At 37.1% G+C, this 72,089-nt stretch overlaps 1 protein-coding gene and 1 pseudogene across 6 annotated transcripts; both read left to right on the top strand.

Annotated features, from left to right (window-relative positions):
- The first annotated feature begins 8,861 nt into the window (after positions 1-8,861).
- LOC122351545 lies at positions 8,862-28,076 on the top strand (annotated as a pseudogene).
- Positions 28,077-39,788: 11,712 nt separating this feature from the next.
- On the top strand, positions 39,789-69,418 carry LOC122351543 (glutaminase kidney isoform, mitochondrial-like). 6 transcript variants are annotated; one of them, XM_043248676.1, is made up of 18 exons: positions 39,790-40,208; positions 49,346-49,436; positions 49,793-49,914; positions 50,957-51,086; positions 51,180-51,259; positions 52,488-52,651; positions 52,747-52,805; positions 57,242-57,274; positions 57,375-57,433; positions 57,574-57,640; positions 58,156-58,206; positions 58,813-58,989; positions 59,754-59,885; positions 62,218-62,310; positions 67,997-68,058; positions 68,141-68,217; positions 68,587-68,650; positions 69,224-69,417. In XM_043248676.1, the coding sequence occupies exons 1-18, from the start codon at positions 39,922-39,924 to the stop codon at positions 69,378-69,380; spliced, it is 1,905 nt and encodes a 634-aa protein (XP_043104611.1). In that variant the 5' UTR covers positions 39,790-39,921; the 3' UTR covers positions 69,381-69,417. The 6 variants fall into 6 exon arrangements, with proteins under 6 accessions (XP_043104612.1, XP_043104611.1, XP_043104610.1 ...); XM_043248675.1 differs by having other exon boundaries at positions 49,340-49,436; XM_043248677.1 differs by lacking the exons at positions 67,997-68,058; positions 68,141-68,217; positions 68,587-68,650; positions 69,224-69,417 and adding an exon at positions 63,294-63,996 and having other exon boundaries at positions 39,789-40,208; positions 49,340-49,436.
- Positions 69,419-72,089: the final 2,671 nt, after the last annotated feature.

Genomic DNA, 72,089 nt, shown 5'->3' with positions numbered 1-72,089 from the left:
ATAATTTGTTGCTTACAGGCTACGGCTGCATTGTTTTTGTATTTTGAAACTCCTCAGTGAGATGACTTTGATGCATGACTAATCTCTGGCAAATTTCTTCTATGTTGTCGAAACATAACTCTGTCGCAATCTCGTGAATAAATTTGAATGAGCAATAAGCCATGACTGTGAAGTGTTGGAAACGGCGATAACTGGCGGTAACAAACTGCAAAGTAAATAATCGATTGCAATTAGCTAATGATGATAATTGGGTGGCGTAAGTCAACAGCCTTCAAAACGAAATTGCGTAACCGGTCTATTTGTTGAATTCTTTTGAAGCAGGCTTACTATTTAGCGATACTGAATATTTGTAAAAAAAGAGATGACTATAATGAGTTTATCTACACAGCATGACAACCTGTCGTCCCCCATTTAGCAACTGTTAACCATCGCTAATATGAAAAATATCTTCAGCTGTGTTAACTGCAAGCCATATTTTAATCATTTATCCCAACGCACATAAAACTGAAGGCAACTGGAGTACTGCTTATTACTAAAATAACTATTTTGTCAGCTTTAACACATCTCTAATGTTAATCAGAACAATACCTACTCCAATCAAACTCAGTAAAACTAAACTCACTCGAATATTTAGCGAATTACGAATGTTGCTGGATATAACTACTGAACTGGATGACATCCAAACGAGAATCTCGCATTCCGCACGAATATTAACCAACCGGAAGGAAGCTAATGAGGTTTCAACTGCAGCTTAACGTTGTTCGCAAACGTATGTATATTCCGTATCTTATGAAGCTTGTCGACCCATATGATAACTTGTTTGAAACTAGAAACTTACGTGTGGAGATCTCACTGTCTGATTGGCATGCTCTTGTTCGATTAATGAATAAATTGTTCTTCACGTAGTATCGGTTGAGCTCGGTTAATCAGTCGATATTTAGCTATTTGTATTTATATTCCTAAATGCCAGCCGACCTCAATAATCGCCAAAGGTGAATTTGATCTGTCTTCAATCCCAGCTATGGCGACCAATAAAGTAATCTTTCTGCGACAATGCTCTAATGATTTGCTTGACTGAGTAGCGACGTGATAAATGTATTAATCTCCGTATTATTAATGTTTCCGCTATATGTGTAGTAGTCGTGTACTACGCTTACGTACTGTGTAAGCTGTGCCAACTGCCACTGGCTTGACCTGTTTGATAGCCAGAAGACTGTTACTTGTACTTCATTTGAGTGCTTTAACTTAAATGTAAAAGAGACATACGTTAGATTTTCTGAATTTGTTTTAATTGGCAACAGAAAAAATAGTGCGTGCAAACACCTATGAAGATGGATGTTCAGCGCATACAAATAAAGAAAGTGAAGAGCTGTTTGTGGCTGCGGCGCAGCCACTCATTCTTTGAGAAAGATATGTGCGGTTTAATGGCTGAATCTACGTGGTGCTATGCCTTCTCGTTGGCCTCACGAAGAGATCTTTTTATCGATCGCTGGCTGAAGAACAATGAACGGCTGTCGGATCTGTGTGCTTGATTCATGTTGTCGGCCTGGCAGAACAGGAACGGAAGGCAGCCGCTCATCTCAGCGCCACGACCTGTGGCTCATTCCCACTGGACTGGCTTTGAGCCTCTTTCGCAATCGTTCCTTTATGGCAGCTCTGCTTTCGAGCAACGAGCGCTGCATTGTGGCACGCTTACATTCTTCTCTTGCTTTACTTGTTGGCGTCATGAGAGGATGACCAATGGCGCTCTGTGCGAATAACTGATCGAATTTTCCCATTGCAAAACGGTCGTTTCTTTGCAATTCTGATTGAATGTTGTGCAAATACGAATTTTATATGTTAGGTGGCAGGCTCATAAATTGCTTTGAATGACCAGCGACACATTCCGATGAGCTGGTGGCAACCTCCACGAACTAAATGACGCTAAAGCAACAATGCGCTAAAGCCTCATTGCTCTATTGTTGATGATTTATGTTGAAATATCGAATTCTTATCAGGCTTTATAACAGGTGATGACTCTTTTAGACTGTTGATGGGGATGATATGCAAAATCCCGGCTTTAATAATCAACGATAGATAAAAAGAGTATCTTTATTTGACTTTTTCGGCTCTTTATTCTTGGGAAAAATCAAGACATTATAAAAGTCCGGTGCTATATTTTATTTCGTAAAGGCTTGAAAAACAGAGACGAAGACAACGAAGAAATACAATAAAATCTTTGTGAAGCCGTGCGAAAAATGGTGCGAGATGAAGTCTCACTATACATGAAACACTGGTCTGAGCTATTGGAAGCAAGGAGAAGCTACACTGAGCAAATGGTGTCATATCAAACTTTCATTGTAACACACAATGGAAGGAACCTGCGGCTCCTTGTTTTTGGGGCAGGCAATGGAATCCAAATCAGTGTTCTGTTCCCTTTCTATGTAATTGAAGTAATATAAAACCCTTTTGTCTGAAGGTAAATTATATTAGTGAACTGCAGCTGAGGAGACACTTGACGTACCCTGCTCTGAGTGTGAACTTGTTGAGCCTTTCCTGACATGTGGCCAAGTCTTCGGCTACTGTAAGCACTGCATGTGTGCACAATTCATTTCTTGAACTCCAGAGAATTGACCTGTTGAAGTCATTGTCACAACAGAGAAGACTCCAAACTCCCTAAGTACACAGGCCTTCTTCACTGGTGAAACTTTTCTTCTGAACATCATATTCAATTCACTACGCGGTGCTTTCCCGCCAGCTAATTTAATGGCTGTTGCATCATAGAAAGGGCTGTGAATTCGTACTGACTATCATGCAAGGTGCGCTTTGCTGAGGAAGTGTTTCCAAGCTTTGAAGGCGTGTATATCGGCAGCGCTATCGCGTCTCTGAATGCGCATTTTATGTTTTAATAAGTGTGCCATGCTCACAGCTGCTGCTGCTGAACCGTTAATTGTCATTGTCTCGGCAATAATATTAATTCCAGTCATTAACCGGTGTGATCGCAACGTTTTCAGTAAGACTGTCGATCACCGTCATGTTTATGTGTTCGATACTAACTATCTCACGCCGCTGCCTCCATAACTCATATCGTTGCACGGTAATGAATTATCTTTATTGTTTTTCGTTATGTTGTTTGCTGCCTGCCTATCACGCCCGTGACGAAAGAATCGGACACGTCTGAAAGTACGAAATGTGGTAATGGTATCAACGGCGTTTTCTTTATTTTGAATGTTTCACCTGTCAGGTGGCATCATCCTACTGCTGAGGCAGGTAACTGCTCTCGGTAACTACCGAACTGTTCCTCACCTGCGTAACAGCTCCTGAAGACGGCTTCCTCAGTGCCGCTGCTGTCTTTCCGGCTCCTCCTCCACCCCTGATCACTCGCCACGATGGGCTCCCAGCAGCCTAGCATCACCACCTCGCTCTGTCTGAGCTGCTGCCCAGTCTGCCGGTCTCAGCTGCGCCGTCAGAGACCAGTCCTGGCCTGGCAGTCTGCCTCGGGCAGGCTCCTCCTGCGGCTTCGTGAACCCGTCAAACTCCTGAACCCTAGCTCCTCACCTCACGTCAGTCGTCGTCCCTGCCGGGCCATGCGATCTCGACTCGCGTTGATAATGGTGGAGCCGTCGATCGCTGGATGCACTGCCGACGCCTGTTCCTCGGCCGCGGCTGCGTGACTGCCGGCTGCCTCGTCCTCGGCGGCTGCAGCTCGCGGTCCGTCCCCGTCTTTCGTGTCGATGCGAGCCGGCGTCGCCTTCGGCGCTGCCGTCGCCCTGGCTCGCCGGCTGCCGTGCGCGTCCACCTCACCTGCTCATGCCGTCGGTCGACCCCCGTAGGTGGGTAACTGCTCTCCTCCATGACTCTCCCTCGTCGACTTGCAAGTGAACACCATAGCTGGGCTCTTGGACCTCTCCTGCTCCGGACTCTCCCTCATTACCTCCTCACGAGGCAGAATCTCCACTGTTTTCTTCCCAGGCTACGATCCCCCAATTCCTAGTACTAGGTACATTCTTTCTTTTAAATGTGAGCACCTTTCGAGAGAGAATATGCGTCTCTGAACTCTTTTGTTTGTTTTTGTAGGTATGCTGCTACAATAATGCCCTGCTGCTGGACTAAATGTGTGTCATTTGTAATTATTATTTAACGGTGCTCAGCCCAGTCACTGTATTTCAGTTCATTGTCGATATCATGAGCAACAATGTGTTTTGTTACTGCGCTATATGTATGGGTGCTGTATCCCCAATGTGATTAAATACTTTATTGTTTTCATTTATATTCGTTGTTTGCTTGCTGCCTATCACACCCGTGACAAGCACATGTGTTTTCAACATTGATAATAATAAGAACACCAAATCAGCATATTAGAATGTTTTTTTAAAGAATCATAAATGATAACTGTAGTAAGATGCTGAATTAATTTAATTAAACAGTCATTTTAAATTGTAATAACTTTTCATAATAGTACTGTTATAACAGTATTTTTTAATTAAACACACACATATAAAACACACACACACGTATATATATATAAGCTAAGCACTAGAGACTTTTTCCCCCTATATTTTACCAGGATAGTCCCATTGAGATATAAAATATTTTCTTCTTTAATGGTAGTATATATTTTATTAACATATATTATTTAACGTGAAAAAAACGATAAAAAAAAACTGTCAGCTGTCATTGTCTATATAATTAATTGACAGAACAGTACTACTTTTTTCATTTACTACCCTACCTCAACTTGAACCTGACCTTAAAATATGTTTAAAACATATTATACAGTATTTTCCAATAAAATTACATGCATTTTCTATTAAATCAGAATTTGTACAGAATCTGTAAAACTTACCAATATGTTTCTCTTGTAAACAGAACTGTACTTTTATTTTATTTTATTTTATTTTGTACTGTCTCACTCGCTTACCTCCTTTTGGTGCGATTTCCAGCTAAACTCATTGTCAGCTGCACAGTTGTCATTTTTAAGATCAATGTGGTAGCCATCTGTCAATCAGCTGTCAAAACAGAAATGTCTCATATTTTCCCTGGCATCTTTCGCTTTAGTTTTGGCACGGTATTTTAACGTTTATCAGTTCCCAAAATCATCTCAGTTCATCTCTATCTGTCAGAGGAAAAAGAAGGAAAAAAAATATAATCAAGCATGCATGGCACCTTCCTTGCCAGGCTGCTAGCTGTTGCTGGCCTACTTCCTAAAAAATAGCATCTAATACTGAGGCAGATTCGAAGACTTTTACTGTACTGCTCTCTCTCTCTCTCTCTCTCTCTTTCATTTTTCTCTTTCTCTCTCACCCTTTCTGGCACCCCCTACCCAACCCAACCTCCACTTTCTCTCTTTGTCTCCCCTTCTGTCTGATATCTCTCTCTCCTCACACCCTTTTTTATAAGTGGGCACATTGAAAGTGTTGTTTAGCTATTTATATCAACTGTGACATATACATTTATTAAATAAATTCGGTGGAGTATTCACATATGTATTATGGTGTGAATTTAAATATGTTAACGCTTTATTAAACAATAAACTGCAGCGTATAACACATTTCAAGGAATCCTCTATTATAGCACATTGTTTACAGTTTGACTCACGCACTGTATGTTGCTTTCACACAAATAATTACTCCTTTCACTTACAGTATTATATGCTCATTAATGCTCATTAAATCTCTCTTACTCTCACACCTCAGAACTGAAGAAATTAATATGAAAGTAGTGTCACGGACATGTTATACACTTAATACTAGAAGGTAAAACTCCCCTTCTACCTAGTCTCTGCCTTAGACAGCACATCTGTCCGTACGCTGACAGTCTGATTCACATTGAACACAAAACTTCGGAACGCACTTTCTTGATTGACCAAGCTCTTATGTGATTGGCTGACTTGGCTGTAGCTTTCAAAAACAGAGCAACAGTTGGGTTCCGGAAGTAAACCTCCCACTCATTTTCTCCACAGGGGAATTAACCCACATTATTGCGACTCATTTTAAAAATAGTCATGCTTAACAATAGAATTCTTCATTAAACTACATAACCCATGATTCTGAAAAGAAAATCCACTAATCAGAGAATCGGAACGAACAAATTGCAGGAAAAGAAACTTGCACAGCTTCCATTAATGTATGTGGTTATTTTTGTTTTATTTCTCTTTAATTTGATTGTCACTTGCATTGTACACAGTCTTGTGCTTTCCTCTTTTTTGTCTGCTTTTCACATATATCTTTGCTTCAAATCAAAGTTTAATATGTTTGTGATTCAACATGTAGGTGATTGGTTTGCTTTTACGGCTCTTTAATTAAGACTTGTGGAGAAAAACTTTTTCTTTTTTTTTAAATCATTCTGCTTGGAAACAGTATTGCGCTTCTGAGGTACCAAGCGGTTGCAACGACCACTTAAGAAGAACTAATCAAACCGCCATCGATTTTTCTTTGAGGAACGTAAGCTAGCAAAGATTTGACTCATTTCAACCTAAATTGGCTGATTTCAGAATAGCCTGCTCTTACTATTGCTATCATTATATTTCAAAAATTAGAGTGGTACGCTATTCTGAGTCATATTTTTTCTCGTTGGGGTCCTGATTAATTACGTTTTCAAGAGATGTGAGTCATTCCAAACGACTCTGTGGTGACAAAAATATACTTTATATATTTCGCCGTTTCACCTATGGGCATAGGTTTATAGACCTTTCTTTGTTTGTTGAGATGAACACAGAACAATTGACCGACCTTGTGTTTTGAGGACAGAAGAATTGCGCGTCATGTCAGCTGCCCACATACGACCAGATACGAAATACTCAAAATTCTCAAATTGTTTTGTCAGCCAGCTTGCTCCTCGGTTTATCTAAAGCACATGCTTTTTTACATGAAGAAGGAGAATCTCTGCCGTAGTCTTTTGGCCATGGGTGTCTTATGCAGCCTAATCCAGCAGCAGTGTGTATGTGTGTGTGTGTATGTGTGTGTGTGTGAGGAGAGGATTAGAGCCAGCTGAATCACTGTGTGTGGAGTGTAAATATCCTGAAAGAGGAGTGAGTAGTGGCTGCATACAGGACCACAGCCCCTCCCAGCGTCTCCCTTTTCACTCCTCTTCCTGCTGCAGACCCCCAAAACATGTCTGTGAGCACATCTCTCAATGAATCTCCGCATCTGACGCTGAGGAGCATTAAGAGAGATGCGCTGAGGGGGAGAGGTTTGTTTTGGTTGAGTCACTGTAATAATGAAAGTCTCTCAGTCACAAACCCCTTTAGAAGGGTATAGTTCCCGCGGGATTCACTACTCGAGGACCACACTCAAAGAAAGCGCTAACATCTGTGCATGTTCAAAAGTAAGAATGACTGTATTGATAATGCTTAAGCATTCTGCTTTGTGTTTGTTCTCATCCCCCACCCTAAGTATCAAAAAGCAAGCAATTAATTTGGAATAAACTGCTAGATAATTTTAGCCTTAGGTGTTTTATCCAAACATTTTATTACTGTTTTCAGTTCAGTCTTTATGACTAATAGAATGTGCTGCTGCGTCATTGTAATATTTGCATACTGAACTGATTGATCTTCTTATTCTTTCTATTTGCATATTGAATTGTAATTGATTTCTCCTTCCTTCATCTATTTCCTTCCTCTTTTTTTACAACTAAATATGCTTGAGAACTGCTTCATTGATTCAGTCCGATTGATTACAAAAAAGTTTAAAACCATACAAATTAGACTCAAAAGAATGATTCGCTCATGAATCAGACATCGCTGCCATATTAAACCACATTGATTTAACCTCACTGACTGTGTTTACATTTGATCTGATGATGATAAATACCTGATGTGTCATATAAACGCCTTTTGGTTAAGCAAAATCTGCATACATCAGAGTGTGAAAATTTGTATTGTTATAATGCATTTGTCTATGCATTATAATCTCTAATCTCTCTATCTCTTTATCTATTCTCTCTCTCTCTCTCTCTCTATATATATATATATATATATATATATATATATATATATATATACATATAAATATGTGTGTGTGTGTGTTTTGTGTGCATACTCTCTCTCTCTTCTCTCTCTAATAGCCTAGTAATAAAATAAATATTTATAGGCTATAGATAAAATCAACTGTTAGTGACATTAAACCTAAACTTTACCAAAGATTTGAACACTACTGTTCTTCTTTGTGGTATTTCCTTCAGAAAATGCAAATCTAGGTTTACTCTGTTTTGTACTTTGTGCTAAGTTTTTCTCTCTTTTCGCATGCTCTTTAATTACAAACCCAGGATCCAGCATCGCTGAAGCTTTTACTAGCTAATTAACTCATCTCCAGAAAGTGCGTTTTAAAAGTAAAACGTAATTATGTTGTTTATGAGATTGCCCGCAGATCCAGTTATTGGCCATCAGCGCAGAACTCTATAAATGGAACAGGTAGAACTAATAAGATGTGAAACGGGGCCCACTGGAATGCACAAGGACTCAGTATGTGACAGGCTGTAGGCAGCAGGTGAATTTGCACTGGAGGAGGAGGGGGCAAGAATAGCACCGGTGTGGGCGTACAGGCGGCCACCGAACCGTTATGCTGTATGCTGGCGTATTTTCAGTAAGGTCAACAAACATGATAAATGTCCATGTATATATATATATATATATATATATATATATATATATATGAGGTGGTGCATGCGGCTGATATGAGGTTTGCATTCCATGCAGCAGCCTCCCACGCGCCGCTACCGCCCACGCCAGGATCTGCGTGTCACGCAGGCGCGTGGGAGTGAGAGAGCAATGTAGCAAGCGCGGAATATCCCAATTCTGGCAGTAGGGGAGAGCGGGAAACCAACTAGTTAGGAGTGTCCTCTCCGTAGTTCAAACTACAGAGTGCGTGAGAGTTAATTCAATAAGAGAGCTGAAGGAGCGTCGCTTACCCGCCGAACGCGCGGCACCTCGCTGGACGTCAGGTGAAGCGTCGCGTAAATCAACGGAGCGTCACATTTCAGAACTTTAACAATCAAACAAGCAGACGGCGCTTTTGGAAGAGTTTTGGTGGGAAAAGACAAAGAAAGAAAACCAAAAGGTACGTTTTTGTCAGTACTTCTGTGCAGTGCCGCTTGCAAATGCGGCGGAGCGCTGAATCCGTGTATTGTGTGCAACTTTCCTGCGTGTTTTTGTGATCCATGTGCGCGCCGTGCAGACCGGACAGCTCTCGGTACCGTGTGTGAACGCGCCCCCGTGGGCGTCTGGTCGTCGGCAGCTGTGTGTAGCATCCTTAGCGTTTCTTCACTTCCAGACAGAGTTTTCCCAATGCTTCCCATTGTGCAATGGCTTTTATTTGTGTGATTTTTTTTTTTTTTTTTCATATAGCAACGGGATATTAAATATTATTATTTGACATATTCAATAATCTGTATAGCTATTGGTTTGTTTATATATAAACAGGAAAAGTAACGTATGATAATAATGATGAAAATTAACATAGTTGCATGCTGATGTTACAGGGCAACGATCCAAAAGCTCAAATGTTATAGACTGTTGTAATTATTATTATATATTACAGTATTGTTAAACTGATATTGAATATAGCGTGCCCTGTAAAGGAAAAAATGTCTTGTAGCTAATACTAATAATTAGAATCAATAATTGACACTGTCCAAAAGGTGTTGGGACGTGACAACTGGTTTGGTCAAAAAATGGTCTAAAAATGATGGTGAGAATTTGATGAATGGTGTAGAAAAGTACAATTTACATGAAATTTTAAATGGTGCACAATGTTACTGACCCTGTCAAACAAAGATTAAGGCGAAAACTTTTTAAGAATATTTTTTTACGATTAAGAGGATAGTACTCTGTTTTTACTAGAGATTTTACTCCTTTATACTGAATACCAAATTTTATTTTTAATTTTAATAAAACAATAATTCAAATGTAACAAATTTCCTTCTAGCAGTCCTGCCATGGTCTGCAATGACAATATATACAGTGATAACAATATGTTAAGTGTCTATAATGCTGTTTTGTCAGAGATGGTTTATTAGTGTTCCCATAAACATTAGTAATAGTTAGTGATGCCTCATATTTGGTGTATCATTTGAATAATAAATTGGAATGAGGTAATGGGAATTTTTGTTTTGAGGTGTTGTTGGTGCCCTGTGAATTTATGACTCATTGTTTACCACTTCATTGTACACACTTGGGCCCCCTATATACCGACTCAGATGTTACTAATATCAGACGCTAATAGGTGAACTTTATCATGCCTGTTCTTCTTCTCTACTTTCCTCACCAATATATTCCCCTGTTGGTTTCGAAAGACCCTCTGACGAATTATACAATATTTGTTTAAAGGCGCAGCCACTTAAATTAGCGCGTTTTTCAAAACCCAGCTTTTGAAGTGCTTTGAGAAAGATTATCAAAGTTGAACTTGAGTTGATGGTCCTCAGTTGAAAAGTGATGCATTGTGGCAAGTTATTTTACATCTTTAAATATTTGTAGTTACAGTTTTTATTAAAAGAATGGAAATGTTCATCCTCATTATATTCCCTCTTCTAGGGAGCATAAAAAATAAGAAGTGTAGGAGTATGATGATGCTTTTTTCTGCAAAGTGTGCAGTATAATATTCAGAATCATCTTAACACATAGCAGAACAGACCAAAATTGAAGTTGACATATTTTTTACCCTTCAGTTTCACGTGATGGATGAAAGCTACGAGAGCTTTCTTCTAAATATCTCTTTTGGTGTTTCCAATAGAAAGTAAGTCGTGACGCTTGAAACAAAATTAGGTGAGTAAATGATGACAGAATTTATTTCTTTAAGAGATACCTCACTTCTTATATTCACACAAAATGATTCTTTTTCTTGTGTTGTCATCCACTTAAAAGTGAATTGATTGTGTTCCTCTTGTAGTGCCTTATGTTCCTTTCTACAAAAACAGCCCTTGTAGATTTTATATAGAGAGCAGCTGTTCTGCAAACATTTAGTCTGATGCACAGGACTGATAGGTTGCCTTTCAAGAGAAGCCTTTTCGATAGCTTCATAGCACTATTTAGGACAGGTCTCGATGTGAATCCATTATTCATTTAGATTGATAAGAGGCCGCTGTTGGGCAACACGAGCACGCGCTGTGAGTGCTCTCAGCGTGTTGGCGTGAAGCCCTGGCCTCAGATCTCCAGCATTAGGAAGCCAGCATGCTGCGGGAGAGAGAGCTTTGGATAAATTGCTGCCTAAGTGCCATCCATGCTGATACTGAATTGGTTTCAACAAGGCACCCTTCACTTGGGTCTAGGCCTCAGTCATCCATTAGAGTGGCGGATCACTCTGCTGTGCAGTGGGGTGTCCTCATTAGACTCATACACTCACTCATCAGTACTCACTATCAGCCTCGCTGTGTTACTGTTCTTACTCACCTCTAGTACACTAACAGTCATGATGATTTAGCAGCATCTGTCATCTTTTACTGCCACTTAAAGAACAATAATTGAGGTCTGGCATTCACATAGTTCTTTTATTTTAAAATATGGTTGTTTTATTTAAAAAAAATATATATATAAAGTATATGAGTGTATTATAGAAACGCCATAAAAGTTCTGCAATTTATAGGTTTATTGTTGTAGTGCAGTTTCTGTCTTTATACTTCATAGCAGGCAGAGAAAGGTCTAAATGTAGATGTGTATGTCAGTGTGTGTTTGTTTTAAAATTTTGGGTAAGAGATAACAATTTTTTTGGCAGATTATTTCTAAAAAATAAAAATAAAAAGGGTAGTTGGTATATTTTAATGTAAATGCTGTTTTCTGGTGATGTTGAAATAATATAAGTTTCTTGACATATCCCTAAGGGTCAGAATAGTCTCAGATAGAATATATTAACAAAATATGATTCACAAATGAGTAACCTAATTCTTATTCACAAAATATGATTCACCACTTTAAAAATTAAAAGACTTGTTTGGAGATCTTCAGACTGCCACGCTGGAGAAACCTCTGGAGAACCTCTAGGCATCATTTTGAACGTGCCTCAATTATCATGTTGTGTACTCAGTGAAGTTCAGTGTACAATTTAAGTGTCTCTCAATGCTTTCCCTGTGATGGGGAAGGAAGTATTGACAGTCTTTGGAGTTCTTGTAGGAACTTGGTTCTTGGAGTTCCTTTTGTAAGTTTCACAGGTTCCGTGATGTTCTCCGGTGTTTTGCCAGTCAGAGGAACCTTTAATTCTTTTCATTTTTACTGCGACAAATGAATAGCCAGAATTACAAACTATGACGAATCTAAGTGACATTCACAAAATATCATTCAAAGATGCCAAACATCATTCATAATGACTGAATAGTTTTCGTGTGCATTGTCTATGCATTTGTAAATCATCACTATAAATATGCACAGATCCACAAATGAATAGCGTTTTGCAAATGCAGATTCAAAACACCGAAACTCAGATATATCGTATTTTTCATATAATTTCTAAAATGCATCTAAAATAAGCAAATGAGCTCGGTTACCACATTGGTATGCATTACAGTCTCTGACAAAGTTTGCAGAGAGAGCATTATGTCTCTATTCGTGCACGTTTGTCATGCATTCATAATCCCGTATCCTTCTAAGGAAGAAGTGGGTGAATTAAAGTAAAATGCAGAGCGTTATCTTCTTAGCACGCACACCTACCGTCCCACTCCCACACGGCTTCATTACCCCACCTCCCTCCCCTGCAGCCAATCTCGCTTTATCTGTGCTGCTGTGATCCAGATCCTGACAGTGGCAGCTGTAGAAGCCAGATCCCAGTAGAAACAAATGAGGCCTGTGCTGAGAGGGAGCCCACCTACGCGTGTTGCAGAGGTGGAGTGTGGTATGTGACTCTCCCAGCAGCCCAGGAGCCTGACAGGCGCTCTCTTATAGTCGCCACTCTTGGATCCAGCCACACATTTCTCTTCCTCCCCTGCTGTGGCAACCAGTGTCCTCTCCTTCTAGCGCTTTTGCTTTGTTTCCTGTAATTGCTTACTTTGTTCCTTTCTTTGTTCAGGTATGGCAGCGACTTTACCCAGAACCCTTGGGGAGTTGCAGCTCTACCGCATCCTTCAGAGGGCCAACCTGCTGTGCTACTACGACGCCTTTATCCAGCAGGGCGGCGATGACGTTCAGCAGCTCTGCGAGGCTGGCGAGGACGAGTTTCTCGAGATCATGGCTCTGTAGGCATGGCAAGCAAGCCGTTGCACGTCAGACGCCTACAGAAAGCTCTGCGAGATTGGGTCACAAACCCTGCCCTGTTCAATCAGCCCCTCACGTCTCTTCCTGTCTGCAGCATTCCCGCTGCTAAGCTGCCCGGCGGGTCACCACATTGTTACCTGGGAATGGCGCCCGGGGAGAGACCCAAGTCAAAGTGCCCAAGTGTTTGGCAGCTGCTTGCGTTGATCCCGGAAAAGGAGAATCGGGTAACGGGAACTCTTCTGCCACTGTTTCGCCTCCAGAGTGGGAAGCGAGCCACGTTTCTGGGCAGGTCATGGCACGGAGAGCGAGCACAGCCTGTCCCCGGCTGAACTGGGCTCTCCGTCTTCCCGGGACGGCCTGGAGGCGCTAGGATGCGGCTGCTGTTCAGTCCGTGGCGGATTGCGTGGAAAGAATCGCTCCAGACTTTGCCCAAGAGTGACCCTTCGGAGAGGTTAAAGAACTGTTGAAGGAAATAAGAAGCTTGCCAAGATGATCAGCCACATCTTCGACATGAGCGACGAGGATCCGCACAGGAGGAGGAAATACGCAAGTATAGCGCCATATATGGGAGATTCGACTCAAAAAGGAAGGATGGAAAGCATCTGACTCTGCATGAGGTGCGTTTTAAAGGGCTCTGGGTGCTTTTGGGGTTTAAATATAACATGCATGTCTAAGCATACCCTGTTGGGGAAGAAAAACTGCATATGCTGGTTAGAAATGTTTTGAAGCATGGCAGCTGATTTAAGCTAGTCCATAGGTAATTCACTCCAAAATGAAGCTGGTCGAGTTGCTTAGGACTATCTTAGGACCAGCATATGATTAAACCATCTTAAAAGCAGCTTAGGACCAGGTTAGACCAGCTCAAACCCTAAAGCATCCCTAAGCAGCATATGCTGTTTTGTTTTCAATAGGGTAGTTTCATCGGGTTAATCGGCTGCACCAGAAATATCATGCAAGGGGTGTTGCTTGCTCGTGGACTGGTTTAATTCTTAGCACATAACAATATGTATTATTTATTCAAACGAATGATAAAAATCTGTTTGTTTCTGCATAGCTGACAGTGAATGAGGCTGCGGCACAGCTCTGTATGAAGGAGGTGGCCTTGCTGACTCGCAGAGATGAGCTTTTTCGGACTGGCCCGTCAGGTTTCCCTGAGAGGTCACGTACAAATACACCTACAGAACCAGCAAGTAAGAACTTTGAGGTCATTTCCCAAACATGAAACACTGTGGTTGACTATTTTTGGACCTTTGGTTAAAACTGAAACGTGCAATTGTTAAAATATTAATGAAAATACATTCTCATATCCTAGTTCTTTATACACAGACAAATTCCCCTTAAAAGTGTTAACAATATGTCTCTGTAACAGTGTAAAAATATTGCAATTTGAGTACTTTGGGTAAACAACAGCATCAGGGCAGGATTGTCCATTTGTCCATTTCTTACAGATGCAGGCCCTCAATATGAGTGTCATAATGTATATTTAAGAAAATTTACTATTGTGTAAATCATAAATTAAAAAAGATTTAACCCCTAAATCAGTGCATAAACTACTGCTAAACCCAAAATATTTAGCAGATTCCTCCTTGTTGTTATAAAGAACACACAATGTAGAGCAGTTGTTTGTTTGCTTTAATGGATTTGAAGTCTCTGCATGCATCACTTTTTACACCTCGTAAGTGACTAGAGTAATCATTCATGATGTTTAGCCTTTAAGCCAAGAAAGAGATAGCTCATGCTAATGCATTGTGAGCAGCTCAGTATCTGCTCTCTGGTAGTCCGCTTAGAGCCAAGCCGTGATATCAAAGTCGGCTTAGTGCATGGTGTGAAGTACTGCACTGAGGTCTATGAAGAGATGAGAACACTCCCACTCTTTTGCATCTAAAGGCATACAGGCTTTATCAGACACTCAAAACCTGCCATCCAAAGAGACCATGCAGGTGTTTCCTGGATTGCCAGGTTTGCGTGTCAGTGGATGGAAAATTCCTTTTGGCGTTACATAATTGCAATCACTCATTCAAAACTTGAAAGATTGCATCACAGTCATGGACTGGGTATTGCGAAAGCTATCTAGGTCAAGTTTTCGTACAATGCTTCTTACGTCACAATGAAATTTGCCAAGGGCACTCCTAAGTTTTTTTGCAGGTGAAAAGCTAGTATTACCAAAGCAAATATTAGTATTTTAAGGACAGGTTTTCAAGCAGGGTCTGTGAAACTATTAAAGGGGGTCCATGCAGAACATATCTAATCAGCATATTAGGTGTTCTTTTATAACTTAAAATTAAAAATATCAACATTTTGGGGAAAGTATTTGTAATAATATATCCATAATGGTAGACTTGTCTCCTGCCCAAATTTGTTTGAATAAAAATATAGCAAAATAGTATTAGTGTGAAGTATTACTTGCATTTAAAATAATTATTTATAATAATTTATAATTAATTTTTATAACTATAAAATAACTGGAAAAGTATTAATTTCTTTAAAAAAACTTCAAAGCTTTACAAATTAATGAATAAATATATTTTTAATACACAACACATTTTTCTGTAATTGCTAGTGGTTTTATCAAGCTTGCTCAGGGCTAAACATTTAATTTTCTTTCCTACAGATCTCGATGCGGTGACAGAGATGAGCCGTCGCCCAAGAGAATTAAAACCGAGGTGAGTAAAACCGCTTGATGATTTCGCCAAATAATCTGTCTGTAGCTTTCAACATGATTTCTCAAGTCATTTTGTTATAAGTGTGCGTTGTTGCGGCGCTAACACCGATATGCGAGGAAACTGTTGTAGGAGGCAGGATTGACACTGGGTGGGTCCAGTGGCTTTTTGTTTGCATAGCTGCCTGTCAGCATACTGAACTGTGTGGGAGGGCTTTGCAGGAGCATGCGGGGTAGCTCCATCAGGATTGCATGTCATGGTGTAGGGGAAAGGCCAAAGTTCAGCCTGGAGAAGTTACAAAGGACTAATGTTCGCGAGCCCACCCTCGTTCACACCTTTTAAATCCATATTTAACCGGCCCACGGTCGTTATTTTTCCATAACCTACATATCCGCGATCAGTCTGACCTATGCCTAGCTATACACATAGTGATCTAATTGATGTGGTTTGCTGAAGAGGCCTTTGTGCTCTATGGCAGGCGTCCATTCATGGCTCTCTAGTGACACATTTGATCACTGTCCAGTCGTTAGATCTACTGGAAACTTCTAACATCCCACATCAATGCCTCTGGGTTGGGCTGGTGTCTGAAGAAGAGCAGGTGTTTGCCCGCTTAACCTTTGCCCTGGTTTCACTACGCGTATGGGCACAGACATGTGACCACTTCGAAAATCAGTGGTTTCTACCCACTCTACATCTAAGGAGAAATGAGTCCTTATCATTATCAGACAGTGGCAAATTACCAAGCGCCTTTCTTTTCCCCTAATTTGCATTGTTACTCACTTAATAATCATGTTTTACCTTACTTTTACGTCATGTTCCCAGACTAGTCATGTGAATAAATACCATCACCTCAGAAGCTGCTTCAAAACTGCTTAGAAACCATGAACAATACAGAATATAAAACTATATACCGCTATAAGAATACAATTTTACAACCCCAACATTTATGATATAAAAAAACTAAGCCATTAAAGTGTGTGTATATTTAGTAATATAACATAAAAAAATATATATTTACACACATAAATTCCAATTACAGTCAACACAACTTTACCTGATCCTAAACAGTACTGTAGTTACTCTAGTCAGTGTACTAAATAAAACAAAAGAAAATATAGAAAACACAGTAATTTGCTTTTAAAACAAACATTGAAAGGCATTATTTAAGAAAGATTTCACTATGACAAAAATGCGCAAGGATGTTAACTTTCTTTAACAGGAAACTGTATCTGTGGCACGTGTTGCGTATTTATTTTGGCAGAAATATTTAGAGTACGACGCAAGCACTGAACTCAGCAGAAATCATGTTGAGAATGTACTATAAGCATATTTATCAACACAGTCTTTCGCAATAGACTTTTTATGTGAAGCAACATACAATAATGGAGTGAATTACTCACCCATTGTTTGAAAAAAAAGACATCTGCAAGTTCAACATGCAGTGACAGGCACCCAAACAGCACTTTCTATTCAGCAAATCCAGATCATTTAAGCAGTATCTAGCTACAGTTTTTCCCCATGTAAATTTTTTTGTTCGGTATAAATGTAATGCCTCATATCATGCTCATTAAAGTTGCCATAATTCTAAATGGGACATTCATGTTAGCCTTAATTTCTGAAAAGAATTACTGGAATTTTTTAAAGGTAGAAATCACTTTTATTTCTTTATAGAGCCACAGATTAGTCACACATCCATCCCACTCGTAAACTGAACTGAACTGATACTGTCTTTCCTTCTACTTTAAAGAGAATGTATGTTTTTGTAATATTTGTAAACAATGTAACATTTCTTCAAACTAATGACACTGGTAAAAATGAATCTACTTTCCTTATTTTCTTAACTTTTATCTAATTTTTTAGCAGTGTACCGTTAAAAATTGTGAATTACTTTTACATTAATATGAACATACAGAATTGCTAAATTGATTTGGACTTTCTCTGCTTTTTCAAGAGGGACAAATTATGTTATAATTTTTTAAACAAACTGATTCACTGAACCTAATCTTAATTTCCAGCTATGTTTCAGAAAGAAAAGTTTTGTCAGATTTTTAAGCAGCATACCATTTGGTCAAACTACCTGAATATGTGCATCATTTTTTTTATGAACAAATTGATTCACTAAAATGAATCTGTCTTTCTCTGAGAGAAAGGTTATATCTTGTCACACACTGTTTGGTCAAACCACTCAAATCATTGAATTATTTCCTAAACTGATTCACTAAACTGAATCTGACTTTCCTGCTATGCTTATTCTATTACCTGAATTGGTTCAAAAAAATAATTTGCCAATCAAACTGATTCACTCGTTCTGACTTTCCTGCTACATTTAAAAGCAAGGGTATATTTCGACACGTTCTTTTATCCATTTACCAACTGGTCAAGCTACCCCACCACTTTTTGCAAAAATAACTTGTTTGTGCACAAAGCAAGCTGAACTTTTTTTATATACCACTAAAAATTAGTCAAATTAGTGTCTTGCTGTTTCACGCTTGGTACTTTTTTTGCGTTGATGCAGTTTAACTGCTTGATGCACTTGAACCCAACTCACTCTAGAATGGATTTTCCGCGTTTAGCCATTTCAAAGCGTGTGACAGTTAATAGCATGTGTGTCTGAACTGCAGAAAAAAAAAGTGCATAAACTTCCCCTCCCTCTCGCTGTCCCTGTCTGGCCTCGACTCTGCCCACATTACACTCCCATCCACACCAGTGAGAATAAGCCGCCCGCCCACATGCACCCAGACAAGGTCCAAATGAGATCAGTTGCGCGCCCACCCGTATTCTTGAGGTAGAAGTGACATCATTACGTGGGCGCACTCGGAATCACCCACGCCCATGCATTTGCGCAGATACCACAAAGTGAAAAGGGGCCGAGTCTGAAGACACATGCGTATACATGCAGGCGTACACTTTGTCTGTGTGCTCCAGAAGACCAGGCTCCACGTCAAGAAGAGAAAAGCCATAACTCGCAGGAGTGGCTTGATGAGTTCATTGTTACTGCGTGAGTGTTGGCAAATTTGCGTCAGAGCTGTTATTAGCAGTTACCTCTCTGCCTCAAACACCCAACTAGTAGTGAAAGGGCTGGAATGTCTGTGGTAGTTTGCACCCATGGCAACCTTGATGCAAACATTTGAAGTTTTCAAACTCATCCTTCGTGTAGCAATTTAGACATATCGGTACTGCAGACAAAATGTTCTGTTTGTTCATCCGCCCATCAGGTTGAAACTCATCCTGAGGGGTTTCTTAAGTGGGATGACATTTTATTAGGTATGTGACCTTTTCGCTCAAGAGGAATGAAGCTTTAGTTAGTGAAAAATTAGCGGCTTCGCTTTGTGAAGTGGTTGAGATTAACAGCTTGTCCTGGAGCTGTTCAGGTATTCTTCAAATGTCACACTAACCCCATGGACCTCCAGTAAAACGTTTATTCAATTCATATTGCTGTCTGTTAAGTTTTTTAGTTCTTTGCCCATTACTGCAGGTTTACATTCAAAATTGCACATTTAAAGGGTTACATCACTCCAAAATGAATATTTAGCCTTGATAAAACCTGGGAGGCTTTTGAATATCCCATTGTCTGCCAAATAATGGACATTGTCTAGGTACAGAAAAGTATGAAAGACATAGTCAGAATAGTCCATCTGCCGTCACTTGTTCAGTGTGTATTTTATGAAGCTAAGAGAATCATTTTAGTATGCAAAGAAAGTAAAAACAATGAATTTATTCAGCAGTTCATCTCATCTGTGTCTCTCCACACCACAAGGATGCGCAAAATTGAAATCAGAAACATTGTTTCCATCTGATGAGTCAAAGAGAACAGAATCATCATTTCCTGGTAAACTTTCACTATATATCACTAAGAAAACTAGGAGAAGACACTGAATATAATTTTCATGTATAATAAATTACTTGCACCTCAGACCCAGCAGACGAAACAAAATAAATTGCTTTCGGAGGTGGATGCCTGCTGTTTAAGAACGCAGTCGTGAAACAGTTCTGGGAAGCAATTATACGGAAATACTTTGATGATAGACTTTGCTTTGGCATTTCAGAATGACCAGAACATTTCAGATGTTGTGGAGCAAGATCCATTCAATGGTTAGTCAGATTTTGCTGTCCCATAGCGCAAAGTCAAAGATTTTTTTGATGCGCACTGGGGAACAACTTTTTTTTTGCAAATGAAGGGATTTTTATTTTATAAGGGATCACTCGTTTCTGATGCAAAGTTAAAAACCACTGAAAAACACAGTGATTAAAACATATCTACAGTGGTATGATGTCAATTTTGTTTGGTAAGAAAGGAAAATAAGTGTGAAGTTAAAAAAAAACCCACAGCTTTAATAAAGAACGACAAATGTCACATCATAAACATCTTCAAGACCTGAAGACTTGCCTTTGACCTTCACAGTGTGTGGGGCTTTTTGCAAATTTTTGCCTGATAGGATAATTCATGCATAGTGCTTGTGGAGTTTTTGGTGATTGCTTAATTTTTGCAGTGTTAAAATACTCTCTCGACAGCTTAACATGTGGACGAAACTATGAGTCAGTGGGTTGATTGATTGATTATTCATTCAGTGGCATATTTCTGAGCTGGACTGTATGTTTATCCTGCTGAAACACGGCACGGATGGACAGAAACATTATTTAGCAAAATGGCAAAGTTCATTTTGAAATTGACTGCCTCTGGAAGGAGTATCAATGGAATGTGTATCGATCTGCAGGAGGGCTGTTTTGACCTCCAGGAGGCGCTGCAGGCCATTCACATGCGCCAGGAGACCTTTAGGAGCAGCTAGCCCACGCCAGATCTAAAGGAGAGGAGACGGTTGGGCGGAACATCCAGGTGACTGACTGCATTATGACAGTGTGTTTATTTGTGTGTGGGAGAGGAATGCTCTCAGGCGCCTCGCTGACTCCGTCTTCTGTCTTCTGTCTACCGTCTACCACCACATGTCTCGCTCTGGTATCCTATCATGCAGGTTTTGGGTCAGTAGCTGCAAGAGCTTCTACTGTCCTCCTGACCATGACCTACTTTTTGGTTGACTGGTCTCTTATAGGAACAATTAATGGTTGAATTTTTGTGTAAGAGGCGTCCTGATAAACTGATGATCAGTGCTTTTTGCTGACCTTAAAAATCTTATTGTTGTGAGTCCTAGACAGCTCTTTGTCCAAGACAATACTCTAGTCCCTTCTATATAATTGGATATGAATATTAAATAATATTCATAATATTTATATAAATTACAATAAATAAACCAAATACAACAAACCAATCCAAACATATGACATTTTATTTGATAAATTATATATTAAAATTATATGAATAATATAAAATATATTTACATTGTTTATAATACTACAAATGTAAAATATACTTAGTATAACAATTTAATAGCTAATGTTTTAATTTATTTTTGCCTTTAAATCATGATTATGTTCAGATAACAGTTTCGCTTCAGCCCCAGGCTGAAAACCAGTGACTTAAAATGGAGAACAAATAGAAACTTTTTCTTAAGATTCACAGATTTGTCAGTGTTTTATTAATTGATTTAAGATTTTAACATAAATTAAGCTAAAATATGCAATATTATTCAAATATAAAATCATACAAATATGTTTGGCTTCAAACTTTGACCCTGTTACGGCAGTACTTGAAATAGAGAGAAAATTACTGTAGATTTAAGACTGTTTATGCTAATATCTGCTGTAGCGCCTCTAGTGGAAAAATTCTGACAATGCACTGCATGTTTGTATTGCATTTTTTTTGCATGCAATGATTCTTACATTGCTCAAAGTGTTCGTTTTCATCTCTTTTCCCATACTTTTTGTCAACAGTCATCTCATCTGTGTCTTATATCTTCTATATCTAAGACAAAGTGGATACTTCTCTCCATTGTGTATCTTAAGCTGTTACAGCAACCTCTCAGCATTTAAAAACTATTCCGGACTGTCCTTTCTTTTTAATTATTCTGTTTTTGTTTTTTTCAAGAGATAGATTGATAGAATGCATTGTCTCAGAAACATCAGTTAATTATGCTGCTTTTGTGTTGTGAAGTGGAAACGTGTCATTTTGTAACTGTGAATAGCATCTTCCAGTGTAAAAAAAAAAAGTAAAAGTTTTTGTTTGGCTCTTTTTAGGTAGGATGCCGTTGCTCATGTAGGAGGGGTGCTATTGGATCAGTCAAGTGGTTTTAATAATAATCCGGGAAATGCACAGAGAAAACATGAATGCAGTCAAAACTAAATATTTACAGTAATTGTAAGCCCTGTTTCATATTCAGCAGATATTTGAACTGTAGGAGTTTGTTTATGGTTAGTTTTGTTTTGTATCACTACACTTGCAGTATGTTGTGAATGATGAATATTGGAAATCGTTTCTGTCACACTGTACGTGACGATGCTATACACATCCGCTTGTCTGACTCCCTGCTGTCTGTGCATATTATAGGTTCAGCTGGAGCGTCTGTTGGCCAAGCAGATGGAGATACTGCATGACGCTGCGGCGCAGGATAGACTGCAGGCTCTAGAGTGGAGGGTTCCACCGGGGCCCTACAAACACAGCACAGACAGGCAGAACAGCAACGGGCTCTCTGCCGACAAAAACACTGACCAGCAGGGTGAGTTTGTGCATTATAAAATTGAGATGTCACGTTATCCAAAGCAATGTGCTGTGCAGCAACTGCAAGGACAATTTACAGTATATATTTTTAATGTTGTCTACCAATAGGTACCAAACGAACATTAAACACAAGAACTATATATATACAAATACATATTTCTGGGGCTGTCATTTTAATTTATTTATTATTGACTTTGACATTCACCAAATTGGATAAAATTCCATTTAATTCTCTTATCTAGGGATATTTGACCTGGAGCACTGGATTTTAATAGTAAGGAAAATAAACAAGTATGAATGTATTTATAAAGGTTAAAAAAAGTGTGGTGGTTTTAAATTATGATATTTATAATGTTATTTATAAATAATTTATTATTGTATATTTAATAAGCATTAAGTATACTGTATGTGTGTGTGTGTGTATATATATATGTGTATAATATATATATATATATATATATATATATATATATAGATAGATAGATAGATAGATAGATAGATAGATATATATATATATATATATATATATATATATATAGATAGATAGATAGATAGATAGATAGAGATATATATATAGATATATAACATAATTATTAATCCTTATGTAAACAATACTATTATTATTATTATTATTATATATTTAAATTTTGTATTAGCAAATAGTTTTTAATAATTCGAATATAAAGGTACATTATTAAAAACAAAGCAAATCCAGTCAAGAACCACTTTGCTTTACGTGACGTCAAGAAATAAATTTTCATAATTCAAGACCCAAAAAGCGAACAAAACAACTATTATTATTCCGATCAGAAAAGCATACAAGCTGTCTTTTACTCTTGATTGACCATCCAGATATTAGACGGCACTGAAAACCAATGAAGCATTTGAGTTGTTGTTTCTCAGATAATTCAGTAGCTTGCATCACCTGTTCCAGACTCTCTGTTTTCTCGTTTCTTGTTGGCACTCTCATTTCTGGGGCTCATCTGGCAGCTGCAGGCGGAGGCGGGGTGGTGGGTGTCAGAGAGGGGAGGGGGACATCGGGTGGAAATATGAACACAGCTCTGCGTTCTGCTACTAATCTTGTGCCTTAGAATGCCACCCGTCTGGAGTTCATTTTGACCCTCGTGTTGGTACATGACGATAATTACTGCGCATACACCGAATCTGAGCACTGATTATCTGCATCACAGCACAGGCACAAATGTTTACACGTTTACAAGGGATTTTGCATTGCAAAGTAGTGCCTGGCCAACATGGGACTTTTTTTAATATATTGGCTACATCGGTATGATATAATTAGATAACTTGATTTAAAAAAGATTATTAAACATATTTTATGCATATAAGGTTTTCCACAGTATATTGTATATTTTATACATTTATTAGTGCTGTCAAATGATTAATTGTGATTAAGCGCATCCAAAATAAGTTTTTGTTTGCATAATGTGTTCTGTGTATATTTACTATGTATATATAAATACATACACATAATGTATAAATGTACAGATTTATATTTTTATGTTTAGATAATAATTATATTTATATATAATATAAAATATATCATGTTTTTCCTAAATGTGTAGATGATTTATTTTGTCGCAGTTAATTGTTTGCCACTAATTTTGAGTAAATAATAGATATAATAATAACTTTTTTTTTATAAATAAATATATTATATAAAAAGTATAAAAATTCGGAAATACATGCATGTATGTGTATTTATGTAAACAAACTTTTATTTTGGATGCAATTAATTGTTTGACAGCGCTAATATTTATATTTGATATGAAGATTTTTATTATTCATTATACATAAACAAATTTTTTTTAAGTGGCAGGCCACTGTTAATTGCTTAATGATGCTCAAAAAACTAATATTCGGTATTCACTTTTAATGACATTTCCTTCTTTTATGCACCAGCCAGGCAGCTACCATTGAGAGCATTTTAATGCTAACAGATAGCTTTCTTTAGCTGTCATAATGAGCTTTAATTTCTCATTTGATGTAATGTGAAACCCTGTTCATTATTTATAATAATCATTTGTGGTTTATTCACACTATGATCTCGCCCTCCCCAGCTCTGAGAATAACTCCTTCATGAACTCTTTGAGTACGTGATCCCTCTCTGCTTCCTAATATCCCATGTGTTCTCAGAACTCCAGAGTGGGCGTATGGGATCTGCAGAGAGAGAAGCAGAGGCAGAAAGTGAGAATTAGATGAGAACTAAATTTGTCCTTCTTTAACCTTGACTGTCCCTCTGCAGGTAGGGCTTTAATGAAATGAATCGGTGCCGTCGGGGGTTGCAAGTAATAGCATTTCAACCACAGCAGCAGTTTCATTCTAGACTGTGATTGTAAAGAGTGTAAATATACACACACTGCCGGTCAAAAGTTGGGAGTTTAAAATGAAAAGAAGTCTTTTCAGGAATTTCTCTTTTGTTCACCAAGGCTTTAATTGAGCAAAAATACAGTTAAAACACACACATTAATATTCTGAAATATCACAATTTAAAAAAATCCGTTTTAATATGCGATTCTTCAGAAATCATTATGATATGTTACTTGGTATTAAAGTAACATTTCTAACTGTTGAAGTCAGTATTTGTGTGGAAACCATAATATGTTTGCATTGATACATTCTTTGATTAATATAAAGTTAATTTATTTAAAATAAGAATCTTTTGGAACATAAATATCTCATATTAGAGTAAATATTTGAATAAATCCTTGCTAAATACATGTACTATTGTAAATGATTATCTAATCTAATATAATATAATACAATACACTATAAAAACCCAAACCTTGAAATTGAAGCTAAATACAAATTAATGTAGAAATTATATTAAATATTATATTCATATTAAATTTTAAATTTTTGTAAATTAAAAGGATAGATAGAAAGATAGATATTTTGAAATTAAAAATATAAATTAAATTTTTCCGATACAATTTCAGATGTAGTATGTAAAAAGCAAACATTTTAAATTAACAATCAAATGTATATAAAAATAATACACTACATAGTCCTGACTGTAAGAATTTTATAAAAATTAAAAAAATTTAATTAAAAATGTGATTTATTTATTTATTTTTAACCATGGTGGACAAACACAGTTTTCAGAATTTATTAGCTATATTGATTTTTTTGTCATGTGTAGTTTAGTGAATTTCTCATCCAGTCATTCCAATGCATTTTCCGTGGGACTTGACTAATTCAAATTCACTCCGAATTTTGGTCAACCTTGAACTCCAGTGGTCGTTACCTTGTGTGGTTTGAAATGAGCTATTGTGAGGAGGGGCGGCGGAGACGTGTCCCCTCAACCACTGCTGGTAATTAAAGGGCATTGTGTTAAGTTAAAAATGACAGACATTAGTCATGATGCTGCACCGGCTGTCAATAGACACAAATGAGATCAGCCAGCCAGGGACAGAGGAGGTTAATGTGCTGTGTGAAGGTGTACGCGTTCAGTGCAACTCACGATCAGTGTGCTTCAAGTCGCTTTCACTGTCCTCGGGCTATTACTGCGTGTGCGTTGGCTGGCTGCAGTCGAAGAAAAAGGTGCATTCATTTCAAATGAAGCTCAGTTGCGAAAAAGCAGTGAGAGTATTGTGCTGAGTGTTTTTGGTAGGCGGGAATGCTTGTCTCGTAGCATTAGCATGGACTCGTTAATGGACATAATGATGCAGCCTTGTGTTTTGTTAAACGCCGATCGTGAATACAGTTGCGAGGTGAAAAGAGAGCATGAGTTAAACCGAAGGCTTTGTTTTATTCCGACCGTGCAGGAGAGAGGCCGCTGAATCTGAGGGTGACCAGCCAGAGGACGAGTGCTTCTGACGGAGACACAACTCTTGGAAAGCAGCTGGCCAATGAGTTAAAGAGGCATCATCACGCTAATGCAGAGAGCAAGACGTCAGCAGCTACAGGTGTGTGTTGAAATGCATATGTGTCACACACAAAAAGACTAAACCTACTGAGCTGCCAACACAGGCAACATTTAAGGAATCATAAGAAAGTCAGCACCATATGTGTCCTTGACAAAAGATTCCTCGAATGATGCATTACAATGAGCTTAGTGAAAAATGTCCTTCCTAGAAGTCCACATAGAAAGCTTAGAATTTGTTCAAAATTGAATGTCATGTACAAGTAATTTAAGTGTGTGTGTGTGTGTGTGTATGTGTGTGTGTGTGTATATATATGAATAAAAACATGCTGCATATATTTCTATAAAATGTTATGTTTATTTCTATGATTATTTTCTATTTCTATATAAATATTTAAATACATGTAAATACCTTTGAAATATATATACACAGTACACACACATTCAACAAAAACATTTATTTTAGATGTGATTAATCTTTTGACTGCACTTACTCAAAACTAAATATAATCCGAAACAAAAAGATCCAAATAAAAAAAGGTTGCACAATTAATTTTTTTTTATGTTATTATTTTTATTAATAATAATAAATTAACACTCTTTCCATTTAAGAAGCACATGGGGAAATGGTAAAAATGCTATTAATGTATTTTATTTTTAATAAATGATCAGTTTTTCCATTTAAGAAACTTATGGAGACAGGGCAAAATTACAACAACTGATCATCAAATGTATTTTTGTTATTAAAAGTAATGAAATTCATTTCACCCATTGTGAGGCATTTTTAACCATTACATTTAGACATGCATTATCGACAGGAATGATCCATATAGTATTTGTAATTGCCAACCTAACATTTACATTATTCATTTAACAGATGCTTTCATCCAAAGTAACTTGCAAATGAGGAACCTTGCAAGTAATATATCATACACGGCATAAAAGGGTATCAGTAAAGTCTCTTAACATATTTTCTATTCTCCAGAAAACGGAGGAGATGCATCTTCACGTGCCCTCAACCTCTCTGAAAAGAAGACCATCAAATCGGAGCCGGAGGATTCCAGATAGCAGCCCCGAATGCTTTCGTCTCAAACCTACAACAATACACGTCGTCTGTCAGTGAATACTAAACAAGCACAACTACAGTAGAGCCTTAACAACCAATGTTGCCTCAAAATAGAGTTTATTTTAGTTTCTCGCCATTTTTGTTTTTGCCAAAGCACCTAGAGCCCTTATTTTCATCCTCCTGAGTAAATTCACACTGTTTGTGCTGTCACTGACTGTACTAGTTTAATTCTCGCTAGCTCTCATCACTTGTTTTTATGCTCTCCTATCGGTGTGGACCGCAAAGTCCGATATTTGTACATACATGGAAAATGTCTGTTTGAAAATGGTTAAATGTTATTTAAATACAGTATGTGTTGTATGTATATATGAATGCATGTAAAATATCACTGAAACGGAGGGATGCAGTGTTTTTAAAGTTGTTAGTAAGCAGCTGTCGCCTATTTAAGTGAGCCTCCCGGATTGAGCTTCTCCTTAAAGACCCCATGCAATCGTTTTCATTTCCTGTATTTCCTATTATCAAATGACATTTTGCCCTTTTTTTTAAAGAGCCGGTAGGCTTTATTTACACCATAAACAGTAATTTGTTACTTTCTATTGCTACTTAATAGCTGGTGGTATTGTTAACAGGAGCAATGTTATAATTCTAGAGAGCATTGTATTCAACAAAAACATTAGGGCTGCGCCATGTATCAAAATATTATAGATATTATGTACGGCTAAATGCATCAAATCAACAAGGCTGTTATTTTTAGAGTGAACTCATTTGCACAAGTAAATGTAAATTAAGACGTAAATATTAGTATTGTATTTCTACAGTATTTAAAGGGGTATTTTATTAAATACTCTCTTTAATTAATAATAAATAAGTATTATTGCAACATTTCGTATTTTAAGTGCAGTTATTAGGCCTGGGCAACGATTAATTGCACCCAAAATATATAAATAGAAATGATATGAATATAATTATATAAATGTAAATCTTTATATATATATATATATATATATATATATATATATATATATATATATATATATATATATATATATATATATATATATACACACATATTATGCTTTTAAAAAACGTTTATTTTAGATATGATTAATGTTGAATAATCATTGCCCAGCACTAATAGTTTTACTAAATGAGTAAGATGTTCAACAGAAAAACTAAATATCGCAATGTCATTTTGTTTCCCAATATCATGCAGCCGTAATCCCTATGTTTTGATTGTTTATACCAGAAGAGAAAGAAATGTGGGTTTTTTTTCATCCGTGAAGGTTAATTTTGTAGTACACTAGCATAGCGATGACACATAGGGACTAAAAACTCTAATTTTGATCTCATGGGGTCTCTAAGGAAGTCGTCTTCTCCTCTGTCGGGGTTTTTGATATCAGTGCTAACGAATCTGAATTTAAAAGTCTCTAATATGGTGCTATGGCTGAGTTACTCGCGTAACGGAGGAAAACCGCGTACACGCTTGCTATTTAAACACTGAAATCTCAGAGCGAACGTTTGGCCTCCTTGTCATCTTGAACGAATAGTAATGCTTGATTTATTCCAATAGTAAGCACAATTAATATATTTAATCGTACTCTTAACATACCAACAAAATGCTAATACGGACAAGCATGTCTCCCCTCCTGACCAATAGTCATGTAAATAGTTTGAAGACATTCGCCGCTGACTGGACTTGAAAACAGGGCGTCATTACTGCACCATTCCAGTCTTTATCATAATCACGTAACGTATTTGTATTTCTGAATATTTAGTCGTAGAGCAATACCGGGTAGCTGTTGTCACTTAACTCAGTGAGCGTGTCTAGGTGTCCCAGCCTCAGAGGACATTCACTGTACAGTATTTCTACTCTGTTTCGTAGTGTAGACATAGTCTTAGATTGAGCTAACGTGCAAATGTATGTGAAACTGATATGCACTAGTGTTTGATTCTCGAGTTTGCATCCTACTGCGCAACATTTCTCGTGTTTCTCAATGGCGATACATGTTTTCGTAGGACTTGTACCCATGAAATCACCCGATTTACACTCTTTATGTAGTTTTAGAGCATCACGTGAGGTGAAGTAGGCACAAGATAATCAGGTTTTCCACAGTTACATGTCTGTAATGTACCGGTCAAGCTGTTATATAATCTGTATTTGCGTCAAAGACAAATACCTCTCAATATCGGTACGAAGAGACCGATTTTTAACGTCCTGATCATACACTTCAGTATTTCGAGGGATTATGTGGAAATATTGTGTGCTTTTATTTTTTTAGGGTTATTTTCAGAGATCTCAGTATGCAAAATCTTAATTTAAGTGCCATTTTAAACATATTTTATGTTTAACGAGAGCGTGCGATAAGCCGGTGGGTTACGAGACGTCCCGTGCGATAAAGACGAGCGTTATGTGAATATTTATCTGCTTTTTCAACTTTTTGCCTTAGTTTAAAGCATTTCACGTTACGATTCTTCGCAGGTGGTAGTTTATTTTGGATGTTCGTTTTAGGTGGAATGGGAAATGAGATTTGGGAAGTTGTATGAACATCTGAGACTTAAAGCCTTGGCAATATCAAGCTCTCTAAGAGCACTGGAACAAAATTTGCTTCAGAAAAAAAAAAAACAGTTTGATGAAGAAAAAATCTGATTGGACCTTACTGATTACATCGTTACCAATGACCTATATAGCAAGACATATCTAGACGCCTACCTTTGTTCTTTGCTTGTTACTGTCTACAGAAATGATCAGTCTTTCTCTAATCTTTGTACTTGCTTTGTATAATAGACTTATGCATCTTGGACTGTGGGATGAAACTGTGTTGTCAGTAGAACTTGTTCTCATCACTTTTGAGTAGAGAGTACATTAGGATATGCATACGGTAGTCCTGCACATATTGTTTTGTAAACACTAATATATTTAATTTGTTATACAGCACATGAACATTAAACTCTATTTTTTTGACATCTGATTGTGAAGTACTTTTCATTTCTCATACTTTGTTCCATCTTTTACTAGACATCAAGTGGTTTAACATACACTGTAATTTCAAGACGTGATGTGGCCTACTTACCATCTTAAAGAAATGCCTAATTTATTATGGTAATTAATATGTTTCATCGTACTCATACAACCAAAATGCTAATACGGACAAGCATGCCTTCTCTCCTGACCAATAGTCATGAAAATAGTTTAAAAACATATAAATATCAAGACTAAACAGTGGCGTCATCGCTGCATTTCTATCTTTATCATAGGTAATGTAGGCTATGTTTTTGTAGAACATATAAAATATGTTATATATATATATATATATATATATATATATATATATATATATATATATATATATATATATATATAACATAAAATATCCTAAAAACGTACGTTTTTATGCCCTTTAATCTATTGGTTTATCGATGTCCTTTAATCTACAATATTAGAGGAAACGTTAAAAAATCTGTTGCAGAAAACTTCAACACCCAGAGTGCACTGCCCTCGATCAGACTGTATTTGAGCGAAATGTACAAAACGCGGAAGTACGACTTGTAGTTTTCACAAAAACCCTGGAGGTTAAAAAACCGTTACACAGTACCATACCATTCTGTAATAATATAAAGCTGAAAATTTGTAGGGTAGTTTAATTAATTAGATAATCTATCAAGATTATAATGAAGAATTATGAATTCAGGTGATTATAAATTGAACGATAATTTAAGTTTAAATTAATTTTTTTTTGTAATTAATATTCCCTTAAACCGTGACTCATTGAACAGATGTTATTTTTTCTTTTTATGCTAGGCTTTCTTATGGTAAAAAAAAAAATATTTAAAAGTAAATGACCTTAGCAACAAAACCTCAGTCTGATTCAGTAAGTCTCAAGTGGTGTGAATAATTGTGCTTCAATTATATATAGCGAAAAATTCCTAACCTGCTTGATTATGATTATCTAGGCCTGTTTAAAGAAACAACTACAAGGCAATATTTATTATTCATAACATTAACTGTTACTAATTAATGTTAAAAAATAATAGTCATCGAACTATGCCACAAATTAAATGGAGGGGATTATGTAATGTATGCAAGAAAATACATCAAACCATGCCTTCTTTTACACTTTCATCCAAATGTATACTATTATTTCTATACTGGCCTTGGTATTAATATGTTGAATTAATTTTCAGTTTGCATTTTAGTTCAAATTTTAGTTTATTTTTTGTCATTAGTAAACAGATTTAGTGCGTCCTTTTGGATGCTGAGTAAATGAAACTGGAGCTGGATATACACGCTCGCTAAAAATAATAACGCACAAATCAATAAACATAACGTGCCAAACGGCTATTATGCTTCTTTGATGAGTTGGGGTGGTTTTCCTTATCTTCTTTCGAGTAGGCCTGCCTGCCTTTGATGACATGCGTGCAGACAGACGACAGCGAGGGCAGCGTGTGGGTCGGTGTCTTCACCGTGCTCATTTGCATCTACATCATATTAACACATTTTGAAACTGCAAAATGAGTCACAAACACTCGCTGTTGTGCTTCCACCCTTTTGTTGTGCGTACGCGATGCCTGCGTGCGTGTATCAACCCGGTGCTGATAAGCCGCCCCGCCGCCCACGGTCAGCCCGGAACGAGACCCCTTCGCGCGGATGCCACAGAGCGCCCGCGGCGCCTCGCCCGGAGCCTCATTCGGGTCATTGTGGGTTTTATTTGTGAACGACTCGAGGGGGGAAAAAATCAAGGTTTTGTCTGTACTGCGCCCCGTACGGAGATAAAGATGGAGACTGAAATGATCAAAAAAAAAAAAAGTTCAAAGTAAAGCTGAATCATTTTCTTGTATGGAGTTCGAGTAGAAAATCACCATTTAGTGCCCCCTAGCGCACATACAGTGCTCATTCAGAAATAGAAGTTGTACTTCGTTTATTTGGACTTTAATATGCGATTAAAATATCTGTTATATATGCTCGTATATATTTAGTGCAACCATTTTATTCTGGATTCTTTCATTAAAAGAGCAGCATGTGTTTAAATGAATGTGTAATAAAATGAACATGCTGTTTAATTCACGTGTGAATGAAAAGCATTGATTTTTATTAACCTCTCAATAAACGTTTCTTGAGCAGCAAATTAGCACGTTAGAATGATTTCTGAAGGATCATGAGACACTAATGATGCTGAAAGTTCAGCTTTGCGTCACATGAGTAAATTACAAATTATATTTAGAAACTGATTTTTTACATTAGAACACACCATTTCACAATTGTAGTGTTTTGCTGTATTTTTGAGCACATAGATGCAGCCTTAGTGACCAGATGGGACTTAATTTAAACTTTAAAAATCATGATGTTTGCAACAATTTTTTCAGTTGTATGTGGGTTTTTTACAGTGTTATCTGCTATTTTAGTTAGTTACAATGTTCAGATTATTCTGAGCTTAAATTGCATAATGCACTCACAATAGACTGTACACACATTCTCCACAAGATGGCAGCATCACACTATACATGTGTCTTCTTGCGTTCTTTTATTTTAATACCTCCAATGAAATGGTGTAATTACTACTCTGTGGCAGTAGAGGGCGAGAAACGCTACATTTTTTTTTGGTTAATGCGTTTAGTTAGATGTTTCTAGAATGAGTAGGCCTCAATGACTCATACCGTTTTTTTCTCTCTTAAGGGCAACGGCATGCGGTCTAAAAAGAGTTGCTATACAGAAAATAAAACTGTTCCTAAACTGATAAAAATATATTTTATGCATAGTCAAGAGACTGTTTTGTGTGAAACTGTTATTGCTCTGAAACTGTAAAGTGATGTCCACTTTTTCATTGGCCGTGGATCAAGATGTAGCTTTCCCTTTCCCGTTTCTGAACCATAAACCACTCCCAACCAACAAGATGTTTGAGATGTTTGTAACGCTTCATGAAAGTAGATGCAGTCATTTTGCAGTGTTTTAAGTGTTTCTTCTAAAGGTCTATCGTTGCACTACTATAGCTCAAAAGAATATGATCTCAGACCAAAACAGTAAGCTATATTTTTCTTTAGTGACTCTTTCCAACATAAAGATTGCTCAACAGCTTTGCATTTCACATATGGGAACATGAAAGTATGCAGTGAGAGTTTCCTTCAGACCTGATCTCTTTACTTTACAGCCATTAGAGATAAGCGGCTTTCTCTAAAACATGTCCCGATCAGATTTCATTGTTAATAAGCTTCTCATCTGGATCATGTATTAACATTTCTTGGCATCATTTTTAAAAAAAATATATATAACTAATATCACTGCATCAGTAAGCACCATATTCTTTTGTTATTAGAATTGTGACAGATTTAATGTTGCACTTATTATATTTTTTTTCCCGAAAGGACAGTATTGCATCCATGACTCTTCAATTTAATGGGATACATTGTTCCAGGTAACAAACATATTGAAAGGTATATGAGAAGTTGCAGGAGAGAACTAGAAAGTACATTTCCTGAAGAAAATGTGAGTGGTGCTTGCCGTGGCAAAACTCGCCCTCGGTTGCTAGGGTCAATTGGTTGGTTGCTAGGAAGCAGCTTGGTAGCTGACAATGATGATACACTTGTTACTATGAATGATATAAACCAACCCCCATGTCTCTATGACGTTCCGATTTAAAGATATGCCCGTTTGAGTTGGGGTTGCTAGGGTGTTTGATAATGGTTGCTAAGGCGTGGATAGGAGATGTCTATGGTGACTCAGGATTGGCCGTTTGCTGCCCTGAGTCAATCGCACCCACCCCCATGTCTCTGTGACGTTCTGTTTTGAAGATATGCAAGTTTGGATTTTGGTTGCTAAGGTCATCGATAATGGTTGCTAGGGCGTGGCTACGAACAGCTGAAGTACTTCATGATTGGGCGTTTGCTGCCCCGAGTCAAACGAGCCCACCCCATGTCTCTATGACGCTCTGATCCAAAGATACCCATCTGAACCATTATAATGGCAGTCTATGGAATCTGTTGCTAGGGCGCTCTAAATGGTTGCTAGGGCGTGGCTTGACACCTTCATAGTGATTCAGAGACTTTGATTGGTTCGCTGAGTAAAACGAGCCCACCCCCACGTCTCTATGACATTTTAATGCAAAGTTATATTGATTTGCAAAATTCCTATGTAAATTACCATAGTAGGAAAAACACATGTGCAGTTTTTCCCTCACCATAGTAAAAGTTTGGAGGTCTCTTGCCCCAGGGGTAAAACTTTACCCCACTGTGTGGTATGTTCTCGCTCAGCTTGATAAAGTCTTCAAATCTGGTGATTTACAAGTTTGTGCGATATTCTCGCTCTGCGCGCTACGATCCGCCAAAGTTTGGCGCAATGTTAAGTCTATGGGATTTTTCGCCCGATTTTTCGCCCCGGTGTACGAAAATCGTCGCCCGATCGCTTATAAAAGTCATAGCACATCTTTCCACAATACCCGCACGCGATTTGACGCCCGTTTCAGGGTGTGTGGCAAAACTGCGGGACTAGTTACGCGCCCGAAAATCGTCACGGAATCTATAATAAGAATAATAATAATAAGTAAGAATAAGTATGAGGAATAGTAATAGTGTGCTTTGCCTTGAAAGGCAAGCACCACTAACTAGAAAGTACATTTCCTGAAGAAAATGTGAGTGGTGCTTGCCGTGGCAAAACTCGCCCTCGGTTGCTAGGGTAGATTGGTTGGTTGCTAGGAAGCAGCTTGGTAGCTGACAATGATGATACACTTGTCACTATGAATGATATAAACCAACCCCATGTCTCTATGATGTTCCGATTTAAAGATATGCCCGTTTGAGTTGGGGTTGCTAGGGTGTTTGATAATGGTTGCTAAGGCGTGGATAGGAGATGTCTATGGTGACTCAGGATTGGCTGTTTGCTGCCCTGAGTCAATCGCACCCACCCCCATGTCTCTGTGACGTTCTGTTTTGAAGATATGCAAGTTTGGATTTTGGTTGCTAAGGTCATCGATAATGGTTGCTAGGGCGTGGCTATAAACAGCTGAAGTAGTTCATGATTGGCCGTTTGCAGCCCCGGAGTCAAACGAGCCCACCCCATGTCTCTATGACGCCTGATCCAAAGATACCCATCTGAACCATTATAATGGCAGTCTATGGAATCTGTTACTAGGGCGCTCTAAATGGTTGCTAGGCGTGGCTTCACACCTTCATAGTGATTCAGAGACTTTGATTGGTTCGCTGAGTAAAACGAGCCCACCCCACGTCTCTATGACATTTTAATGCAAAGTTATTTAGATTTGCAAAATTCCTATGTAAATTACCATAGTAGGAAAAACACATGTGCAGTTTTACCTCACCATAGTAAAAGTTTGGAGGTCTCTTGCCCCCAGTGGTAAAACTTTTACCCCACTGTGTGGTATGTTCTCGCTCAGCTTGATAAAGTCTTCAAATCTGGTGATTTACAAGTTTGTGCGATATTCTCGCTTCTGCGCTTACGATCCGTCAAAGTTTGGCGCAATGTTAAGTCTATGGGATTTTTCGCCCCGATTTTTACGCCCGTGTACTAAAATCGTGCGCCCGATCGCTTATAAAAGTCATAGCACATCTTTCCACAATACCGCACGATTTGACGCCCGTTTCAGGGGTGTGTGGCAAAACTGCGGACTAGTTACGCCGAAATTTGTCCGGAATCTAGTATAATAATAATAACTAGAAAGTACATTTCCTGAAGAAAATGTGAGTGGTGCTTGCCGTGGCAAAACTCGCCCTCGGTTGCTAGGGTAAATAGGTTGGTTGCTAGGAAACAGCTTGGTAGCTGACAATGATGATACACTTGTCACTATGAATGATATAAACCAACCCCCATGTCTATATGACGTTCGATTTAAAGATATGCCCGCTTGAGTTGGGGTTGCTAGGGTGTTTGATAATGGTTGCTAAGGCGTGGATAGGAGATGTCTATGGCGACTCAGGATTGGCTGGTTGCTGCCCTGAGTCAATCGCACCCACCCCCATGTCTCTGTCATATTCTGTTTTGAAGATATGCAAGTTTGGATTTTGGTTGCTAAGGTCATCGATAATGGTTGCTAGGGCGTGGCTACGAACAGCTGAAGTACTTCATGATTGGGCGTTTGCTGCCCGAGTCAAACGAGCCCACCCCATGTCTCTATGACGCTCTGATCCAAAGATACCCATCTGAACCATTATAATGGCAGTCTATGGAATCTGTTGCTAGGGCGCTCTAAATGGTTGCTAGGGCGTGGCTTGACACCTTCATAGTGATTCAGAGACTTTGATTGGTTCGCTGAGTAAAACGAGCCCACCCCACGTCTCTATGACATTTTAATGCAAAGTTATATTGATTTGCAAAATTCCTATGTAAATTACCATAGTAGGAAAAACACATGTGCAGTTTGACCTCACCATAGTAAAAGTTTGGAGGTCTCTTGCCCCCAGGGGTAAAACTTTTACCCCACTGTGTGGTATGTTCTCGCCAGCTTGATAAAGTCTTCAAATCTGGTGATTTACAAGTCTGTGCGATATTCTCGCTCTGCGCTACGATCCGTCAAAGTTTGGCGCAATGTTAAGTCTATGGATTTTTCGCCGATTTTTAAGCCGGCGTACGAAAAATCGTCGCCCGATCGCTTATAAAAGTCATAGCACATCTTTCCACAATACCCGCACGATTTGACGCCCGCTTTCAGGGGTGTGTGGCAAAAACTCACTGGACTAGTTACGCCACTAAAATCGTATGGAATCTATAATAAGAATAATAATAATAAGTAAGAATAAGTATGAGGAATAGTAATAGTGTGCTTTGCCTTGAAAGGCAAGCACCACTAACTAGAAAGTACATTTCCTGAAGAAAATGTGAGTGGTGCTTGCCGTGGCAAAACTCGCCCTCTGTTGCATGACTAGCATGTTGTTAGCATGTTTCTAACATGATTAGCAAAGTGACTAGCGTGTCGCTAGCATGACTAGCATGTAGTTAGCATGTTTTTAGCATGATTAGCAAAGTGACTAGCATGTCGCTAGCATGACTAGCATGTCGCTAGCATGTTTTTAGCACGATTAGCAAGTGACTAGCATGTCGCTAAGATGACTAGCATGTCGCTAGCATGTTTTTAGCATGATTAGCAAAGTGACTAGCATGTCGCTAAAGATGTTTTTAAAGATGATTAAGAAGTGATCAGCATGTCGCTAAGCATTACTAAAGATGTCGCTAACATGTTTTTAGCATGATTAGCAAGTGACTAAGATGTCGCTAGCATGACTAAGATGTCGCTAGCATGTTTTTAGCATGATTAGCAAAGTGACTAGCATGTCGTTAGCATGACTAGCATGTCGCTAACATGTTTTTAAGCATGATTAGCAAGTGACTAGCATGTCGCCAGCATGACTAGCATGTCGCTAGCATGTTTTTAGCATGATTAGCTAAGTGACTAGCATGTCGTTAGCATGACTAGCATGTCGCCAAAGATGTTTCTAGCATGATTAGCAAGTGACTAGCATGTCGCTAAAGATGACTAGCATGTCGCTAATGTTTTTATCATGATTAGCAAGTGACTAGCATGTCGCTAGCATGACTAGCATGTCGCTAACATGTTTTTAGCATGATTAGCAAGTGACTAGCATGTCGCTAGCATGACTAGCATGTCGCTAACATGTTTTTAGCATGATTAGCAAAGTGACTAGCATGTCGGTAGCATGACTAGCATGTCGCTACGATGTTCTGATGCAAAGATATAGGTCTTGCTAAAAGGTTGCTAGGGTGTTTGATAATGGTTGCTAAGGCGTGGATAGGTGATGTCTATGGTGACTCAGGATTGGCAGTTTACTGCCCCGAGTCAAACGATCCCACCCCCATGTCTCTGTGACGTTCTTTTTTGAAGATATGTAAGTTTTGGTTAAGATTTTGGTTGCTAAGGTCATCGATAAAGGTTGCTAGGGCGTGGCTACGAACAGCTGAAGTAGTTCATGATTGGCCGTTTGCTGCCCCGAGACAAACGAGCCCACCCCCATGTCTCTATGACGCTCTGATCCAAAGATACCCATCTGAACCATTATAATGGCAGTCTATGGAATCTGTTGCTAGGGTGCTCTAATTGGTTGCTAGGGCGTGGCTTGACACCTTCATAGTGATTCAGAGACTTTGATTGGTTAGCTGAGTAAAACGAGCCCACCCCCACGTCTCTATGACATTTTAATGCAAAGTTATTTAGATTTGCGAAATTCCTATGTAAATTACCATAGTAGGAAAAACACATGTGCATTTTTCCCTCACCATACTATGTCAATGGGGCAACTTTGGGGGTCTCTTGCCCCCCAGGGGTAAAACTTATACCCCACTGTGTGGTATGTTCTCGCTCAGCTTGATAAAGTCTTCAAATCTGGTGATTTACAAGTTTGTGCGATATTCTCGCTCTGCGCTACGATCCGTCAAAGTTTGTCGCAATGTTACGTCTATGGGAATTTTTGGGCGATTTTTCGCCCGGTGTACGAAAATCGTACGCCCGATCGCTTATAAAAGTCATAGCACATCTTTCCACAATACCCCGCACGATTTGACGCCCGTTTCAGGGGTGTGTGGCAAAAACTGCGGGACTAGTTACGCGCCGAAATTTGAGTGGAATCTATAATAAGTAAGAATAAGTATGAGGAATAGTAATAGTGTGCTTTGCCTTGAAAGGCAAGCACCACTAATAAGAATAAGTATGAGGAATAGTAATAGTGTGCTTTGCCTTGAAAGGCAAGCACCACTAATAAGTATGAGGAATAGTAATAGTGTGCTTTGCCTTGAAAGGCAAGCACCACTAATAAGGAGCATAAATTACTTCTTGGGACAGATTACCATTTATAAATGTAATGCAGTGAATAAAAACGTCATCAAAAAATTATTAGTTTGCACTTTCAATGAACTGAAATAAGCTGAACTATTATTTAAACTTAAATAAAGACAGAAATCTATGATATATATATATATATATATATATATATATATATATATATATATATATATATATATATATATATATATATATATATATATATATATATATATATATATATATATATATATATATATATATATATATATATACACACACACACACACATACACACACACAATTAAAAATAATAAAACTACTAAATACTTTAATTCACATTGGTGTGTTAAAAAGTTACGTTATGTTAGTATAAAGTAGCGTTAGTGTATGAAAAAATGCAAATGCACAATAATAAACATTCACAACCCTGTCCATATACTGAAATAAACGACATACAAAGTCAATAAAAAACATACAATGAGGGTCGTACAGTGAGTCATTGCAGGATGTGATGCATGGCAATCAAAAATGAAACATGTTTTTTTAAGCCAATGAGGTGAGAGAATATGCGCATATATTAGCACGTCGTCCAATAGCTGGTTAGGTGGGCGTGTGCGAGCGCATTTGCTCAGTGTTCTTCGCCGAAAAGCTCCTCTATCCAGTAGGTGCGCAAAGTGTTGGAATTGGTTGTGCCGTTGCTTCCAGGACTACAAGTTGTCTTCTAGCGTTATTAAAAATAGACGTTAAACCGAATTAGCTCGACAAGATTGAGATGTTACAGTTTAGGGCTTCAATTGTGCTGAAGGAGTTGATTCAAAACAGCCCAAAGCGTTCGTTTTCTGACATTATAAAGCATAAGAAGTCTTCACCAAATGCGTACATCTACAGCGCTGCTTATCCGGATGGCAGAGTATCTAAATTAAAGACTGTCTGTAATGGAAGACCTTCTATTCTGCCTTTAGCTGGGAGAAGATTCCTATGTACAAAGACCGAAGGAGCGATTGACCCTACAGAACCGGTCAAGAAAGATGAGTCCGTCCACGAAGCGACGGCAGATAAGTACGAAATTTATTTATTTGCCATTTGGTCACGACGCATGAGATATTCAGTGTTATTGATCGGAATTATATAGCATGCGTTTGGCACACGCGCCAAAATATTCGTAAAGGGCTGACAACGTGGCGCTGTGTGTACACTTTTACAGCAAGTGGGTGGAGAACATGTGTAGTAACTTGGGTTAAGTTACTCTATGTTAAAATAAAATATAATCTGTTTGGTAGGTTTAGGTCAAGTATGCGTAACGTTATATATATTTCTGAGAATAATGGACACACCCTATTACTGTTAAGGACAGTAGCTCGTCGCCTAGAGATGACATTGTGGTGTTTTTGAACTAGTATTGTTCGGTGAGTGAATCGGTTTTCTTCACTTCTATGAACTGACTCGTTTTTTCCGTTCACTCAAGTGTTCTCTCTTTTTGAAGCGCGTGACTCCTGTTCTGTCATCAAAGACCAACTATACATCACGGGCCAATAGTATTCCAGTGTTGGCTCTGAAGAAGCATTTCATTGGTCCAGCGTACTGAACAGATACGCCCCCTTCAAGAGTTTTGATTCTGAATCAGGAAACTCAAACTAACGAACTAAGCATATCGTTTGTGGGCGATCGAACGAAGCATCTCTGTTCTGCGTTTTATTTTTTGAACTGGGGCATTTAATATATCAAGATATAATTAATATTAATAAACTGTAACAATTCCTTCATGACACATATTAAAAAACTGTGATTATTAGTTTGTTAATAAGATTAAGTATTTTGGGCAACTGAAATAATCTGTTATCTAATTTATGAATGCTGAGGCCTGTTCACACACGAAAAAATACTAGTTCTAAATCTGTGAGAATGAGGAAGTCCACACCTCAGATATAATATTAAATCACTTTCAGCATTATTTTCCATCTTAGGTACTATAAAAACATTTACAGGGGACCAGAATCTGACTTTAAAGAGCTAAAGCCTTTAAAGCGGCTGACTACATAACTGTATCGCATGCTTAATAAACAACAATTAATAGACAACGAGTATAATTATTGCTAGGACTGGGGGTTGACACCAGTTTCACAATCAGTTTTATTCCACTTCATTTAGCTCTTGTTCGATTATAACTTTATACCGATTTGTTTGGATATATCCAAACATACCTTCATTAATGTTTATTTAATGCTATAGCTAGTAGTAAAGAGGAAAAGGTCACGCTTGTGATGACCTTCCACATCATTGAAGGGCACCAAAACGACATTTATTGATAAAATTGACAGAATTTAAAAGCTGAGACTTTTTCGTCTCAAATGTAACAAGGCCCAGTGCATCTTGTGTTTATTGAATGCTACAAATAATGTCAAGTTTTGTTAAAGCAGTAATAGAAATGAGTGAAGACTAAAAATGGAATGCAATAATAATTGTTCAGCAAAATGAATATTAAAAATGATTAATCAATATTATCGACACGGCCCTAGTTATTATCCCTTCTGTGAATAGGCATTTAGTTTCCAGAATATGGGTGTAACAAGTATGAATGTGTTCCATATGTTATTGAATGTCTTAATTTATGTAGGCCACTCCTATATTTATAACTTGGTGAAAGTCACACTGCAATCTTAGTACTTATGTAGATAAAAAAACGTTAATTTATGCTTACTAAGACTTGTTTTGGGCGTGGACGCCTCAGTGTTTTTAACAGTTGCTTGAGTGACTCACTCATAATTCATAAACTTTTTTACTGAACGCATATGAAAGTTCAGAATCAGTGAGATGAATCAAAATGAAACGACTGTTATTGTTTACTTTGTAGAAGTTGGAGATGGGTGCGGTGGCGGCGGCCCGTTTCAGCTGATAGATTGTGACACAATTCGTGCGGCAGCTGTGGAATGTCAATAATGCACCTCTGCAAACATGCAGCGAACGCACGGGGAGATCATTAAAACAGTTTTCAGTGCAACAGTTTTCTCCGTATTTATAGATGTATGTATATGAAAGCTCTCCAAAAATCCTCCCTGGCAGCATAATCGATCTTTTCCTCACGGTCGTCTGTTTGCTCACGGTTCACACAGTGCACGCGTGACTCACCGCTCGTCTGTCCGTATGGATTATTTATAAGATGACGCAGGAGGCTTGTGTTGTCCCTGCGGAGAGACTTGAATCGAGGGCTTGATCATCTTTTCGTGCGCGCCGCTGTGCGAAACGCCGGCCGTTTTCCAGACAGAATGTCAAATTAAAAGTAATATATGCGAGATCTGTTAGCCTTTCTGCCTTCCTTCCTCCTGACAGACTGACTTTTACTTACTGTTAATTTAATGCTGGGCATTTGTTCAGCTGGCATAAATAAGTTAATGACGCATAATCCTGTTTAGTGGCGTGTTGGCCTTGGCTTGGACTACTGGGTAACACATTGCACTACAGCAGATTAAAAGTGCTTTAAAGTCGTAATGGAATGGCTGATAATGATATCTAGAGAGAATAATAATCATTTGAGAATTTAAACTTGATATAATACCTCTATCAACGGATTGTTTTAACATAACGTGTCATGGCCTTGCGGTGTTCATTCCTCTCATTAAATAGCTTATGCGTGCAGTGAAAAGCCGCGATCTGACACGTCCAGTCAATTCTGCACATCTATGGAAATTAGATATGGATTGCTGTGTTTTCATCACGGGGATATTCTGTTCAGAGAAGGTGAGGAGAGGTGAATTGTTAGCTGCCGATGTCACAGGCTTCTGGTTTGGTCGTGAAGCTGATCACAGACACATGCTGTCACAGACTCCCTGTGAGCTTCACAGGAGTGCTGTTTCCTTGACAACTAGACTAACAGGTTATAACGAAGGTGTGAGAGTGATGTTCGTTGAGGAATTGCTCTGATATAGACTCAGACTAATGTAGTGTTTTTGTTTAGTTGTTAGAACTGACTTAAGATGATCAAAAGAGGAAGTTAATTTCATTTGCAGTGTATTTAATTAATTGGATTATGCAGAAATAGGACACGCATGTAAAACAACTAAATAGAATTTAAAGTATATACTAAATAGAAAAGCATCGGTATAGTATGCGCTATTACAGATGATTTTTTTCGTACTGCATATTTTCAGCAAGGTCATTCTGAAGGACACTCATATTTCTCTTATCGATCCGTGGGAAGTCAGTTCATCTCTTGGGGATCCCAGAAGGCCTTTCTGCTCTCCGTCTCTAATGGATTGGCTCTTGTTGAGTGATGAATGAACGGCCTTCCAGTCCTGTAACAGATTTCAATCCTTGTTTTATTTGGTCGAGCTGTAGTAAAGTCTTGCAGACGCTTGCCGATGTACATGCTGTGTACATTAAGGCAGCTCAATAGGTTTTAGAACACAGCCATTTTTAACAATGTTTAGTTCTGAAGACCTCGATCTCAGTGTGTAACATGATGCGTGACTCTTTCAGCATGACACAGGTCAAATATCTCCAGGAGGTAGAAAAAACTATCAGGCAGCGAGGGGTTATATCTGTTGACACTGTGGCCTACAAATATAAAAAGAGTTGATGATGTACTGGTTGTATTATGATCATTTGTTGTTTGTTAATTGATTGCTGACAACTAACCTAATGTCTAATGAGTTAAATAGGTGCGCTCAGGCTTTCTTTGACGGTTCAGCTAATTGTGTCTAAGGCGACGGAGTGTAAAAAATCGACTGAGCCCTCGTCCTTGTCTGCCGGGGGAACTTGTTTTCCAAACCAGTGGAGATGTTGCTAAAAGCTTTCAAACATAGCTCCATCTGGCCCCAAAGAACCTTGAGTTATCGATCAATATCAATATCAGCCTGATTTTTGAAACGAAAAGGATACATTTGCAACTTACAGAAAATGTGAATGGCGTTTGATAATTTGCCAGGATGTTGCAATTCATTGTACTATGATGTTCTGATTTGTGTTACTTCAGGTTTTTATCCCTCATTTTATCACATACACATGTGCACTTCCTTCTAAGCCAGTGTGCTGTGCATGCTTTCCGAATGAGTCAGACTGATTAGGTGGTTAGGCCTTCAGTTTTGCGCTGTTGGTGTACAGTTCTGAGCAGTAATTGCCCGGCATGTCAGTAGAAACTAATCCTAAAAGTCAGTAGACAAATTGCTGTGATTTTCGTGTCAAAAGTGAACAAACATTAAAATACGATACCTGAAATTAAAGCTATTACGTGACAGGCTGGCTGTCAGGCAGGTGCAGTAAAGTTATATGACACCTGAAACAGAGACTGTTCTTCAGAGGTGCATGCTTTCACCCCCCTAGGGCCCCATCGAGGAGCGACAAAAGTTTCCACAATCCTCCAGAGAGCTACACATGGCACTTGGCACGGGACTGTAACATTGCAGGTTTTTAATGACAAAGACAGGAAAGCTATTTCATCATGAGGCAGTTATCTCGTACTTCTCGTGTACAATCTTGTAGCATGACAATTATACACCGTTGTTCAAAAGTTTGAGGTCAGTTTTTTTTTTAATCTTCGGCAAGAATGCACGACACTGATATAAAAACTGACAGTAAAGACATTTGTGTTACAAATTATTTCTATTTCAAATAAATTATGTTCTTTTGAACTCCTTAAAATGACTCTGTTTTCCAAAAATGAAGCAGTACTGTTTTCAAAATTGTTCATAATCAGTGTATTTATGTAAAATAATTTTTAAAGGAGAACAGTGTTTTTTAAAGAATATTACTGTAGGATATCATTTGAACCAAACGACCGAGTAAATTTTAAAAAACACGATGAAAATGGACTGAATTTTGAGCATTGTGTTATGCTGCTGAGATGCTATGTATGAAAACATTTCTGTTTTAATTCTATTTTTCATTACAGCAGCAAGTCTACTGTCAGTTTTCAGAAAACTGTTAGCAAAGTCATTGTTGATCTCTCTCTCTCTCTCTTTCTCTCTCTCTCTCTCTCTCTCTCTCTCTATATATATATATATATATAAAAATGACGTATATATAATTTTTGTGTATTAATTATTAATCTCTATGCTAAAAGGAATGTTAAAAATCTCAGTGCTAAAATCTTGCGTCGCCTACAGAGTCTGTCTCTTTATCCTGAATCCATATTTCCACTTGGCACATGGTTTAGAGCAGCATACCGCTGTGTCAGCAGCAGAAACTGTAGATTACAGTCTGTCCTGTGCATATCCTCCACCTGTCCCATGCACTCTGAAGAACAAACACTTGACCGTAAGACACTGGTCGTTTTACACAGTTGTTAATGCACCAGGTTTATTTCAATTTTCGCTGAGAGTTATCAGCTAAACATAATTTAGACAGCAGCTTATAGGCTTATTTCTGCATCTGTGAGTGGTAAGTGAGTTATTGAATTTGAAAACAGTTTTGCTTTTATAACAAACTATTGTCTAGTAACAAGCTCAGTTTAGTCCAACCCAAAATTAAAAATTGTCTTTTGTCAAGGCCTATGGAATTCATAGAGATTGTAATGAATCTTTGGATTGAGGGCCAAGTAGTATGTAAAGTATCAATCTTTTCTGGGTGTGGTCACGAACAAGAAGAACAGAAGCCATATATAGCATCAAGTGTCCATTAATACCACCAGGAGGTTTAACAAACTTACCCTGAGGGTCAGAGTCTCCTTTATTGAGGATCAAGCCTTTTAGGCCAGTAAACAAGTCTTAAGTTTACGCATTGTGAGTCTACACAGAATCGACTTCCATGTGATCTGTGATGCAATAAAAACAGGAAGATTTAGATAGTTACATAGCCAGAATCACATTATATAGTCATCTGTGGGGATACTTCCTCTCTTGTGCGTCTCAAATGTTACTAATGCATGGTCAGTTACAATATCTAGCCTAATGCATTTCTCATTTTTCCTTTTGAATGGAAGCCTTTATGCCCGGAACGGCTGAGAATTGTGAGAATGTGTCCAGTAGGCCTTGATGATACAGATTCCTTCAACCCATTTACTAACTGGTAACATACTTTACATCAGACATTTCACCCAGGAAACATGATAGAGGCTAAAGATATAGAATTACCAACCGAGGAAAAATGATCTGTGATCCTACATGATGCCTCATTTAATCACAATTCCCTTAAAACATAAATGAAATATAAATTATTTGTTTGTTTGCGGCAATCTCATCAAACTATGCCATCTTCTTAGACAAAATGGTTCCTGGTGGTGTTTTTTATTTCATATTTTCAGATCTTCCTATTCTGATTTTTCTATTTTCTGAATAAGCTGATAGGAACAATTAATCTAAATTCTATCTGTCGAAAATGTACTGTACTTAATAAATGAATGGAATTAACAGTAATTGTTAGTTGTTAAAACAAAACAAAAAACATAATAATTGCACTGCCTTAAAATCAACCCACAATCCCTGCTGTCAGGTCACGGTGTCTGCACAGCCTGTGGTTTTCGGTTACGTGCTGGGCCTGTCTTCTGTGAGCCGTCAGTGGTGTGTGAATAGGCTGCGCAGTGTTTGTTTTATTAAGTCTGCAGGAGGGCGATGAAGCTCTCTGAGAATCCCTGGAATCCCGTGTAGAATCACACATATACTACAGAGACGGGGAAACAAGCGATGAAAGAAGAGGAGAATGGGCCAGAGTCAGACAGACGCATTGCTTTATAACACAAAAGACCTCTGCTGCCAGTTAGATCCCCAAGGTCCAGCACGATGATTCACCCACTTCCCTTTTTCAGGGATCTCTTTGGCTTACGTTAGACTGTACTAGAGGCCTGCTGTTTCTGCTGCAAGCTGATACTCGCAATTCTGATGAGGGCACAATTGATTTTCTGATTAATGCAGGTTGTCGACTATTTCCTTTTAAGTGACCTCACTTCAAATTAAGCTAAATTTATTTTTGCTCAGCCCCGTGTCTGGGAAGTATTGCTGCTGGCTCAGATTAATTCTAAAAGCAGACAATTGGGGGGTTCGCAGAATGTTCGTGGGTTGTGTTAGGGCTGCACGATTACGACAAATATCATAATGGTTGATTAATTGCTTGAAATTGTAATTGCGTTTATTCATTTTTGAATAACACAATTTACATTGATTGATGTTTATACCATTGCATTTCTTATATGAAAATAAATAAGCTGAAAACATTTAAACTGAAAAATTACTTTTCTATGGTACCAAGCCTCATATGTCAATAATTAATTGATTGGTTTCTTCATCACATGATAAAATGTAATATATGCACTGTATTATAATGTTAAACTAAGGCTAACTAACTTAATACAAATAATGGAAAAACACTTAAGATAACGCGGAGAAAGAAAAAAAAACACATCTTAAGCACTCAGAATAACATAAGTGGACTTTGAACAATTATTGCCTTTTTGAATGATTACGTAAACGTGGCATTCATAATTGCAGGTGAACTGTTTTTTTGGCATGATAGACAAAAAAATATATTTAGTCATAACTATCTGTGCCTTCACCATAAGCAGAAGTTCAAACACTTAATAATAAGTGTTATAATATAATATATAATAATATATAAAAGTAGACCCACCAAAGAAATGGTGTTTATGAATAAGTGAAATTATTAAGTCGAAACAAAAAATTGTTTCACTGAATAATTTGCAGTAACTATTAGTTCATTTTTTCTTTAATTCATTTTTTTCCCGAGTCTGAGAGATGAGTTGAAATGAAAGGAATATTTAATACATGATACATCATGAAAGGTTCTTGATTATATTCAATCAATTTTAAGTTTGTTATAATTGATTTGACCGATCTGTTCATTGTATGTTTCTCATTCATTCTGCATGTTTTTCTCTCCCGCACTGCTCTGCCTGCTGTTTGTTTGTGTGTAAGTATGATTTATATTGTCACTTCCACTCTTTTACCTCTCTCAGTCTTTTTTCAACAAATTCCTTCTCTATGTTTCATAAACCTCACAAACGATCGACTCTTTGTGCCATTCCCATGACACCCATAGATGTGATTGTAAATTAAACAAAAGCATGCAAATGCATAATCAAATCATCTCCAGGAAAATGGATAAAGCCAACGTAAATGAAGCTGGGTAAAGGAAAGCGGTAGTTCTGGAAATGTTTGTGGTGTGTGATGTGGTGGGAAGGTGGGGCTGTTGGTGCTCAGTGAGAGGATGTTTTGGTAGGCTGCTGGGAATTTCGGTCCTGGCCAGACTCTGTTGTGGCTCAGTGCCACAGCAGCTTATGCAGAGCTCCATTAAACTCAAAGCCATCTAAATGTGATAATGCAATAGCTATGTTAGGCCGGCTCTTAATAGAACTTGGCAAGAGTGAATACACTTGTGTATTGTGCAACTGCTAATGCATGTATGCATCACAGAAGACCTGTAATATGATGTCAACATAGTTAACATATGTTTTGGTATATTTTAATACAACAAGAAATGTATTTTTTTCCCCCAATGTGACAATTTAAATCCTGAATATTTACCCATTGCATATTGATAATAATTGTGAAGTTCTTTTACGCTTACATTCTTTTTCTACCAAAGTATAACTAATGCCTACAATTATTATTATTATTATTATATTATTATTATTATTATTATCATTAATTAACATTTATAACTTTTAATTAAATTTTATTATTATTTTATTTGTTTAATTTTTTTCTAGAATTTTTAATACATTCATTTCATTAAAAATATGCCTACAATTAACAATAGGCTAATTAATAGTATAGATATTATGATTTGTTGATTATTCTAAATTGTTAAAAATATATAAAATAGATTTATAATCAATAATGATATATAATTTATATAAATAATTTAATGTATTAATGATACATGATTAATTTAAATATCATTTATTAAGCCCCATGTCCTGTCCCAAATGTCTTAACAAAACAAAATGTCAGAATAAAAATTAAATCAAGTATTTGTATGGGCTCTTTAACTTTTAACTGACTTGTTCTTTTCATCTGTTAATCTTTATTGCATGGCTATCGTTTCTATCTTTAACCCCAACTAATTAAATTTCTTTAACAGTTTCATAGTGTCTTTGAACACATAACATTAAAATACACTCCAGTCTGATCCAGAATGTCATATCTTGTGACTTGTAGATTGTGGCAGGCAGTCTCTATCATCTTAGAAGTCATTGATTGAGGTCAGGTCACTCAATGTCAATGCACTTTTCTCTCTTGTTCCAGGAGAAGGAAGGCTGGCATCTTGCCCAGCTTGGAAGACTTGCTGTTTTACAGTATTGCTGAAGGCCAGGAGAGAATACCGGCTCACAAATTCATTACCGTGAGTGACAGTGCTCCCCTTACACACGTTTCTGTGTCCAAGTATGGATATTATTGGCTGTAGCATGTTTTGTTTACATCTCCTGCTAGTAGGTCATCATTATTGGCAATAATACGATCATAGAGTCAACGCATACAATTACTGCTGTGTCGTTGCTGTTATCGGCACCACTACATGGGGCACAGAGTCATGTTTTTATTACACCAAGGCCATCTTATCAAACCTCACCAACAAAGGAAGTAAAATCCCCTGATAAGAGTGTTGGGACTGATGATAATAAGGAGTAATGCCATTGACAGATAGCTGTTAACTCTTATTTGTGCTAATGGAAATATCTTGTTTACATATGCTCTCAGGCACTGAAGGCCACTGGACTTCGAACGGGAGATCCACGGCTGAAAGAATGTATGGACATGTTGAAAGTCACCCTCAAATCCACATCAGATGGCGTGATGCTGGACCGACACCTGTTCAAAAAGTAAGCTGACACTGTTTTTTACAGTAAAGTCCCATTTGTTAACATTAATAAAAAAAGTCTGTCAGCTCAAATCATTCCCTGCAGTTGAGAACACTTTTATACTATTACATATTGCACATTTATATATAACACTACACATCTATGATTGTATATATTATTTGTTACGTAAAAGACGCCACTTTGCATCTAATTTATGAGCGAAGCTCGACAATCTGAGTGTCACTCCTCAGGTGTTATCCGTAATGATAGATGTCTGTTTTTCAGCTTCTCTGCTATTGCTGTTGTGTTTAGATCCGGTCGATCCGGCTGGCGCTGACATTTTCATTACAGCATGAAGAGATGGGCGCTGTGGTGTCAGTTTGTAGAGACTTGATAGATTAGGGCAGTGAGTGACCTTGCATGACAGAGCCATAAAGAGATGTTTGGGAATGAATGGTAGCATAATACTTGCGTTTTTCCCCTATCATTATTTCATGCATACATTTTTTGCATACAGCACACAGAATACATGCTGCTTGTGTGCTATTCCAAACATATGGGCTCCTCTTTAGCATCCCTGCCCTACGTACAGCAAGTAATATATTACTTTTTGAAAATCCGCATCCACATAAATCTGAACAGCAGCACTGTGCACATTTGCACCATTCACTGTGCTGTTTTGAGCTTGTCTATCTGTTCAGAGACCTTTGTAAAGCAACCGGACCAATATTTCAGACAGTCCCTGGAGAGGTCTGGGTTTATGATGTCTGTGGATGCTTTACTCCCCTTTAGGATTGCAATTAATACAAAGTGTTGCATTTTTTATTTAAAAAATTCCTCCTGAAGTGAACATTTAAAAAAAAAAAAATCTTTACAACTAAATTGCATGATCTAGTCGGTTTATGCAGGAAATTGGTCTTATAGTAAAGCTAATATTGAAGTTATTTCTCATTTAATTAATGTTTATCGCTGATATTTGTCATAATTACACAAATAGATACAAAGGATGAGCAACCCAGTAGTACGTATTAATTCATCAGCTCTGTCCTCTTTATTTCTCCAGGTGTGTCCAAAGCAACATTGTTCTCCTAACGCAGGCCTTCCGGAAGAAGTTTGTCATCCCTGATTTCCAGCCTTTTGCCTCCCACATTGATACACTTTATGAGAAGGCCAGAAATCTCTCCGGGGGGCTGGTAAGATTAAAGAACCCCACATAATAAATCGTAGTGATTTTTTTCGTCTTGATAAAACCATTGGTTCTGACCACTTATTTCTTTTGCTCACAGGTTGCTGACTACATTCCCCAACTTGCCAAATTCAGCCCAGATTTGTGGGCCGTTTCCCTTTGCACAGTCGATGGACAAAGGTATGAATCGCACACCTTCAAGAGCTGTTTTTTTAAATCCATCACCCCTTAAAAAGGTCTATATTCAAGTCAAAGTGTTAAGATTTTCCTATTTTAACAACCTTTGGTTACCATTTTGGGTATTTATTAACCAGAACACTTGAATTGTGTTAGCGTTTGTACCGTTCGCTATGTGTACATTATGACAAGTACCGGAAATACTTCATATATTTTGGTTATAAAACTGTCAGATAAAGTGGCAGCTAATCTTGGCGTTCAATAAAAGCTCCACGTATCTCCTGGACTAGTCACCCAACGCAGATAAAATGTGCTAATGTTAATCCTCTCATTGAGAATCATTGATAACACGACTATAAAGTCACACTCATTAATGTTTCCATCAATATTTAGACCCATGTGTCATGGTACATCCTTTGATCTCTGATCATTAGGACATACTAAAATATAATCTGTATGTTTTTCCCCATGCTATAGTATTTGTTGTAAAGATACATAGGGTGTCTACATACCCCTGTGTTGATTATTATGGCCATTCAGTAGTTACACAGTAACTACCTCTTTGGGGCAACAACACTGTGCAAGAGCCTTGACCTACTGGCAAAAATATACGAAAAAACATTGGTCATTTTACTTTGTTCTGTTAAGGTCTTCAAACAACAACAAAACTGATTGACTGAATTGACTCTGATAGCTCTAACCTCCATTTTAGCAAATTTGCAGCAGTTGTTTAAAGCCATTAAAGAAAAGCTATTATCTATTTACTTATTTTGTCATACTTTAAAATGATACATTAAATAAAATTATACACCACAACATCATGCACAGCATTTAAATTTAGGGGAAAAAACATTTATTTATAGCATTTAGAGGTAGATAATCTTTTGTAATTAGGTTTATATTTAAATAAATTAGACATCTTTGAATGTTGCTGAATAATATGTACACACTTATGTTATTCACACAACAGCCTAAATCAAACATAATTATTGCTAGTGTTTTCCTAACAAGACTTCATAAAGTGTAAAGAGATATAGAGAAAATGAAAAAAATATATCATAAATTTGAATGCCTTTGAATCTCTGTGTAAATCAGGCTCGATTGGTTTTAAACGTCTTCGTTTTAGAGTCACAGTCTGTGTCAGGTTTAGGATCATTATTTTTGTTTGTTTGCTTACATGGACCATAGGATGATGTCTCTGGTTCTGATCTCTGTTTACTCTTTTGCACAGACACACAGTGGGTGACACTAAAGTGCCATTTTGCCTGCAGTCGTGCGTGAAGCCACTCAAGTACGCTATTGCCGTGCATGACCACGGCACTGAATATGTGCACCGATTCATTGGGAAAGAGCCCAGCGGCTTACGCTTCAACAAGCTCTTCCTGAACGAGGAAGGTAAGGATTATAACCATCAGCTTCGGCATGACTGCTTTCTTCTACAATCAGGAAACAGTTTTAGCATTAGAATAATAAATACCATTTTTCCATAGACAAACCCCATAATCCAATGGTGAACGCTGGTGCAATCGTGTGCACCTCTCTTATCAAGGTACGGTTTATTTTAATTTTCGTGTTAAAGTTGTTTTTGACTACTTTTTCTAACTGTACTCACATTTAGCTGATTTGAATTAGCCAGATCAGATTATAACATTTTTTTACTGCTCAGAATATTGCTTATAAATGTTTTTGAGACATGGCTGTAGTTGTATTTTGAGTAAGTGATCGTGATCAGTGCTGCCTAGACTTAAGACCAAATGACAATCAGTCTGTTGTGTAGGTGGTTCTTGTCTTTTCTCTGTGTTTTATTACTGTACACAGTACACCTACTCAAGGCCTCCACTTTCATTGTGAACTTAAATGTGTGGAGTTCATCCCGTTTGCAGGTCCATTATTGTTAGAAGTCTGTTAACAATGAATTTTGAGTAAAATTCATTCAGACTTTCTATATACATACATTTTTTTCCACCCGCTCTTGTGACTTAGGCTGGGTGATAAAACTAAATAAATAAATAATTTAAACAAATTACACACAAAAACTATTTAAAAATTATCTAATTTAGAACCTAATCAGTACCATAAACAATATATAAAGTAAGTGCTGAGAACAGCGGTCTATAGAATATAGTATACTGTAGTATGCTTGAATATTGTTTATAAATGTCAGAGCAGCTTAAGGAAAAAGTATATAATCTTATATACTTATATAATATATAATCTAATTTCATTTCAGTACCTCTCTGAGTGTTTATTAAACCCACTTGTTCAGAAAAAGATATGAAACAATATATATATATATATTTTTATATATATGATTTTTCTTTTAGACTTTTGTTATTTGATTTTAATGTAACATTTTATATACAGTAATTTTTTTAATAAAAATCTTCTAATTACTTTCATGACAGAATATACATTTAAATATACGGAGGTCTTACAAAAGAGGCAAGAAATCATTTAATCAAAGTTGTGAAATTGTATCCAATGTCATTTTTACTACTTAAGCTATTTAAACTTTTTATTGCTTAAACTCTTTGCAATAAAATCAATATGATATTCTAGATATTCACATAGTTGCTTGATTTTGCATCACATGAAAAATCATTGCAAATATATTGTGAATATTGGTTGTATCGCCCAGCCCTACTTGTGTCTTGGTAAAAAAAATATCCTTATAAACTATAAATGCATCATATTATATATTTAGAGTTTTTGTAGTGGTTTCATGAAGCCTGGCTGGTGGTTTCTTGGAGTTGTCTGCACCTTTTGGATGTGTTTGTGCTACAGTGGATGCACCTTGGTCTTTTATGTGTTTTAATCCATGTGCAAACACACAAGACAAGAAAAACACTCCAGCTGGGGTAATGGCGGTTTTGTAATGTAAATGTCGATGTTGTAGATTCACAGGTTCTTACTGACTGATGCACATTTGACACAGTAATATATGCTCACAGTTGAGCCCTTGTATACATATGCATGTGTGCGTGTTATGCAGAGTGATCAACAAAACACACAAACACACATACACATTTCTAAGATGCAGGAACTATTTTCATCCTCTGCTTGCATAAGAAAAACGTATGTTCGTATGTTTATGCATTCATTAGGGCTGTCAATTAACATAATTTTAGTTCAATAAATCAAAAAGATAAGCAACCATTGTCTAGACATTGCAACTGTTAGTGATGTACAGTACTGTTCAAAAGTTTGGGATCAGATTGTTTTGTTTTTTTTGGATCAGATAAATGTTTTTTTAAGGCTGCATTTATTTAAATAAAACTATAAGAAAACAAATATTACTATGTAAATTTTTTTCTTTTTAAATATGTATTAAAATCTAATTTATTCCTGTTATGTAAAGCTGAATTTTCAGTGTGACATGATGCTTCAGAAAGTATTTTAATATTCTAATTTGTTATATTTTATGCTGCTTAATCATTTTTTGGAACCTATAATACTTTTTCAGGATTCTTCCATAAATAAAACATTAAAAAGAAGAGCATTTACTTAGAATAAAAATAATACACTACCGTTTAAAAGTTTTATTTTTTATTTTTCTTTTAAAGAAAACATAACGTTTATTTAGCAAGGTGTTAAATTAATAAGAAGTGATAGCAAAGATTTATATTGTTAAATTTTGAATAAATGCTGTATCTTTAACTTTTTATTCATCAAAGAATCCTGAAAAACAAGTATTACAGTTTCCCCAAAAATATTTAACTGTTTTCAACATTTGATAATTCTAATAATAAATCAGCATATTAAAAAAATGCAGCATTGCATCACAGAATCATTTTAAAGTATATTAAAATAGAAACCATTATTTTCTAATGTAATAACATTTTCTATTGTAATAACAGTTTTATTCTGTATTTTAAAAAAACTAATTAATGTATGATTTCTAAAGGCACATGTCTAATCAATAATTTAATCTGTAATGTATTTTATTAAAACTTCTTTTGTGGGCTTTTTATATCAAATTTGCAATTGATTAATTGTTACAAATCATGCACTTAATTTGATGAAAAAGTCAGTTGACGGCTCTACAATTGGTTTTAACTCGGCACCAATCCACACATTAAAAGGATGCAGCGTCACTCTCTGTGACGAATGTTGGGCATCCTGTGAACAAGTTCAACCTCACATCTCCCATCACACCTAAACTCAACCATTGTGATTGCTCTTCTCATATTGTTCTCCTGTGATATTGGTGTGACGCAAAATGTCTTTTACCCCTCTGATGTGTTCTGGTAGGTCAGTGCTGAATGTAAGTCATGCCTGTCGGTTTCCTGTGCACCTAAGCAACGCATGACATCATTTCCTCCTGTTCCTTCCGAGTCCTTGAGCACCGCCATGAGCGTGTACTAAAAGCGTGTGATATGCTGTTGAAGGCTCTGTGTGCTGTTTTATGTTGTTGCATATTTTGCAGACGTAGGATCTGTGGGATTTTTTGACCACTGCTGCAGGTCAATGACGTTGGTAATTTTTCCTTTCCATTTTTCCCTCCCTCCCCATGAACAAGCCTGGATACTAAAATATCAGTAGTGCCATTGTGTTCCTTAATAAGGCGGCGACTGCATAAAATAGAGCATCTGTGCAGGACAAAATGGTCTTTAGTGCTGGAAACTACAGAAGCCCACAGAGGCCATGTGTTATTATTTTATTATGCCTTTTTTTATAAGATCAAATATACTGATGCATAGCCTTCGTGGGTTTCTGAAGTGAACTGGGTATGCAATACATTGAGCATTTGTTTTCATACACCTTGTAAGAAATAATGTTCAGCAGGGGTGTGAAAAGTACAAAGACTTCGTGTTTGCATTTTAGCGTTGGTTACTGTGATTTTAATTCAGTATTGTTTAAACACACTTAAGTGAAACAAAATTTAATTGTAATTAAATGGAATAAAGAATTGAAATGAAACTCGTTCTGACTATTTAATACGCAAAGACTAAATATTATTTGTATGCTTAAAATGTATATGTGTATTGTGGAATGCACAATGCAAAAAAAAAGGATTCAAACTTTTGAAATAAGCAGCACTTCAACAACGAACAACAATTTTACTTAAAAAATGATTGCTTTAAGTGCACATTCTGAATCTTTAATTGTAATAAATTGTAAAAGTACCACTGGTTTTGTCACTGTAATGTGTTTTTTGTGAATTAAACTATTACTTTCATACAACAACAAAATTCTCACCTAAACTTTTTAACGATAGTGATTATACATATAAAACAAATGTATTGTCAAGCTTTAATGCAATTATACTTTTCCCCTTTGTGAATGCAGTGAGGTGAGAATACAGTTTTCCCAAAATAACACATAAATATAGTAATCAAGTGCAATTATTTGAGTACTTTACACCCCTGGTGTTCAGCAGTCTAAACAGTCAGCCAAACAAACACATTAGTCACTGTTCATTTATGGCAGTAATGCAATCAATCTCGATGGCTCTTAACTCTTTGCATTCGTTTGACGGGTGCCTCAACCCACACTCAGTCTGGCAGAAAGTCGTAGGTTAATGGACACTGATCCACACTCACTCAGAAACGCATCAACACACAATGCACAGATCCTCCTCACACATCACCTTAAGACGTTACCAACCCTGCTGATTCACATCCACTCTGTTTTTGGATCCACTTCTGTGTTTGGCCTACAGGTTTTCATGAACACGTTTAACTCCAGCCTTTGCTCTGTAGCGGTTCATCATCATTTCCTTTGTAGAGCATAACAGTACTTTACTGTAGCACACATATGAAATGCTTATGATCTTCTTATTGATTTCTAACAACAGATTACTAACTGATTTTAGTATTGTACTGGTAATATTAAAGGAATGAAATGATCCATTTCCTTATTGCTAATCCGTATGAGTTAGTTGCTATTCTGATTTATGTTTTTCCCATGATGCTTAATGTGTTTTTATCTCTTTTTAAAGAGAATATATTTATATGATTGCTATTTCTTTCCTGTGTCTTTCAGCAAGGGGCAAGCAATGCTGAGAAGTTTGATTATGTAAGTAATTTATGAAAACATTGTGATATATTATTCATAAGTACTGTTGTTGTTGTTGTTGTTGTTGAGTTTGATTGACCTTTTGATTTCTCTCTTGCAGATGATGAACTTCTTGAAGAAGATGGCAGGAAATGAATATGTTGGTTTCAGCAATGCCACGTATGTTGATTTACCAGTTTTAAAGATTTGATCTTCGATACAGTTGGCAAACAGAAAGTCCTCTTTTGTCTGTTTTATGTCATGAATTGTGTTGTTGGGTTTGATTTGAGGTAACTGATTATTCATGTCAACTCATCTAGATTTCAGTCAGAGCGTGAGTCAGGAGACAGGAATTTCGCTATTGGCTATTACCTGAAAGAAAAGAAGGTTAGTATCTCAGGGAGCTTTTGATGTGATTAGGTGATTTATTGCACCCAATCATCTCTCTGTTTCTCTTCACATACACCCTTTACATTTTACATGCTGTTACCTTTTGGGGCCATCCGCACAGAAAACGCAGGCAGTGGAAGGAGGATATGCAATAAGCAAGGCTCCGAGACATTTTGAACTTATAAAGGAACACACTACTCTTTTTGGAAATATACACGTTCTCCAGCTCCCCCAGAGTTAATAGGTTGAGGGTAGTTGGGGGGGTAGTTGGAAAATGAATCTATTTCCAAAAAAAGTGGAGTGTTCCTTTAACAGTGTTTTTAGGATGCCGTATCATGCATAAAATACCTCAAAAGATGCAAAAGGCAAGGGCAATGAGTAAAAGGTGTCATGAAATGAAAATTAGCTCAGACAGTGGAATGGGCTAACATTTTTTTGGTGTGAATGGCCTCTTTGTCCATTTACTTCCAGGAGTGGTTCCTTGTTTTAATCTAAATTTCTGTTGTATGCAGTGCTTTCCAGATGGTACAGACATGACTGCTGTTCTGGACCTCTACTTTCAGGTATGTGGAGACATGCCTTTCAGTTACTGCCAGTCTGCAAAAAACACTACCAAGACTTCTGTTATGCTGAATTGGTTATTTTAATATTAATGCTAGTGTTTAATTTTTTGGTTGATGTTAGTGTTCTTAAAAAAAATTATACTCTAAACTTCCCAATGGTAGTATTACCAAACTAATCAATACTTAAAGAAACTGCATCAGAATTGGAATCAAATCAATGCAAGAGCTTGTGAATCAGAATTACAGAACCTGTAAATCCCTGTAGACACACTACAGTTGAATGGTTATTGGAGAACATAGAAAGCTGATTATTGGCACTGGATTATTTCGACACGGCACAAACATGGCAGGACTGCAGTGACTGTGTGCCTAGACTCCTGTCATGTGCCTCTGAGATCATGCAGCATGTGTAATGGGATAGTGCAGCTGATGGCTTTCTCGAACACACATACACAGACGCATACCCACACACGTGGTCAAATTGTTAGGGTGTTGTTTTCTGTAAAATCCTTGAGGACAGCTGTCAAACAAAGCATGTTGAGATAAAAACTGTTATTTGGTTTAATATTATTTCTTATTCCTATGTGTCTGTGTCTATGTGTGTAGCTGTGCTCCATCGAGGTAACTTGTGAGAGCGCTAGCGTCATGGCTGCCACATTGGCCAACGGCGGCTTCTGTCCAATCACAGGCGAGCGCGTGCTGAGCCCAGAGTCCGTGCGAAACACCCTCAGCCTCATGCACTCCTGTGGCATGTATGACTTCTCCGGGCAGTTTGCTTTCCATGTAAGTTATTGCGCATTCATATTCACACAAATAAACACAGAATCTCAGTAGTTTACACAATTTGTTTGCCAACTCAGTTCGGAGCACTGTTTTATCACATCATTTGAACATTTTTCTTTTCCATTTCCTTTTTTTTTTTTTTTTACATTTTTAAACATTGCCATGGTAACAAAGGAAATAATGAATGAATGAAAGATTTAAGGAATACATGGATAAGTAATGGGTTAATGGTAATGGATAATGGTTAATGGTTAATGGATTTACTCTTTTTTTCTGATCCTTCCACTCCGCATCAATCCATACATTTTCAATCTCTAATTGAAATTACTGAAAAAAATATGCCCCAACAAATATATATTATACTATGTCTAAACATGATATTACCTAACTATCCAAAATTGAGAATGACAAAAATATATATATTTTAAGTATTGAATGGCTTTGTCCAAATGCCTTTTTTTGCATGCTCTTAAAGTTTAAAGACAATTTGTATTATTTGTGCTAAAGTACACTAAAACGCAGATTCACTATACGGTTGTACCAATTTAGAATGCAGTATTTCAGGATGAAAACCTGTGTTGTTCACTGCATTACAACATAATTGTGGTTTGCAAACACCCGTAATTTAAATAATAATCAAGTCCATTATAGAACATGAAAATAAACCAGGCTATTATTTAACTTATTTAACCCCACCCACATTCATGTTATGGTTATCCTATTTATCTGTATGTAATGTTTTAATGTTAATCTATTTTGTTCAGGTGGGTCTTCCAGCCAAGTCAGGTGTGGCTGGAGGTATTCTGCTGGTTGTGCCCAATGTAATGGGCATCATGTGCTGGTCTCCTCCATTGGACAAACTTGGCAACAGTGTCCGGGGCATCCAGTTCTGCACGGTATGTCAGTGTTCTTGTTTGCAGACACACTTACACACTCATAAACACTTTCGTTTCTAAGTTAAACCTATGTACTGGAAATTACGAAAAAATATTTGAAAGTTTGCCAAGATCAGAAATGTATAGTTCTGGGATCTATACATAATATAATAAAATGAACAAAATCAATAATATATGTAAATTAATTGAGCATTACGATGGCATAATACGGTTCTTTTAAGGAAAATGTAAGATTGCAGACCAAAGTTGCTGTAGAAAATTCAACTTTGCTATCACAGGAAGAAACAGACAAAGGGAAGAACAATTCATACCGTCTGACAAAACTGAGTCAGTTTAGTTATTTATGATTTATTTTAAAAAATGTTTTAGAGTTAGGTGGAAAGACATATGTTCCAAATGTTTTATTTTCATTGTTTTGTTAAGCTGTAGCACTTGCCCTAGACGCACATCAGGCATGAATACAAAGAATGGTACAGAATGTTTTTTATAAATGCTTTTTGTCATTTATCATTTGTCTTATCTGTTTGTTGCGGTTTTGATTATGTGACCCGGTCATTTACGAGGGCCTCTTATCATGTACTCGTGAAAAGATCAGATTCTGTCTATGTTATTTTAGGTCTTTCTGAGAAGCAGCACTTTAAAGTCTGAATAGCAGTACAGCTTCTCAGACCCTTGTTAAAGGTCAAGGAGTCTATAATTACTCCGTGTGTGTCGTAAGGAAATCAGTGCCGCCCCAAACCCATGTCTTTGATTCATTAGTGGTGATAGTCTGACTCAGGACGACCCCAGCAAGGAGACCAGAGTTAATTGGTGGAGTTAATTCTTGGGTGGGAAATATGATTAGAATTTTAGATGATTTATATGAACAGTTTTCTACTGTCACACAGCCAGTGGTGAATTCAGAGCCCCAGTGATAATTGAAAGCCTTTCTGTGATCAGCGTTATTGTGCCAAAAGAAAGGTAACAACTGGCAAGAGGCCGAGGGTCACAAGACAGGAAAAGGAAATATTAGACCTTTAGACGTTTGTGCCAGACCCCAACAAATTCAGGGAACACTTTCAGCCGTAGTTTATAAGGGGAAGTAGAGTCTCAAGGTCAGCTTCAAGGTTACTGCACATTACACAAGTTTGATTATTAAAGTGAAAGATTATTATTAAATAACATACAGTATTTAATATAAACGTGATCCCGGGCCACAAAATCAGTTATAAGAGGCACGCTTATATCTTTAGCAATAGACAAAATTACACTGTGTGGGGCAAAATTGCAAATTTTTCTTTTAGGCCAAAAATCATTTAGGATATAAAAATAATATTATTACTGTTGTTATTGTTATTATTATTATTAAACAATGATAAAAACCACAATAGCTATAATAAACCATTATTGTTGACGTTATATAAATATACAAATAAACTGTATTAAATAATTATATAAAAATAATTGTAAAAAAATAATAATAATAATTATATTTTTTATATGATTAATGCAAAAATATATATATAATTAAAGATTGAATTTAGTAGTACTAGTAATAATAATAATAGTTTTCAATAATAATATAATACCATTATGAATTATGATATTATAGCTATAATTAATATTGTTACATAAATATACAAATAAACAATAGTAATTATAATTCATAATGATTTTATTAGTAATTATAATAAATAATAATTATTACCCTCATAGTGCAATAATAACGGTAATGGTTTATTTGTTAACTTGTTAGTTAATTTGTTTGGTCTGTACAAATAATATCTTAAGATAAAATCTTATCTTACAGAGATTTAACACATGCTAATTTGCTTCTCTGTTCTCAAGAAAGACTTTAAGGAAAAATACAGAAAAAACAAAACAATAAAAAAAACTCAAAACCTAGATATATATTAATAGATTATTAGATTAGATTAACATTAGTCGCTCCTAACCCTCAAATCACAATAATAAATATTTTAACTGGAACTATTCTATAGTTTAAGACAAGAACCACGCTATTTCCTAAAGAGCAACTCACTTTTAAACCCCAGAAATGTCACCTTCAACGACTATTAAATCTGATCACGTGGACTAAACCTCACTGAAGCTGAAAACAGGATCCTGAGAAGTTGAATGACATTGTGAAGGAGGTTCATTTCAGCATTATGGTACAAAGGGCTTTAATGAAAGCAGGCGGTTTCTCCATGCACTGCACACTCTCCTGTCACTAGCAGACCACCTTCAGACACTCAACACAGTCCTTCAGTGTGTGTGTGTGTGTGTGTGTGTCTGTATGTGTTTTAAGCCTTTGACCTCTCAGACTGACTTATGGCTCTTTCTCGTGCTGTAGGATCTGGTGTCCTTGTTCAACTTCCACAACTATGACAACCTGAGGCACTTCGCCAAGAAGCTCGATCCTCGCAGAGAGGGAGGGGACCAGCGGGTGAGTGCCCTCTTCCATTTGCCCGCCAGCCTTGCCCTCCCCACGTGCCCCATCGATGCGTTACACCACGTCTTGTATGAATGACTGCATGTAATAATTTACTCAAGACTCAGAAGCTGAGAAAGTACTGCAGAGGAAGCTTATTTCCACTAAATGCCTGCAGTCAACCGTACACAATCCCGCCCCCTGCAGGAGCATTTTTACACTACATGCATAGACAGCTAGCGACTTCACACCCCAAAGAGCGTAGCTGTTTTTGAGCAGCGGTTGATTCATCATCAAAGTTCTCAGCTGTGCACGAGATTCTAATTTTGCATGTCCATTGCCATCTCCTGGTTTGCCATGGTTTTTTTTACGTTGTTTTACCCCACGGTTTTGTTTTGCTTGCTTCAGTCTGCATTTTCAGATTTGTAATCAGAAGGCCCAGACGGAATCTGTTGGCTTTTCGCCCACATTTCGAATAGCGATGGATATAAACATGGAAAAAAAACTAAATGTGCACACTCTTATCTATAGCTGGAAAAATAAACAGATTATCTCAAATATTTAAATCTGAATACAGACCGAAAGGCCAGTTTTCCAAAAGAAAAAGAAAAAACTGCAGTGATATATTATGGGGTCCGTGGTGATGCCATTTGAGGTTTTTAAATCCAAAATATGTAATTTATGGTTTTGAGTTGAGTTTTGAGGGTTTTTTTTTTTTTTTTTTTTTTTTAACTGAGCATAGTAATAATACAATTAATAACACGCAAAGTTGTTGTTGCAAACTAATTTAGTAAATATACAGTATATATTCAAATGAGTTGTTTTATATAATCTGTATTTTTTTATATTATTATCTTATTATTGTCTATTACAATATAATCAGAAATATACAATTTTATTATTATTGTTATATGAAGCATGTGTATTTTTTTTAAAAGGAGGGCTCTCTTTGTGATAAGACCCCAAAACTAATATGTTCTCTGTGTTGCTCAACACAGCAGTACACCTCTGGACCCCAGGATAACCAGAGCCTTTCAAAAGAGCTGGCTCTCAAAGACACTGTGTGGACAAAAGTCTGGCCTACTGAGCACAATGAGGACAGCTTCACTCCATGCTTTATGCAGTTTATCCGCAAGAGATTTTCTCTGTTTTGATTTCTTCAGTCTGCATTCTTAGATTTATAATCGAACAGGCCCAGATGGTCTATGTATACTTTTTCGGCATTTAAAAAAAAATCTGTGGAATGTGTGCAAACATGGTTTGAATATCACAAAAAAAAAAAATTATTAAAAAAGCTGAATACAAACCTAATTTCGAAATTAATTGACTTAATAATAATAATAATAATAATAATAATAATTGCAAAATAAATAATGTATATACTGTTATTATATTAGTTACATTATTCAACCAAAAATAATATATATTATGATTATTATTGTTATTATTAATAACCTGCACAGATTCCGTGTAGGCCTGGTCATCTGTTAATTATGATCATGACTTAAATCAGACTACTGCAGCTTAAGCGAGGCATGTGCAATTATTTTGAGACAGACCTCTTATGGTTATTTTGTTTTAAAATGTTGAAAAATGTGACATTTTGCCAGCCGTGTGAATACGAGGCCTCTCTTTGCGACCGCGCTTGTTTTTGTTGACTTTGAAATCTGTTCACACGTCACCGTATTGAACAGTGTGAGCCACACGCAACGTTCCCGGAGGCCCCTAAAAAACTAATCTGTTCTCCGTGTTGCTCAACACAGCTGTACACCTTCGGACCCCTGGATTACGAGAGCCTTCAGAAAGAGCTGGCTCTCAAAGACACTGTGTGGACAAAAGTCTCGCCCACTGAGTGCAATGAGGACAGCTCCACTACTGTAGTCTATAGGATGGAGAAAGTCGGAGAAGGCAACTAAAACGGATCTGACTCACCTCGGCGAGCTCTTTGACAGTATATATTTATGTACTTCAACGATTATTTATTTTCAATGAATCTCATTCTGCGCACATGTTAGTTCTACACACAGTCTCGATGAATATGACTATGGTAGAGGACATGTCTAAAGCCTTATGCCTTGGCCTGTGTTTATCTATCTGTGCTAATGTTTAAAAGCATAGCGGAGGGCTTTATTCTTCACTTGGAATGCATGGACTCTAGATGCGGTGTGGTTTATAGTCACAGACCAGCAGGTGTTTTTTCGGGGTATATTGAGCATTGGCTGCTGAACAGAGACTACAGGTGATTCTGTGTTGCTCTGTGATTATATATTGTGGTCTCGCTCGTCTTCAGTGAGGTCTTTAGCTTGGTGTTACAAAGACATGGACTTTTCTAAAACTTCTTGTTACATGTGCTGTGACTCAGCATGGCCTTCACTCTAAAAGAAAGCAAACATTCGCTCAGAAATTAAAATTCAGTCATTTTTATTCACCCTCGTGTTCTTTTAAGCCCATATGTCGTTGGTGTTTCTGTGGAATACAAAATATATTTGTAAGAATTCTTTCATGCTCATTTTTTACAGTGTTCCATATGGAATATCATAACAATAACCATAATAATTGTCCATCTGGATACTTTTTGTGGGAAAAAATAAAAAAAAATTTTTTTTATATTTCCTTTGAGTAATTATCATTATCTTTTAATAATAACACTTATCAATCACTATTGTTTAGCATTGATTCATCTTGATTTCAGTCTATTCCTAAAACAAAGCTGGTATATAGTTGGCCAGCCAATGAAAGCAACCGTTTACACAGAAATTAAAATTCGGTCATTATTTGTTCACTCTCATATGTTATTGTTTCTGTCACACACCGTCATTTTCTTTCAACCTTTTCCCATATACCAGTAAAAAAAAATCTCCATAGAATTACAATGTCCATCTGGCTATAATTGAAGTCTCGCGAAGCCATATATTTGCTTTTATAAGATAAAAGATGGACATTAAAGTGTTTGAAAATAGCATTTTGGTGCAAATTTAGTATCTGAGTTCAAATGCATTATCATTGAATAACACTGAATAAACGTTTCTCGCATAAAGCTATATTACTTGGAAAGCGTGTGCCAACTATGGTAATACATAACCTATTAGTGATATGCATATGACATAACACATAAAGGAGAAGTAGTGTTTTTCTTTTTGGCCAAACGTTTGATTAGGGCACAGTGTGATTTGATCGCGACCGAGCGTAAAGTTAAAAGGGACCTCATGTAGCACCTGGGTTGTTCATTTTCAGATAAGTCACAGAGCGTTCCTGCTCAATTGCTTGTCTCGGAGAGGACTGTTGTAATGTGCAGTGTTTGCATCACAGAGCCGCTCTAGTGCTGCTCAGCAGCCAGCTGAACCCTGCTGTCAGAGCGTCTTTTCAGTGAAATCAATAATGTTACAAACCTTCCACCTGCCCTCAGTTCCGTTTCCGTCTGTATATCCTCATATGTTATCACTAGAAACATTTATGCACCTTATTAATAGCTCAAAATGTTGGTTTATATCAAACTAAGCCTGGATAAGCTTCTGAAGTGGTTTTATTGGTGGAAAGATGCTGACCTTATCAGGAAGATATTAAGTATTATATGTTTTTTCGTTTTTTTTTTTATGTGTTGCAAAATGATTATTTTTTTTGCCTTTTAAATTTAAATGTTCATTTTATGTTCGCATGATTCGCTTTGCTTTCACAGGCTTGTATATTTCTGGGTTTTGTTGCTTAGTTTCACAAGTGTGTGTTTTTGTATTATAATTTTCATGTCTTGTTTTTGGCGCTGCTTTAGCGGAGTAGTGTTTTTCATGCTCAGCTTTTACAAAACAGTCAAAATATGAGCTCATTACAGTCTGGCTTGAGCAAGCAGCTCGCTCTGATTACTTGAACAGCTGTCAAATACTTCATCACTTTATATTATCATCTGGTTTTACGCTGTCATAACAGTTCCGTTTGCTTTCTCATTGTGTATTTATGTCATTTGTTCTGGTTTTCTTTTTTTGTATCATTAATAAATGTATTTAATCTCATTGTTACCCAAAATCAGTTGTGTTCCGTTTTTTTGTTTTGGAAAATGATGAGGCAGTATGTTTGCAGTATCATTTTTATTAGTTTGTGTGCTGATATTTTTTATCTCAACAAATAATTCTTGAACGCTTTACTTAAAAGGCCTGCAAAAACATAACAGAAAATTTTTCTATGAAAGGTTTCTCATGTTCATGGACAATATGAAAGTTGCAGGGAATTTTAAAATGGTTTTCCATTAGATTTTATTATACACCCAATATATGAAGTGTATAATTGTTATATAGATTTATACTAAATGTTTTTCAAAAGGTTTTTGGTGAGCATTTTTGAAATCTTCATCCAGTAATAGTGCACTTTATCCAGCAGAAGGTGTTGGATTTTTTTTTTTTTTTTGAAGATCTGCCATCCATTGAAGCTCTGCCGCCTTCTGTTGCGCTTCGTTGTAAGCTAAGTGTTTATTCTGTCTGTGCAAATGCAGCTATCATAGTTCCTATTCTCCTGTTCTCATAAACATAAAGCTCATAAAGCTGTTCTTAAAGCAACGTATGAAGTAAATGACCTTCAAGCAGTTTGTCTAGGTTTTCTAGTTGGCTTAATCGGAAGCTAACGCGCACATTTCAGGAGAATAATTACACATTAGCAGACAGGAATAGTGTTTTGTGTTTCTATTTAAGACATTAAACTGACTTAGATGTAATCAGATTATAATTAAACACACACGCAAGGATACTCTGACATTTCTCAGATGATCTTTAGGCCTAAAAACACTGACAGCTTCTCCCGCTGTATGACTTCTCTCAATGTTTGTGGGAAGGAAAGCAAGAATACTCTATAATAGGAAATAATAGTGAGGTACTGAAGTATAATTAAATAAAAAAAACGTTAAACATTCATTTTAATGATTACATCTGAATTTGCTCGATCATTACATGTTAATTTTTACATGTTAATCTTTATATTTTTCATCTAATGTTAAATACCAAGTGTTTATGTGTTGCAAATCTGATTATGTTAGTAGTTTAACATCAGGTGGTCATCAGAGAACATCAGAGAATGGCTTTGCAACACTTCTTTGTAAGTTGTGTGTGTTTGTGGTCTTGAAAGTTTGGGGTTTTGCTGACTAACATCAAGGGTTTCCGATGCCCCTACTGATGCCTTTCTGTCCCTCACCAGAGCTTTTTTAGATATTAAAACGCACGAGTTTTTCGCATGGCTTGCTTGGCAAATTTATCTAGATCCAAATTCAAATCAAATGTATGCTGCTGCTACTAAATCAAATTTAATTATTTACATGAGATTTAAGAAAAGGTCTTTAATACAAGGTGTTGCATGGGTTCTTTCAACTTGTTTAACACACACACACACACACACATATATATATATATATATATATAAATCTAAGAAACATTCAGGGTTCCTGCTAATTTTTATAATTTAATGGGTTTTATAATGGACTTTTTTTCTGATTTAAAATGCAACACACGGCATTCCTGCGCCTTTCACTTTTCAAGAACTGTTGAATTCAAGTGTTCCAATTTCAATGCACTTGATTAAATTTTTCACTGTCTTTTTGCTGTTTCCTCTCACCAGTTCTCTATTCCGTCTGTTAGAGCTAAAAGGAGACACTCTGGAGGCCTCGGTTTCTGCCCACCATAATAACTTATTTCTATTCCACAAAGGCTCTTTTCTATCATTCCAGGTGAAATCAGTCATCAACCTCCTCTTTGCTGCCTACACAGGAGATGTTTCTGCTCTCAGAAGGTACGGGGTTCTTCATTGCCTACAAGTTTTTGAAACGTTTTCTGTTCTGCTTCCGTAATATTGTTATTATGCGCGACTGCAGGTTTGCGCTGTCCTCCATGGACATGGAGCAGAGGGACTATGACTCCAGGACGGCGCTGCATGTAGCAGCCGCTGAGGGTACTAAACTTCACGTGTTGTCGCTTATTAGAAGCCAAGATCCAGTGGTGTCTGTTAATTTGGTATTTGACTGTTTGCATAACTGTAAGATAACAAAAAGGCGACAAACAGAAAGCTTGTCACTACGCCATGTAAATTTAGTGCCGGCACCACTTGCTCTAAAGTTTATTTTAATGATGATGCAATATGTATATTTTTTTGCAGCTTATTTATGCCTTTTTCAGTCTAGTTTAATCACTATAAACATAGGTCATCAAATAACTGTGTTGCTGGGGATTAACTGCACTTTTTCAGTACACTGCATTTTTACATCTGAAGTTCCATCTGTAGCATGCTTTGCATGAATTAAACTGTTCCTTTTGATTTTAGGACATATTGAGGTTGTGCGTTTTCTGTTAGAGGCCTGCAAGGTGAACCCTGGTCCTAAGGACAGGTGAGCAGGCGCAATTTCTTAGCCTTTTAGTTTGGAAATGAAGTGATTGGAAGACATCGGGTTTCTCATGATGGTCTTGGAAAACATTCCAAATTGATAAAATCCTAAGAAGTCATATACAAGCCACGAAAATAGATTTCTAACAAGAATTACATAGTGTGAGTGCAGTTTGTCAGTATTATTATTAAAACCCAATTTTGATTGTATGCATATATGTGCATATAAGTGTTTTTATTATTATTAATATTATTGCCTTATGACTTATATCATCTCTATATGATGAATCATTACACAGGTTAGGGGGGAAAAGCAATGTGTGTGTGTGTGTATACACAATTTACAATAATATCTCCAACGTTCTAATGTATTAGAAGTTTAAAATATATTTATTTGTATATACAGATACACACACATTTCGCTTCACATGTTTTTAATTACTACTGCAATTACCATTATAATAGTATTGCAGTAGTAACACGCTTCTGTCTTAACACTAATACTTGTTATGTTAATGTATATCACGCACGCTAATAAAACCAGTAGAAAAGATGTCATAACATTTGCGTCCTCCAGGTGGGGCAACACACCTATAGATGAGGCGACACACTTCGGTCATCACGAGGTGCTCGCGCTTCTGCAGGAGTACAACGATAAATACAACCCACCGGCGAACACCGGCGCGGGTAAAGAGAGCACCGAGAAAAATCTGGACGGGATGCTGGAGACGTAAACATTTCCTGCCAGCACGAAAGACACTCTTCTGGATCTCAATATCAGTGTGTTTTTTTGGTGTTTTTCGTAGTTCCTGTAGTTTTACATGCTTTTGTGAAACATTTTTGCCTTGATCACAACTTCTTCCTTTGCGAGAAAGGGTGTAAGTCGTGGTGGCCACGTTTAATGGAGTATGTTCAACCCTGTCGTGCCAGTGCAAAGTTGACTCGGGTGTGATGAATGATGACTGCATGTCATTGCTGTCCTGGGAGGGTAAACGGTAAACCCGAGTATAGAATGATACCAAACAATCTTGTTTAAGAAATCAGAGCCATGCAAAACAGGACACGTTCTTTGAATAGAAATTGTCGCGATTACGCAAACACTTAAGAAACTTTAAAAGCTGCTGGCGACATATCTTCTTTCTTTATGCTGAAAAAAGTAGCAATAACGAAAATCGAGAAAGGAGGTTATTAAAGTTCCATTAACGAACAATTGGTCGCATTTTTTTTTTTTTACACGTGTAGGCCTATTGCTTTTTTATTTTATACCTCGTTATTTGATCATTTGAACCACTGCCAAATGCATCGTTATTTGTGTTAGTCTTTACCATTATCAGGTCAGTGCACTCATATTTGAAATATTTACGGCATTTTGAGAATATTGTAATCTGAGAACAAAAGTGATCAAAAATAAAAACTTTACTGCTGATGTGAAGTCATAACAAATGTAAATTGGCTTATTCGTTATTGGGTAAAATGTAAACCCTCCATTATTTATAGGTTATTCAGTATTCATGAATGAAAGATACTGCGTTTGTGTAAAGCATCTGTGCATTTACGATATTTTATGAAGTGTTAAATAACTGTAAATGTAGTTTGTATTGTGAGACAATTGCTTTAAGCGGTAGAAAGACGATGTCAGCTTCTTCATATGGACCAAACACTTGAAGAAAGATTACATTTGTGTCAAAGTATATGAATGTATACTACACTTTATTATTCATTGAAGCATATAATTCTTTCTGATTTCTATTCGACCGCATCTGGCTGACTTAAGTCGGTGTGTGTACATGTGCAATTAAAAAGCAATTTATGTGTAATAATAAATAAAATTGTGTTAGTATTTAAAGAGTCTAATTTTACTCGTGCATCCTATACGAATGTATGTGTGTACATAAAACTGAAATTCTGAATTAACTCCAAAAATAACACAAAATAACACAATAACCTCAATAATCTGCATAAGCCATGTTCAAGCTGAACCATGCAGAAGGGAATTCTTGCTAGCACACTAGCAAAGAATATTTTCCTATATATGTATGCCTTTTATCCAAAACAATGCATTCAAGATATACATTTTATCATCTCTAGAATCAAACCCGCAACCTTTGAGTGACGTTCAATCTTGTCAAACCTGTCGTCTTCATTGACTTGCTATACTGTCTTAGATTTTCAAAACAGAAAGCCTGCCTTCATTTATCCCTCCTACAGATAAAAGAGAATGTGAATATTACAGTATTCCAAATGTCCTAATGGTTGCGTTAATACCAGGACAAAAGCACAATTTCTCAAAACAGATACAAGTAATACTATATATTGCACTTTATTGTTTTGTTTTGATTTTTTTTTTTTATGTTATCACTCCCCATGGAACGAACTGGGAAAGGTAAAACGAACTCATTCTATTGTCTTTGTGTTAGTTCAATCGTTAAGATCAATAATGGCTCGTTATATATATATGAAATCTAAAAGTGCAAAAAGTTTTACCCTCAGATGCACTGGTATAGTAACGACCAAAGGCAACCTCTCTTGGGATGTTTGGGTGAAGGTAGATGAGACGATTCACTGGCTCTTTCTCCATCGGTGATGGTATAGTCACGGATGACGTTGGGTAAAGAGATGCTGTTCAGATCTGTTTTAGTGTAAGGCTTTGTTGAATGCACCACGGGTAATCTCATAAGAGATTTTTCAGACACACCAAGATAGTTATCAGAACATTAAATATTCCAGTTGAAACCAGCACAAACCATCCTGTGAGCGCTTGACCCATGTGAAGGTGATTCCTCCCCATCGAGAGCTTTCACTGAAGCGCAGAAGGAAAGTGCCGGGGAGTTTGTCGCTCAACAAAGCCTTCTCTCTTTCCTTACTCAAAAACCCCATAATGTACCTATACACAGTGAACAAAGCCTGAAATCTAAGCCCTCTCTCAAATTTCAAACTCTTTGGAAATCATCCATCTCTTGATCTAGTTTTGACATCAGTGATTTTAAATGGCATCGGCTTTTACATGAATGACACTATAGCAGCATTCAGACAGTGAAGGATAAACCCCTTCAGATTTCTTACCCTCGTTCCAAATGTTGGACACGTATTTTTTCGGAAAAGATCTAGATGTTCATATATCCAGCACCAGACTCCGCAAAAGCTTAGATAAAAACACAAATTTATTCTAAGCAGTAAAATATGATATAAAAAAAAAAAGGTTAGATCACAGAGAATCACACGCTACCACGGAAGTGTTTAGTTAATGCCTGCTCTTTGCAGTATTGTGTGTTTTCACTAAGTTTTGTTTATCGAAAATCATGTGGTGACAGCAGAGGAACAAACAAAAGCGAGCTTGTTCAGAAAGCGAAAGCAACTTTCCTGTCTGACTTTTAACTATGTGCATCTACTCAGTCACATTTCAAAAGTTAAAAGCGCGCAAACAAACTCATGAGACAAACTTG

Source organism: Puntigrus tetrazona, chromosome 9 (genome assembly GCF_018831695.1).
Source record: "Puntigrus tetrazona isolate hp1 chromosome 9, ASM1883169v1, whole genome shotgun sequence".
Taxonomy (NCBI): Eukaryota; Metazoa; Chordata; class Actinopteri; order Cypriniformes; family Cyprinidae; genus Puntigrus; species Puntigrus tetrazona.
This window is presented reverse-complemented; position numbering and strand designations above follow the sequence as displayed.

What these genes read in the sequence shown, in the direction of transcription:
- LOC122351543 (XM_043248675.1), top strand. Translation starts at nt 39,922, where the DNA reads ATGTTACAGTTTAGGGCTTCAATTGTGCTGAAGGAGTTGATTCAAAAC. An exon ending in CCGGGCAGTTTGCTTTCCAT is followed by an intron (nt 58,990 to 59,753) that starts GTAAGTTATTGC and finishes TATTTTGTTCAG; the next exon opens with GTGGGTCTTCCAGCCAAGTC. An exon ending in GCATGTAGCAGCCGCTGAGG is followed by an intron (nt 68,218 to 68,586) that starts GTACTAAACTTC and finishes TTTTGATTTTAG; the next exon opens with GACATATTGAGGTTGTGCGT.